This window comes from Vigna umbellata, chromosome 2, assembly GCF_029865625.1.
Source record: "Vigna umbellata cultivar VRB3 chromosome 2, Vumbellata_1.0, whole genome shotgun sequence".
NCBI classification, from domain to species: domain Eukaryota; kingdom Viridiplantae; phylum Streptophyta; class Magnoliopsida; order Fabales; family Fabaceae; genus Vigna; species Vigna umbellata.
Genome location: NC_142166.1, coordinates 5,952,946 through 6,023,496, shown reverse-complemented (window position 1 = coordinate 6,023,496; position 70,551 = coordinate 5,952,946). Strand labels below are relative to the sequence as shown.

The 70,551-nt window shown below is 31.4% G+C and overlaps 8 protein-coding genes across 9 annotated transcripts; 4 read left to right on the top strand and 4 right to left on the bottom strand.

Moving 5' to 3' along the window:
* The first annotated feature begins 13,148 nt into the window (after window positions 1-13,148).
* Window positions 13,149-17,569, top strand: LOC124834179 (pro-cathepsin H-like). The gene is made up of 7 exons (XM_047308819.2): window positions 13,149-13,495; window positions 15,371-15,486; window positions 15,894-15,967; window positions 16,070-16,334; window positions 16,576-16,707; window positions 16,987-17,122; window positions 17,291-17,569. The coding sequence occupies exons 1-7, from the start codon at window positions 13,198-13,200 to the stop codon at window positions 17,326-17,328; spliced, it is 1,059 nt and encodes a 352-aa protein (XP_047164775.1). The 5' UTR covers window positions 13,149-13,197; the 3' UTR covers window positions 17,329-17,569.
* Window positions 17,570-17,706: 137 nt separating this feature from the next.
* Window positions 17,707-28,915, top strand: FIP1 (FRIGIDA interacting protein 1). Its single transcript, XM_088105879.1, has 14 exons — window positions 17,707-18,809; window positions 18,905-18,996; window positions 19,112-19,216; window positions 20,935-20,984; window positions 21,167-21,233; window positions 21,449-21,521; window positions 22,157-22,212; window positions 26,282-26,378; window positions 26,625-26,706; window positions 26,828-26,890; window positions 28,028-28,087; window positions 28,266-28,358; window positions 28,444-28,506; window positions 28,587-28,915. The coding sequence occupies exons 1-14, from the start codon at window positions 18,754-18,756 to the stop codon at window positions 28,698-28,700; spliced, it is 1,071 nt and encodes a 356-aa protein (XP_087962005.1). The 5' UTR covers window positions 17,707-18,753; the 3' UTR covers window positions 28,701-28,915.
* A 61-nt stretch (window positions 28,916-28,976) lies between these two features.
* On the bottom strand, window positions 28,977-34,932 carry LOC124834181 (tubulin-tyrosine ligase). Its single transcript, XM_047308822.2, has 15 exons — window positions 34,591-34,932; window positions 34,281-34,520; window positions 32,969-33,093; window positions 32,673-32,883; window positions 32,272-32,397; window positions 31,893-32,149; window positions 31,518-31,625; window positions 31,069-31,210; window positions 30,803-30,968; window positions 30,388-30,545; window positions 29,929-30,252; window positions 29,753-29,827; window positions 29,555-29,624; window positions 29,285-29,442; window positions 28,977-29,200 (listed from the first exon to the last, which is right to left on the bottom strand). Exons 1-15 carry the CDS (start codon window positions 34,879-34,881, stop codon window positions 29,051-29,053), a joined length of 2,601 nt encoding a protein of 866 aa, XP_047164778.1. The 5' UTR covers window positions 34,882-34,932; the 3' UTR covers window positions 28,977-29,050.
* A 5,502-nt stretch (window positions 34,933-40,434) lies between these two features.
* LOC124834178 (Acyl-CoA N-acyltransferases (NAT) superfamily protein) lies at window positions 40,435-43,521 on the top strand. 2 transcript variants are annotated; one of them, XM_047308816.2, is made up of 9 exons: window positions 40,435-40,859; window positions 40,957-41,200; window positions 41,335-41,387; window positions 41,727-41,763; window positions 41,850-41,915; window positions 42,089-42,193; window positions 42,278-42,431; window positions 42,531-42,607; window positions 43,153-43,521. In XM_047308816.2, the coding sequence occupies exons 1-9, from the start codon at window positions 40,750-40,752 to the stop codon at window positions 43,213-43,215; spliced, it is 909 nt and encodes a 302-aa protein (XP_047164772.1). In that variant the 5' UTR covers window positions 40,435-40,749; the 3' UTR covers window positions 43,216-43,521. The 2 variants fall into 2 exon arrangements, with proteins under 2 accessions (XP_047164772.1, XP_047164771.1); XM_047308815.2 differs by having other exon boundaries at window positions 42,528-42,607.
* A 784-nt stretch (window positions 43,522-44,305) lies between these two features.
* On the bottom strand, window positions 44,306-49,588 carry LOC124834177 (F-box/LRR protein). The gene is made up of 6 exons (XM_047308814.2): window positions 48,192-49,588; window positions 46,628-47,061; window positions 46,147-46,308; window positions 45,282-45,357; window positions 44,850-45,005; window positions 44,306-44,741 (listed from the first exon to the last, which is right to left on the bottom strand). Exons 1-6 carry the CDS (start codon window positions 49,428-49,430, stop codon window positions 44,595-44,597), a joined length of 2,214 nt encoding a protein of 737 aa, XP_047164770.1. The 5' UTR covers window positions 49,431-49,588; the 3' UTR covers window positions 44,306-44,594.
* A 4,503-nt stretch (window positions 49,589-54,091) lies between these two features.
* LOC124834176 (O-fucosyltransferase 35-like) lies at window positions 54,092-58,712 on the top strand. The gene is made up of 9 exons (XM_047308813.2): window positions 54,092-54,603; window positions 55,190-55,333; window positions 55,510-55,582; window positions 55,662-55,732; window positions 55,822-55,910; window positions 56,435-56,567; window positions 56,827-57,059; window positions 57,332-57,808; window positions 57,919-58,712. Exons 1-9 carry the CDS (start codon window positions 54,247-54,249, stop codon window positions 58,130-58,132), a joined length of 1,791 nt encoding a protein of 596 aa, XP_047164769.1. The 5' UTR covers window positions 54,092-54,246; the 3' UTR covers window positions 58,133-58,712.
* Window positions 58,713-59,535: 823 nt separating this feature from the next.
* Window positions 59,536-62,574, bottom strand: LOC124834180 (MOB kinase activator-like 1A). Its single transcript, XM_047308820.2, has 8 exons — window positions 62,334-62,574; window positions 62,161-62,252; window positions 61,207-61,255; window positions 60,986-61,094; window positions 60,713-60,806; window positions 60,123-60,256; window positions 59,852-60,015; window positions 59,536-59,718 (listed from the first exon to the last, which is right to left on the bottom strand). The coding sequence occupies exons 2-8, from the start codon at window positions 62,184-62,186 to the stop codon at window positions 59,647-59,649; spliced, it is 648 nt and encodes a 215-aa protein (XP_047164776.1). The 5' UTR covers window positions 62,187-62,252; window positions 62,334-62,574; the 3' UTR covers window positions 59,536-59,646.
* A 6,990-nt stretch (window positions 62,575-69,564) lies between these two features.
* LOC124834175 (auxin-binding protein ABP19a-like) lies at window positions 69,565-70,515 on the bottom strand. Its single transcript, XM_047308812.2, has one exon. It carries the CDS (start codon window positions 70,462-70,464, stop codon window positions 69,832-69,834), a length of 633 nt encoding a protein of 210 aa, XP_047164768.1. The 5' UTR covers window positions 70,465-70,515; the 3' UTR covers window positions 69,565-69,831.
* Window positions 70,516-70,551: the final 36 nt, after the last annotated feature.

Sequence of the window (70,551 nt, the reverse complement as noted above, 5' to 3'; positions counted from 1 at the left end):
TAAACAATAAGCATTGATTAATTAATCTTTAATTTATACTTTATCTAAAGTAAAATGAGTGTGAAGAGAAATTAGTTATAGTTGCATGAAGGGTAAGTAAGAAGAGTTGGGTGTGAGGAGAAGGTGGTGGTTGAGAATGAGGTAAGATTAGCGTGGGGAAAATGTGTTTGGAGATAGAAAATAGGGTTTTAGTGATATAATAATCACCCAAATGGACCAATCTTTACTCTATATCCCTTAATTTCCAATCTTTTGGTTGGGGAATTACTCCAAACACCTTGGACTCAAACTTTGTGTGCGCTTATTACACAATAACGACAGTTCCGTCAACACGTACGGGGAGTAGGTTACGTGGGGCCACGCCACGTGTCCTTTTCATAAACCTCAAAATTCAGAATGTCACTTCCCATGCAATGGAAACAAAACCCATTATCATTGAAATGTTAAAAATGGATAACCATGCTAATCTCCCTTATGCATGATTATTCTAAGATGCTTTCGTCATTCCATTATTCTAACAAATATTTGATACGGATAGTTAAACAAACTTATGTCGTCATTCAATTCTTAATTAATATAGCTTGGATAACAAGTATGTACAAGCTGAAATTTTCCTAATGCAATTTCATTTCATATGTGTACTTTTCTTAAATATTTATATATAGAAACATGTACTATACGTGTGTATGCATGTATTCAATTGATTAACAAATTGAATTTAAAAATTAGGACATGATTATAATAAATGAAGATATTGATCAAGTTAGGATGATGGGTGTAAGAGAGAAAGACGCGGAGAAGGAATGAAACAATGAATATTATTATTATAAAAAAATATGTTACAAGTAAATGTTATTATATAATATATGCATGACATATACATACATACAGAAACCAAACTAACATAACGAGAAAATAAATATAGCAGTGATATCTTTTAACATTTCTCCGTAATATTGTCAGAATGTAAAAACTAGTGTTGCATTGGAATGGAGAGACGAAGGTCATGTAAAAGTGAGTGAATCGTGAAGATATCAATGATCACATATGTAATACTTTTGTAACAAGAGTAACAAGAGGAGTTACGAGTGTTAGAAGTCTCACATCGATAAAGTTAATTTATAATATATAAGTGGATGTAAACCTTACTTTATAAGTCGGTTTTGTGGTATTGAGTTAGACTTAACTCTAATTTTTAACATGATATCAAAGCTATGTTAGAGTCTATCCTAATGATATTTGTTGTTTGTTAAACATGTTGTTCCACTCGTTATTAACCACCCATTAATATCAATTTATAATATATAAATAGGTCCAAATCTCACTTATAAACAGGTTTTGTGGAATTGAGTTAAACTTTAACAAAAGAGACCAATTTTTGTATTTTAGAATGTTTGGTCAAAGATAAACATAATAAAATAAGATGTCAATTAGGTATCATCTAAATCTGAGTCTCAATCTCTGTAAATAAAGTATTATTACACTGAATTTATTATAAGAGCAAGCAAATATTTATATAAAATTGTGTTACGAGTTTAGACATTAATAACTATGTAAATAAATAATTTTAAATTTATCTAGATCAAATATTTTAATAATATTTCATGTGATAAATGATAAATGAGTTTTAGTTTATAATTATGTTTAGTATGAATTTATTTGAAAGAAAAATATATATGTAAAGATATTTATTTTCCATGGAAGATATTTTTCCATGAATTGATGATTTAAATATTTATAACTTCAATGTTTTCAAATATATTTACTGAAAAGTATATTACATAATTTATTCAAAATCGTACATAACATGTGTCTAAATTGAAAAGAATCAAATACAGAAGTATATGGAAATAGTAAAAAAGACAGATAGAGTAAATTATTGAAATAAATTAAATGTAAAAAAAAATTAAAAAAGAAAAAATACTTTAAATATTAAAAAAATGGACTGAGATTCCTATAATATTATAACGAAATATTTAAATAACAATTAATTTTAGAGACAAAATATAATTAATCACTACTGATTATAAACTAAAACTATTAGTTTCTACAATAATCATTAAAAAACTATTTTAGAGAAAAAGAAATATAGATAAAATACATAAAGCAAATTATTGAAATAAATTAAAGGCAAAAAAACTTAAAAAAGAGAGAGAGATAAAGAGTCTAAACATAAATAATTAAAATAAATTATTCAGATGGTAACTTATTCATCCTTCTCTTAATAATACGGTAAGAAAATCTTTAAATAGTTACTAATTTTAAAGACAAAAAATAATTGATAGATATTTTTTATAAGCTAAAAATGATTGATTCTCTAAAATAATCATTTTTGAATAAAAAATTATAATTAATGATCAAATAGACTCTAAGTAGTTTGATAGTAAAAAATTTGGTAACTAATATTTGCGACTAATTTAAAGTCTAATTCATTATTAATTATAATTTTTTATTTATAATAGTAATTATTTTTTAGACCAATAATTTTTGTTAATAAATTAGTATCTAGTTATTTTTTCTTCTAAAATTGATTACTATTTAAAGATTTTCTTTGTTATATTCATATGACTTAATGTCTAAGTAAATCTTTACAGATTTCAACCTTTATTACATAATGCAATTTTAATATTTAGAAAATAAATTTTAGCTATTAATAACTTCAATTAATATTCTTCACCATATAGAAAATACAGGGATATTAATAAACTCTTTGCCAAAGTGTAATATGAGTGTCACCTAAGAAAATACCTATCAAAGTTCTTCTACAAATAAAATGTAATTTTTAAGGATGACAAAATATTAGTACTTAATTATCCAAAAGTAAAAAACCAGAATAACAAAGGGAGAACACCACTAATTATTTATTTATTTATTTCTTGTATTTCATATTCAAATGCTTAATATTTCCTTAGTAAATTGTCTTTTACTTCTATATTTATTGTATCATTTAATTTTTTTAAAAGTTGTTATTGGTTACACTTCTGTGATTCACATCCTCACTTTATATTCATTGAAGTCCTTTTTGTAATCTTAAGTCAAATTTTTTTAAATAGTTTACTTTTAATATTTTTCTTTCTTCGACAAAACATTTCAATTATCACATTATTTCATTGAAAAATTACTTCATAAAAGTATTGGTAAAAATGCACCGTTTTCCTTTTATACTATATAAAAAAAATATTTTTCTCACAAACTAATTACTTCTTTTTCATTAAGAAAATGTATAATTATTGACAAAAGTTTACCAAAAAAAAATAATCAACACTAAAATACAATTTATCAACAAATTTTAAAATTTTAATTATCAATAAATATTTCTATTAATAATGGATTTATTAATAAAATTTATCGACAAATTAAAATTTTATTATAAATAAAAATATATATTAATAATTAATTCAAATATAAAATTTGTTGATTATTTATAATATTTATTATCGATAAATATTATTTTATTAATAAAAGAGCGTCATAACTCTTATTTTGGATTTTGATGATAAATTTATTTTATTAAATATATTTTAGTTCTTCAATTTTAATATAAAATTAAAATTCATTCATATTTAGAATTTTAATATATTTTAATTTTTAAACTTTAAAAATAAATTAATATAATTATTTAACTTAATTATATTAATTTTATTTTATATGCCAAACACATTGAATTAAAATTTTTAATATATTTTAATCTTTAAACTTTAAAAATGAATTAATATAATTATTTTAACTAAATTACATTATTTTTATTTTATATGTCAAATACATTTCTAAACTATTAAAGAAAAATATATCAAACAATATAACTAATTTAAATATTAGTATAAAATGTGTTTGACACATAAAAAAATTTAAAGTAAATTAAATGAATTATATTTATTTACTTTTAAAATTTAGAAATTGAAATATATCAATATTTTGATAAGAAACAAATTTTAATTTAAACTGAAAACATATTTAACTTTTTCTTTTATCGAACAAGCACTTACAGTTAAAAATCCAACGAGAGTGGGGTACCTCCTAATTTATCAAGTTTAACTTTGTTTCCCCAACTACTCGTCAAATGCATTTAATAAAGTTTAAAAGAGAAAAGAAAATTCAATCGTTTTCATAATTTGTCCATGAAGTTTTACCAAACATATTGCTAATCATATTTTGACTTGTAATTTTGTTCTGTTCGTCATTATGATTTTTTTTTTCTTTTAAGAATAAGAATAAATTAGCCGGGTTAGATAAAACTTACAAGAACAAACACAAATTAAAAAATATATATCATTGCATTAATAATAAAATCAAAATAGAGATTATTTAAACAAAAAAAAATTAAAATATTCAACAGAATAATTTTTTTATTGAAAATACATTAACTTATAAACTAGAAAAAAATTAATTCACATCCTTAAAAAGAAAAATTATTCACTAGTAACGCATATATATATATATATATATATATATATATATATATATATATATATATATATATATATATATATATATATATAACTGATGTCTTTTGAAAAAGTCAAAATTCAATTCACAGTAGGAACTGGTGACACCCTATCCGGGAAAGGGGTTTTCGGCCATTCTATATTTCATTAGATGCAGATCAACTAAGCTCATAACTTTCAAAACGTGATTATAATTATTTTATTTTTGAAAATTAAGTAATAATTTGGTTAAAAAATTGCAATGGTAAAGAAGACTATAGCTCCAAATTAAACTTTTTCAATTAAGTAATTGATCTTGTAACTTTTTTGTGTAATTAAACTTTTAGAATTAGTTTATGATAACTTGGAACTCTACGAAAATACGATTTATGACGATTTTAAAAGCTCCAGTTAAAAAATTTATAAGATGAAGGATTTTATTATTATTATTTAGAAATGTAATTAAAATTTTATAAATAATATAAAGACGTGGAAATTAATTTAACATAGTATCAAAACCTGGCATCTTGGTTATCTATACATATGGTCAACTCTTTTATATGGAATAAGGCTCTTATAATATTTATAACTGTATAATTAGATTGTTTTTTTAATATATATATATATATATATATATATATATATATATATATATATATATATATATATATATATATTATTTTATTTTACGTAAAAAATTATCTATTTATTTTTAAAATAAACATTAAAATTGGTTCTCTCTTGCCACTTACATTCTATTTCTATTTGTTTTTTTCAAGCTTTATATTTTTTTACATGTGATTTCTTATCTCTCCAACTTATCACTTTAAGTTCGTATAATCTTAAATTTTAAATCTTTTAAATAATATTTTAAAATTTTAAAAATAATATAAACATAATAAGTAATATATATTAAATTTAAAATTCGCATGATAAAATATCGTTTAACAAAATAAATTTTAATTTAATAGAATAAAATAGCAAGATAAAACTAAAGAGACACACGTTCACGTTAACGTGTGTATTTTCGCATAATGTCATTGCGTGTTGTTTTTCATTTTGTTAAGGTTTTCCTCTCTTGTTTTCAAGTAACGTGTGCGAGGTTTAAAACTATACTATCGCAAATATATGTAAGAAAATAAAGTATACTAAATATTAGTTCGTTTAAAATTAATTAAGCTTGTATCAATAGTAAATTAATGTATATTTACTTTCCCATCCTTCGTGTTTGCATACTTCAAAGGTTAAACCTTATTATAATTATAATTAATTATCCCACTGTTTTATAATTAATGAACTCTTTAATTTCAAATTTGTGTTTCCATGCTTCTTACTCAGAAGAGATCCCAAACAAAATTTATTTGAACTTTCCCACGTACGTTTATGAAACAATAGTGAGAAGGTAAAATAAATTGAATTTCTCTTTTAAGCTAAAATTGATATATCCACTTTAATTTTTGTAATTAAATATTCTTTTTAAGAAAAGTTAAATATTTCTTGCTATTGAAAATCCTCTGCCACCTCTTGATAATTTTGGAAACCTATCCAACTTATAACGGTACATTTCTAATATGCATTCTTACTATAGTGTGTGAATATGATTAAAAATAAGGTTGGATTTATGGAAAAATATTTTAGGTCCATTTAATGTAGAGGATTTAGATTATGTTCTTTGCAATCTCAATTCTATTGAAATTATGCTAACATGATGCATGACCATAATTTATCACTAGAAGGTGACAATGAGTGAGTCACACAACCATGACAAAGAATTCAAAAATTCCTTACTAGTTAGAAGGACACAAAAAATAAAGTTATGATTGAATGATTATGAATGTTTCAAAGAATGTTGAAGATCAAGTTGTTAATTTCGAGCTTCAATTGACAGAAACTAAAAACAAATTCAATGTTGTGAAACTTTTGAAGATTACCAAAAGAGACTCAAAGAAAGGTGAGAAGGATGATGTTCTAACATCCAAGAAGCATTTGAAAAAGATGAAAATTCACAAAAATTTTGGGATTATATGTTAAGTTAAATTAATTAATCACTGGATGGACTTAGAGATTTTTGCATATATATAGTTGATGTACGACTTATAGGTAGTTGGGCTTTTAGATATAACTTTTTTTTATAATAAAAGTATAATGAATTAAAATTTGCTAAGCTTTACTACTATGATATGCTTATGTTCTCAATTTGATTGTACTTTAGCATAAGTTTTAAATGACGGAATTCAGTTTTCAAGTTTTAAACTTGTATTATCATTTTAAAAGATAAAATTTGAGAATAATTGTTAATTTTTTAAAATGTTAAAAATTAAAGTAAAAAATGAGAAAATTTTAAGAAAGGTTAAATTTAAAAGAGATTATATTCTTAATACAAAGACTAAATATATTTTTAGTCTCTAAATTTAGATATGAAATTAAAATTTTTTCATATTTTAAATTTTGATACATTTTAATTTTTTTAAACTTTAAAAATAAATAGATATAATCATTTATTTTAATAACATTAATTTTTTTATATTAATTGATGCTACATACTGACATTTAAATTTTTTTTTTAAAATAATATAAATAACTCAAATATTAACCTTAAATGACATTTAAAATATTAAAAAGTTTTCATAAAACTAGGTTAAAAAATTTACGTTTATTTATTTTTAAAATTTGATGATCAAACTATATTGAAGCATAAAACAAATTTTAATTTGATATCAAAATTTAAGAATTAAAATTATCCATAAAGTAATTTTTCATTTATAGTTTATTCAAATGATAGTTTATGTTTTTTTAATATATATTTTTTTATCAAAGTATAATATAACAGGGGTGATTATTTATGTTTTTGTAATATAAGTTTCATATTATTGCATAAATAGTATCATAAAATATCTGCTTATATTTTTTAAATACAGTTTATGGCTATTACGTGATAAACAAGATACTAATTTCTTGTCTTTTTAATACAATTGAATGTCCAAGTTATACTAAAGTTTCATGATTGAATTTAGTAAAGTGTGATACTATATACGGAAGTGTTCAAAATAAAAAATAAAAAATATATAAAAAAAAAGATAAATAACGCTTGTGAAAAAACTCTTAAGTGAATTACTTTTAAAAAGTTGACTGCAACGCATAGTACTGTCCAATCTCACGCGTGATCCTGACAGCAACTACCATGCGCTAGAACGTCATCACCAAATTAACTTATGAGAAGAAGAAACGATATTAATATAATTTATTTTCACAATTTTTACTTTATTCTTATGTAAATTTTAGTTAAATAATTTTATTATTTAACAAAATATCTAAGTAGGTAATATATTCAAGAGAAGAAGTAGTGTTTTCATTATTATTCTAATAAAAAAACTACAGTTAACTAAAAAAGGCGCAATTTTTGTAAAATCCAAATAAGTTATGAAAATGAAATTAAAAAAAACAAACAATAACTAATGGTAGGCACCTTTCAATGCTTTAAAAGTATATCTAATGGTCACATAATACATTTACTGTTTTGAAAATAAAGCAACTAAGACAAAATTATTCAAAAGATGTATAAGGACTTCAAAACACACTTTTTTTTAATATCTTAGTAAGAGATAGTAGTAGTTTTGGGTAAAGCTCAAATAAAATATTTTTTTTTTTAACATGGAGAGTGAAAAAAAAAATAATTATAGAGGATAAGACTAAATTTTTTTTGGTATTTTCCAAATTTGAGCACGTATGATAAAATAGAATAAACGAATTTAAACTGAATCAAGTTTATGTAAAAATGAAGTGCACTTTAGTCCTTTAAATGTCTTCCTGTCAATTCTTATGCAGTAATATTGGCTGTAGTAAGAAAAAATTCGTAGCATGGACTGAAAAAATAAAACTTAAGTTGGGCTTTTGTTTTTTACACGTTCGTAATTTCTTCTTCACCTCCCTTTTGGAGTGGGACGGGGAATATAACTTTTTAACATCTAAAACTATTATTTAGAATGTATTAAAAAAATATATAATTATATATTCCACCGATAATTAGAAAAAAATTGTAGAAATTCTCTTCTTTATGAAACTATTTTGATTCAATATGAGTTTTATTTATTTGTATATGCAAATTAAATTAATATTTAAAAAATTATTTAATATTGAATTAAATAAATTTTAAAATAAAAATACATTAGTACTAATTTGCTCGATACTAAATTATTTTAACTAAAAATTAATGATGAATTAATATCAACTTAATTGACACTGCATACAGCTAACTTTCAAAAGTCAATGTTACATACAACAAACCTTCAATGTTAATGATTTAACGTCTATAATTTTGAAATTGTACGGTTTTTGAGGTAAATCCGATACTATTAACTAATTAGCGTTAACTTTTATTTATTAACATTTATTTTCAACCAACACAAAATATTTATTTATTTTATAACATAAATTATATTGGAACACGATGAGTCATAAATAAATTATATTGTTTTACAAAAAAAAATCAGAATAACTTAGACAAAGTAAAAAACATAACTCTTTTAAATATTTTAAACAAAAAGTTAATTATGTTTTTAGTTTTTAAATTTTAACACGAAATTAAAATTTGTTTATATTTTAAGCATTGATACATGTTGGTTTTTGAACTTTAAAAATGAATAAGTAAAATTCTTTTAACTCAATAACTTTAAATATTTTTACGTATCAAATAAGATTCATATTAGTATGTCATTTATATTATTTGATACTTTTCTGTTTTAATGTCAATTGTCTTTTAATAAGTCAAAAAATTAATATAATTAAATTGAAAATAATATATAATTTTATTTTTTTTTTAAAGTTTGAAGATAAAAAACATAAATAAATTTGAATTTAATAATAAACTTTAAAGATTAAAAACATATTTAACATTTTAGATAATTATAATGATTATAAAGACTAGTTTTGTAAAGAACGAGGTTCTATTAATTGAATTAAAAATAAGTTTTTGTTATGAATTGGTCAAACCTGCAATAAAATTACCAAATCAACTATTGCTTTAGCAAAATTCACTGGCACCAGTCATGTTGGATCTTTAACTCTCAAAAGTGCTCTTAACAAAATGGCTTATTTTACGTACAACAATTCTCAGTTGTGGTATCTCTGCTTAGGTCATAGCTCTCATAAAGTGTTGAAACATTTGTCTTCCACATATAATGATATTACGTTTCAGTCTTTACCTCCATGAGACACTTGCCATTTTGCAAACCAAAAGAAATTACCTCTTTTTTGCACAGTTTTCAATTTTTTTTGAATTAATCCATGTAGATATACAGGGTCCTGTTTCTCATACTTCTATTGATGGTTTTCAATATGTTTTGATGATTTCACAAGGTTTACAAGGACATATTTTTTACCTGATAAGTCTATTAAAAGTATCCTACCATCTTTTGTTCAACTAATAGAAACACCACTTTCTGTCAAACTTCAGAAAATCTGTTCAGATAATGGAAGAGAATTATAATAGAAACTACTAGAGTAAGAAAGCCTCCCTCATATCTAGCTGACTATCACTGTAATACTGTTTCATCTCATATCTTCTTCTTCTACTGCTCTGTATCCTATGGATTCTTACTTATCTTACTCCAAATTCTCTCCTAATCATATTGCTTTTTGTCTTTCGGTACAATTGATCCAACTTCCTACAAAGAAGCAAGTAAACTTGAAAGTTGGAGGAAGGCAATGATGGTCGAATTACAAGCTCTTGAACAGAGATCTAACCATGTCCATTTCTATGCCCTTTGCAGTTTTTTGTGACAATCAATAATTATAAATTACTAAATTTCCATATGAGATAGTTAAGGTTGTAAATTGTAGTTGTTCCAAAATGATTATAGTAGAAGACTATGCCATGTGCTTTTGGTCAGTGTCTTGAAGAAAAGCAAATAGATTTTGTCCAATAATGTATAACTGTTCCCCAGAAGCATGAATGCTGTATAAGTGCAAAGTGAAGACATGCCCAATAATTATTACCCACATCCCATGACCTAGTTCCATGCTAACACCAAACCCTAGGACCACCATAACCTAACACCTAAAAAACACACTCAAATCATGACCTTAAAGTATCAAATACACTACTCACCTTATCTCTTTGCAATTACTTTGTTTGTCACTACTACCTTGTTGGTTTTTCTTCTCATACACTAATGCAGCAACAACCAACCATGTTTACTAACAATATTACTCATCGTGTTGGTATATTAAAATGAGAAATCTCATTATATATATGTATTAGTTATCAAATGATTATTTTATTTTTATAACATTCTCATTTTTTTTAGGTGTGTTCGTGGGAGGGGATTTCGAGAGAAGATTTTTGGATAAACAAAAAAAACTTTAAAATAAAAACAGTTATAGTTGAATTCAAATAAAAATCTAGCTTTAAGTTTAACTGAATCTTTACTATTTTGTTATTATGTAATATTATTTAGTTTTTGGGAATTATTATTTTAAGATTTGTACATATCTTAACATTTATAAGGTGTAGTTGTAAAAGTTAATAAATTTAAGAATATATGATAATTTATTATTTAATAGTTATTAAAATATATAATAATTGGTTTTTAACATCTCAACGAGCATAACTTGTCTAATTAGTGTATTATCTCATGTTTTATCTAAATTTTAACATTTTTTAGTCTTATTCAAAAATGATAGTGGCTCGGACAACAATGTCGTGTAAAAGAAACAATAAATATATTAGTTTGGCGTTAAAGATCTCCAATTATGTTTTTCTCTTTCTAACAAATTAAAAGGATATGATCAATTTTAAAATATGTATATTTTAAGTCAAATTCTAAACTAATATACTTATCTATTGTTTGGAATTCTCTTTACATAATTGCATAAACCTCCCAAATATGTTAGTTGAATCCTTTGGTATAATGGTTGTTCTTACTCATTTCTTATTGTCAAAATATCTACATTTAGTTCAAACTTTTAACTCACATAGAATCAATTGACTTAGTTGATATATCTCAAAAATTTATACTCACACAACAACTCAAACCTCCCGTAAATATATAAAAAATTTAAGAAAAATTCTCATACATGCTAAATTGTTTAATACACCATATTCTTTCAAAATTTTAACAAAAATAACCAACATCATCACAATCTCGTCACAACATTCATCACACCACGATACCGCATAATATTAAAAAAAAATTATAAACTTGACTAATTTTTCTTACCAGAACTCGAACTTTTATCTTTACCAAGTTTCATATACTCAACTCTCACAAGATGTTTTATATAGATAAATAAAATTTAAATAAATTATTTGAATACATTAATGATCATTAATAAGTAGAAATTCATCTTGAATCTAAAAGAGTATAAAGCTCATGACATTTTTAGGTAGCCAGTTCATATTCTAATTAAATTTTTTTATATTTAGATTTAGTTTTGTAATTAAATTTGTATTAGAACCAAAAGTGCATATTGGTGAAATTATAGATTAAAAGTATATTTAAACCAATAATTACGAATAGGCCTAAGTGAAGTTGTTTTTAGATGTAATTATTTTTTAACGAGAATAGAAGTTCAAAAAAAGATATTTCCATTATTATGCACAAAGTTTCCTTTTTTTTAATATTAGTGATATATTAATTCTGGATTCTTACCATCAATGATAAAGAAATTAGTCCTTGTTTTTATATGATCCTGATAACTTTCTCTAACGAGAGTTTTAGAAAATCTAAAACTTAAAAGTCATTGAAAGAAATTTATGGATGAAATTGGTTAAAACAAAAACTTACGAAGATATGAACTTGACTTTACCCTTATTTTAGCTTTTGAAAATCAATTTTCTTGTCTAGATTCATTGTACCAAGGTTCCAAAAGGGACATAAATTATTATTATTATGCTTCGATCGAACCCTTTTCACACAGTCTATGCATTGGTAAACTTGGATGGTTACCACAGTTTATTACTGTCTTCATCTGGTGATGGAAGCAATGAATATCTTCCATGACCCGACAAAGCTTGGTTACGCCTATAGAGTTGCTTATACGACTAAAACGTTATTTGGGTCCACCAATGATGTTGAGGACAACATAATATCTCGAAAACCACGTCAGGGAACACATCATCAACCTTTTAAAAATCAATAAATAATACACTCATGAATAATGCCTATTTATTAAAAATCATCTTTGACAAAACTATACTTTTATCTTTTTTATAACAATCGTTTTCGTATTTTATTTTTTATAATGGAATGTGATTTTGAATCTTATTACAATATGAAATTTGTATTATTATATTCATCTGCATGTGTAAACTCTAACTATATGTAAATATATAAAACTCAATATAAAATTATAAATTAGTTAAAATCATTAATCCGATACTAATTTATCTAAAAAGGTATCCATTTCATTAATTTCGAAACCTCCCAACCATCTTGCATACATCATTATTGGTCCATATGATTATTTTTTCACGTAACTTTCATAATGTTCATGATTTTGTTTTTAACCAATTAAAAATAGAATATTAGATCATTGGTTAACCCAATTTAAAAGATAAAAAGGATCATACTATAGAAATAAAAAATGATTCTTAAGATAAAATAGGGACAAAAAACTATAATCCACTCAAATTTAAAAATATCTCAGACTCAAAGATAGAAGGTGTCCTAGCGTGGTCCCAAGATACTTCAGATTTGGTGAATACAAATACAGCGTATTTCCATTGAGGATTCCGCAAGAGTGGGAGAGATCAACAGAAAAGAGAGTAAAACACATGGCGCAGTTTTCAGTGGTGTGGTGCGCGGTGGCGGTGCTATTGTGCGCCGTGGCGAGCGGGTCATGGTTGGAGGATGCGAATCCGATTCGGATGGTGTCGGACGTGGAGGGGCAGGTGATTCAGGTGATAGGTCAGTGCCGGAGCGCGGTGTCGTTTGCTCGGTTCGTTGGGAGGTTCGGGAAGAGTTACCAGAACGAGGAAGAGATGAAGCGGAGGTACGATATATTCTCGCGAAACCTCAGGTTCATCCGCGCCCACAACAAGAAACGTTTGCCTTACACTCTCTCCGTTAATCGTATGTGTCACTCACTCACTCAATCTTCGCTTGCTGTTGCTTTTACCCTTTTTGCCGTTTGATTTTTATCAGATTTGATCGGATTCCCATAGTTAATCATGCTTCTCACTGACTCAGTGTTATTATCAAGTTTTTGATGCTTTACTTATCACATACTTTTGTTTTGTTTTTTAAATTAATTAAGTTTATAGAAATCTGGATTTGATTATTTTCAAGTTTCTGTTAAATAATTTTTTTTTACATCCAAAATATTTCTTTTTCTGATTTCATTCAAGTTGTTTCATTTTTGTCAAATTATGTTTCCATTTTTAAGCATCTAATTTCTTCTTCTTTTATGTTTCTCTAACGAACTCTATTTTAAAAAGATTAAAAAGTAAGTTAATCGATGAGCAAAGTAAGTAAAATCAGAAAGAACAATAACTTTGAGTGATGATAAACTCAAACAATAAATTACTTAAACAAAAAATAAAAAGAAAAATGTTTACAGCACTCAATAAGATAATTTTTTGAATATAGATTTAATTGAAAATATTTGCAGTTAAAGTTTCTTAAAGCTTAATTAACTTTAAGAAAATAGTGAGTTGTATTCTAACAGTTTATTTTAAATGTTATTTTTTTATTAATAGTATAAAAATAAACTTTATAAAATAAATTAAAAATAAATTTTTAAACATTAACTAATAAATATAAATATTTTATTTATGAAGAACAAGTAGATTGATCCGTGGGACTCACTAGTGGATCCATAATTTTGGAGTATTAATAGAAGAAATATTACTCGTTTACTAAGAAATCTTTAGCATAATCATCCTAAAAGTTAGAAATAAAATAATGGATGACTTTATCTCCAAAGGTTATTAGGGAACAATATACTTTTATTTTTCATTTTAAATTACAGTACAAAAATGCTTGGCAACAAAGCACGTAAGAATACTATCCATATTAAAAGTTTGTGGAAACAAACTACAACAGTTCGAGAAGACACTTTTGTACATCACACTTTAGACGAATTTTTTATAAGTTATTTTTAATAGAGAAAAATAAAAAGGGAAAATTAGGATTGGTTACTTAGTCAACAAATTATTTTATACAGTAATTAACTGTAGAAACTAAATTCTATAATTTTTCTAATTTTTTTAATTTAGAAATAAGCTAATTTTAATTTATAAAAAGAAAATAGTATTGCTTAGTTTTTTTTCGTACTGTTTCTTTCTAAAACGACTTAAGAAGAAACTCTTTGGAACAGGCCCAAATGAGATCAATGTACTTGTGCCATTGGTTGAGTTTGATAAGTCAAGTTGACTAGTAGGTTGAACTAATTATCCAAGAGCTTGGTTTAACTCACTTTGCCACGAAATCATATTTATTTAACATTAGTGGAAACATAATAATGCTTGGTGTCTGTTTTTTTTATTATCTTATCTTATTCTGCTGATTTAAAACTTAATTTTTGTTATAATTTTTATTATTTTACATATTAATGTATACATTAATTTTAATATGTTTTTTTCTATGTATTTATTTAATATAGACACTTAATTCTCTAGTACAGAAAAAGAAAATATAGATACTTCTGTGATTCATCACATTTTAATGGTATTTTGCTATTTGTTTTTTTTTATTTTATTTATACCTGGTGTATATCACTATAATTATATAAATATTTTAAATTGGTTTAATTTTTTTAATTTGAATCTTCTGTTTATTTCAGTTTTATATATTGCATTATAATTATGTCATATTTTATAATTTGTCTTTTCTTTGACATGTTTAACTGTTTATGCTTTCTGAATTTCAAATTGTGTTTAAAATGAAATAAATAGCATGTTTGGTTCGAAACATGCTTTGACGTTATTTATTTGTCTTATGAATCAGATTTTGCTGATTGGACTTGGGAGGAATTCCAAACACACAGACTAGGTGCTGCTCAAAATTGCTCTGCCACTCTTAAAGGCAACCACAAGCTTACCGATGCTGTTCTTCCTCCAGTGGTACGTTTTCAAAATTCCACTTAACTGTACTGTTCCATACAACATAAGTTTGGCAACACCTCTCGTGTTCACTGTCAATCCCTTTTTAACACATCACATAAATGTTTGACTAAAGCGGTACGTGTGGCAGTTAATAATGATAATGTTGGAAACTAAAAGCACAATCATTCGAAAACAACATATTAAGAATAAATTGACTGATGTTCGTGACTTGAAAAACTAATTTGATGTATTGTTTTTTTTTTCATCCTATTCACTAATGGAAAAAAAATTAATTCTTGAACATTTGTTTTGCTTTTGAGATATAAAGTTTGTGTCTTTTTTATTCAATACCTTTTGCCATAATGTTTAAACGATACTGTGTAGCATCATTACTCAGATTTTTATTTCATTGGTCATGTGTTCAGAAAGACTGGAGGCAAGAAAATATAGTGAGCGCAGTTAAAGACCAAGGCAGCTGCGGATCATGCTGGACATTCAGGTAGGTTACTTTGGGACCCTGAAACACTCTTTGGAATGAACAACGAGTAAGGTACAGCTTTTAATTTGTGATGATTCTAACCATGATATCTGCATAATGCAGCACAACCGGGGCTTTAGAAGCAGCCTATGCACAAGCGCATGGAAAGAGTATCTCTCTTTCTGAGCAGCAACTAGTGGATTGTGCTGGTCATTTCAACAACTTTGGCTGTAATGGTGGGTTGCCATCACAAGCCTTTGAGTACATTAAATACAATGGTGGGCTTGACACAGAGGAAGCATATCCTTACACGGGAAAAGACGGTGTCTGCAAATTTTCAGCTGAAAATGTTGGGATTCGAGTCCTTGATTCTGTCAACATCACCTTGGTACTCACTTCTCTGATTTTGCTTCAATTTTTTTGATTCCTGTGTCCATGGCTTAACACCAGTGACAAAAACAACTTTTTATTTATTTCAAAAAAATTGACATCAGTATTAGTGTTGAAAATGCAATTTTTGTTACTAATGCATTAATTTCTTGCAGTGAATCAAATCTATCATGGTCTCACGCCTAGATGGTGTTTACATTAATTTTTTTAATTTATTTTATCCTATGCTTTGACTACAGGGTGCTGAGGATGAATTAAAACATGCAGTTGCATTTGTTCGACCAGTTAGTGTGGCCTTTGAGGTTGTTAATGGGTTCCGATTCTATGAGAAAGGAGTTTACACCAGTGACACTTGCGGTACCACTCCCCTGGTGAGTCCTACAAATGATTACCAGGCTTTAGATAGTCAAGAAAAGAAAAAAAAAATGTCTACTAAAATCTTCAAAACATTGTTTGCTACAAGTTTAGGCTTTTTGACAATTTCTATCCAATATATGGTATGTTGTTTTTCGTAACTTACCATGTACTAGTAGCATCTCAAATGTTAGTTATTGTTTTGATTTGTTCCAAGTTGTCCTCTTCGTTACCTTGTATCTTGCACGATCATTTTAGTAATTAAAATGATGCCAAAATCCGAATTTGCTTGGCAGGATGTGAACCATGCTGTTCTTGCTGTTGGGTATGGAGTTGAAAATGGTGTCCCATATTGGCTCATTAAAAACTCATGGGGAGAATCTTGGGGTGACAATGGCTACTTCAAGATGGAATTGGGGAAGAACATGTGCGGTGAGTATCCATTAAAAGCTCAGTTCTAAATAAGAAAACCCCTACAGACCATGCCCCAACGAAAACCAAACTTAAAATGACCTCAATCAATTGTAATTTAAAACAAGTGAACAATTGAAAATCTGGGTTTGTAATGATGAACTGATTTTGTTAATTGTTCATTTTCAGGTGTTGCAACTTGTGCTTCTTATCCAATTGTGGCCTAAATTGCATAACAAAATGGTCCCTAGTCTACCACCTCGCTTGCCATGCGTCAAAGTTTAGAGCATCTGATGCCCGTATTAATGATTAAAGATACGTGCCATTGTATAAAGAAAATTACTGCTAGTTGTGTTGGCACGATATAAAATAAGCTAGAAGTTGTTGTAAATGCTTAAGAATATCATGCACTGGATCGTGTGTATCACATACTTGATAATGATCATAAATTGTTAGTTATAATAAAAATTGCTGCAAAAGCTGTTTTTAATGGCAAAATAAAAAGAGAGGAATGAAAAATATGTATGTAATATAAACACTTACCAAACTTTTGATCGTTTGCTAATATCAACAGCCTATTTTCTTATTAAGAGCTTGAGAAATCATCACTAACATTATTATAAGAAAATCTCTACTCATTAATTTCGAAAAAGACATGGTTTGACATAAATAATAAACAAGAATAAACACTCAATTAAGATCCTCGTCAAGTTTATCCCGAGTTGGTTTTGGTTCATTTAATTTCTCATGTGATATCCTACTTTAAATCGTATAAACTTAGTTCTAGGAAGAATGAAAATGTAAGGAAAAATTATATTGGTATAATATTTGATCTTTTTCTATTAGATATCTCATATGTACATGTTTTGATTTAAATTAAAGTTAGTTGAGTAATATTCTTAGGAAAAAGATGTCTCAGGTGGAATGATAATTTAAATTATCTTAGGCCTTAATGGTAGGAACATGTTCGTGTTAAAACGACTCTTCAATTTTAAGTTCGTTAAATAATTGTCAATTTACTCTCAGGAGATATATTGTCCATTTTAGAATCTGTATAATTACACTTTTATCTTTAAAAGATGTCATAGAAAAAATGAAAAGAACTATAAAACTATTAGGCATGATAAGTACAATATACATTTTAAAGTTAATTAAAAGAAGCTTAAGAAGGTATTTTTGATCATTTCCTAACCAAACAGGTTTCTAATAGATTAAAAAATATATCATTGGAAACGTTCTATAGTATTATTTTTGTTAATATCATATAACTATTTAAACTTATAAATATCACGTGAAAAGATTGTGGTTGATCTCATAACTTGATAGACTCTACTTAATTCTAATAATGCAAAAAATTATCATGTGAGAAAATCTGTCCTAGCAATAATAACGTTAAAAATATCACAAATGAAATTATTATTTTTACTTAATGTACTGGAAAAACTCTAGACAAAAGGAACATAATTATATATTTAAGCAAGTAAGAAAATAAAGCAGTGAAACAAACATAATTAACAATTTATTTATTTATTTTTAAAAAAATTGTATTAGGTAAGCACGAGAATGTTAGAGTTTGTTTTGGCGAGCAGGGGATCGGAGAACCTCCGTTACTGAACCCTGGAATCGAACCCTCTCTTCTCTTCTCCTCTGTCATGGCGACGGACAGAAACGCTTCTCCACCAGCCGCATCGCCGGAGGACAACGCTCTGTGAGTCACTCGCGCACAATACTCCGATCACTCTTCATTTTCTGTTACGTAGTTCCGCGATGCATAACAAACATACTTCGATTTCGTTTTCCTAGCTTTCTCGATATTCTGCACGAGGCTCCCCTTTTTGCTCACCGCAAGCCTGCCAGGGTTATCGGCAGCGTCTTCTATTGCATAATATTGGCAAGTTCAATTCCTAATGGCTCGTTTCGCAACATGTTGTGGAGATTTTGATTGAATTCAATTTTGGCATTGATTGTGGTGTGAATTGCTTTTTTATTGGTTGGTTCCATTTTAGGCAGGTTATGCTGCTTTCGCCATTGGAGCTCAGTGGATATTTCTTCCCGTGCAAGGACTCATCTCTCCCGTGCTTTGTAGTTGTGATGTTCTTCTCTTGCTGTTGACAGGTTTGGAACTATCTCAATTAGGGTTTCTTGGTTATTATCTCTGGATAAGCTATCGCATTTTATGAACGAGTTGCTGAATGAATGCCTTTTGCTCTGGGTCTTAAGTTCTCTCTGCTTGTTTAAACGGTCTTTCTTTACTCGTTGCACTCAGTGTTGCTGCTTTGTCTCCACTGAGATCTCCAGAAGAATGCCAGAATTTCCTTGTTATGTTGATATGGCTACTACTAGCTAGAGCGTAGTTGTAATTCACTTTTTTCGATCGATTGATTTTATATATGGTGTACAATTGTATTATGGTGAAAATCAAACATAAAACAGTATGGATGTTTTTGATAGACAAGCTAGTGATAAGGAGAAAACACTTATTTCTTCACTAGTAATTTTCATTATAGCCATTTTGTCAAAGATTTGAACATGAGAATCAATAACCTTTCAAAATAAAGAGCGGTGGCTATGAATTTGACATTAATTTTTAACAAGATTTACTGGGAAAGAGGAAATAAATGAGAATGTTCAATCTGAAGCAATCACCTCCACCCTCAATGATAGAAGAAGTTAAGCCTGAGATTCATCCACTGTTTGTTGCATGCTTCACTTTGAGTACATTCATGTTTTAGGAGCCCAAATAAGATCCCTGTAGAATACTGATTTGTTATGCATTATATTGTACTAGTTAAAGCTGATTTTCAATGCAGCCATCGTGAGGTTTGTTGACCTAATAACTTTTCTATTGATTGATTTTATATGGTGTAAAATTGTATTTATGGTTTTGAAATATATTGGTGAATATAAAACATATCACAGTATGGATTTTGAGAGAGAAGTTAGTGATAAGGACAATTATTTGGCTTCACAATTAATTTTCTCCACTGCCATCTTGTTCAAGATTTTGGACATGAGGGTGGATACCTCTTAGAGTGGATTTATGTCTAACTCAATCTTACAAAACTGAATTCTAAGGATACGTTTGCACCTATTTATATAATATAATTTAGCTATACCTTTAGTCGATGTGGAGTCTCAATAGATTATGTCACACCTAATACTGGACATCTTCAACCTGAGACTAGATATTTGTGTGGTTTGATAGCAAGTAACATGATACCATTTCAATAGTTGATTTAGACATAATTCAATCCTAGAAAACCAATTTATAAGGTGAAGTTTGCATCCATTATATATTATAATTTGGTTATATCTTTAGTTAACGTGAGATTTGCAACAATAATTTATACAAATAAATAGTGGTACCTCATGAATTTGATGACTACTTTATGACAAGATGATATGGGAAAGAGGAAGCAAGTGTGAATATACAATCTGAAACACCCCATCCAACCAAAGGAAAAAAAGTGTTAATCCCAATCAACCGCTGTTAGCTGCATTGATTTTTAAGAGTCCAAACCAGATCCCTATAGAATACTGAACATTTTTTGTGTTAACACACCGTTACTAGTTAAAGATAAATTTTAATATAACCAACTTGAGGTTTGTTGATGTAATAGAATCTAAACTCAACTGGAGACAAAAGCTTTGGACTTTATATTTTTATTATGCTCATAGATACTAATGTATAAAGTTAACAATATTGCTTTTAGCTAAATAAACATTAGTTTAATTTTACTAAGCATTATAACGTACAAGCTTCTTCAACTTTTACTCAATATTCTCTGTATACAGTTTTATTATTTTTAATGGTCATATTTTTGCCGTTTCAGGAATCTTTCAACAATACCTGGTTTATCAAGTGCAGAAGATACGCTTGCAGGTAATTCTTTTAATGAATTTCGTTGTCACAATAGTTTCTGAAAGTATTGCGATGACATTAGACCTATAAGACTATATAATTACCACTACAGAATTTGCTGCAAAGATCTATGAAAGTTTTGGTTGTTTCATGTTGTTTAATGTTTCAATGTATTTTCTTTCATCACCAACATGATTTTTCAGGGCTACTATAGTTTCAGCCAGAAGTTGAAATTTCTTGTGCGCATACCCTTTTACATTACAGCCTATGGTATGTATTTCAATGTTTAAACTTTTCTTTCGGATTATACTTAACATATGATGTCGATTGATGAATGTGTCATGATGTCAAGAACCGACTCAAGCCCAAAACATAAATTGTTTGGTGGATGCACGTGAATGTCTTGATATTTTTAACATTGTGGATGGTTTATATTGTTTGAGTTGCATAATGATAGTGTTTTCAACTATTCAATTTTATGTCAGGAACCGCTGCAATGCTACTTGTTATAGTCTGGAAACCTTACACTGGTTTCCTGTGTATCTCTGTAATATTGAGGTATATTCTCCATTTGGTTGTGCTTTTTCATTTTAGATATTTTTTTAGGCTAGATTAAATTGAATTAAAAAAATTAATATTGCAAGAGTATGCAACTTTTAAACATGAAGGACTACATCCTTAATCTGAATCTTGTCATCAATAATAGGTGCCAAGTACATGGAATTGACATTGAGGCTTTTTTGTCATCTTTGGTCAAATGAGTATGCTCAACTTAAAACCGTACCGTTTTAAGAGTGATTTATCTAGTAGATTAGATAGTGAGGTTCAATATATTTTAACTTGTAAATTTTCAAGCTGGAGTATATATATGCTTAGTATGAGACAGTGTTTGGTTGGCAGTTTGACTGTTGGACACATCACAGCATATAGCATGTATTTGTCTCCCTGTCTCCTTCCCTTTGTTTAGATGAGTTCACAGTTGAACTTCTGGCATGGCCTCATACATTATTACGCTTATATCTTTGAAGGTTTGGTTTTTACCTAATGATAAATTATTCACCATCAAGCTCTTGTTCCATGTCATATTTCTTCACTCTGCCATTTTTCTCTTGCGATTGACTGGAAATTAGTTGCTCGCTGTTGTACTCTACTAAGATTTATTGTCTCATTTTGGTTGACTTAAAATTCTGCAGGATTATTATGGTAGTTGAAGCAGTATGTGCCGGATGCTTTATGAGTCTTTACATTGGTAAGTTTATGTAGTTTTATGGGAAGGAGGGGGGAAATGAAGCTACAAATTTCATTTTATGATTTGTTTATATTGATGGGACTAAGAGTGTGTTTGGTAATGCCAATAAGCTAGATACCAGCTAATAAGCTAGTTTGACTAACACAAAAAGCCTTTGGTACCTCAAATTAGTTCGTTTTAGGAGCTTCTAGATTATAAGCTACTTCAGCTAGCTTGTAGTTTATTTAATTTCCCTTCATTATTATCATTTATATTTCAACACATTTCCTTGGTATGTTTGATTTTTTTTACCCGTTATTTTCTTTATTAGTTTGGGTTAATATAGGACTATTATAATTGAAAAGATATTGATTTTTTTTTGTAACATCCCAAAAATACAGTAAACACCATATAGTATAATTAATTACATTTAATGATAACCAAATCAGTCTTACAATTACAGGAATTAAGCTTGCAAGTGACCGAACGGCCTTTCCTAACTTTACAAAAATTTACAATGTTCAGTAAACAAAACGACCGAACGGCCAAATATAAGCAGAAAGGAAATGGGGCGCTCGTTCTAAAGCAGCCCGCTAACTTAGCAAAACTAATACATAACCGAACATATTACTGTTCGGCCTTCACTTCTACCTCCACTAAGTTTGCATCCTCCAAAATTTCCTCTTCCAACGTTTCCTCAAGCAACGCCTCCCCATCTGCTCACATCCACAAGGATGATCATCGCATAGACAGGACGGACGTACAATGACGATCGACAACGCAATGAAAAACAAAAGGGTAAGCTTATTGAATTTAATCCAAGTAAATAACACATTTCATAAACATATCAATCATGTCAATAAATTCCAATATATATATAGTTTAACTCATTCAATTTCTCAATCAACTACTGATACTAGACAGACCGTCCGGACTGTATGAATCTTGTGTAGCTACTACGTTCGTGCACCCAGTTGGTGTAGTAACTGGCATTTTAACATCAGCTGCCACCCGAGGTTAGTCCCTTCCATCCAAAGTACCCCTAAGGACTAGGACCTCCTGCCGTTCCCACACATGACATACTCCCTCTACGTGAGGACGAGTACTCACGGAACATCAGGATGAACGTCGGCTAAGTTTTGTCCACATTCATACATTACTAAAATTTCAACTTTCATCCAAGAGTCGTTCCTCCCTGGAACGCTCGTTCAAAATCCATAAACATAATTTCATCTCTTGAACTGTTCGCACATCATAACACATTCTTTTATTTACATTTTCCTTCTCTGTTCCACTTCCATAAAAAGACGAGCGTTCAATCCTCTTTATAACGAGGACGAACGTTAAAGGCGAGACCGAAAGATCTTCTTTTCCGAAAGGATAAAGCTGACACATTTTTCATGACGAATGTCATTACAATTTGAATCAGTTAAATGAACTGACTCTAGAACGATTCAACTTATACTTAGAGTAATTTACTTGTCAAGATTTCAGAGTCAATTCAATTGAATTAAGATACAGAAGACGAGTACTAAATGTACTAAGTACAATTTAGTTAGAATAACCGACTGCCAGTAAATGACCGAACGCGGTACTCGAATTTACTGAAATTTAGGACGAACGCTAATTAAGTTTTAGGACGAACGCTATTTCAGCTCGTTGGAAATTACAGGAAGAACGAACGTTCGGTATAGGACCGAGCATTCCTTTATAACATACACATTGAGACGAGCGTTCGGTATAAGACCGTGCGCCACTTAGAACGTACGCTTTGGGTCGAGACCCATCGCTGATTCAAAATCATAAAACATGGAATTTATATAAGATGAGATGTTTACAGTCATGATTTTAACAAAATGGTTAAGTGTCCGAATGTAAAATTTCAAGCTTCTCAATTCCTCACCCAACACTCAAGATATCTACATTTGGCCGAACGCTCAAGCGTAGAATCAATACAAGAGGGCGTTCGTCCTCGAATAGAATTCTTTCCAAATGAAAGAATTCAGTTCTTCAAATAAGTTGCAAAGAATACCGAACGGTCAAGGACCGTTCAATAACGAACGTGTATTATCATATAAATCTCATATTAAATTTCTCACTTACAGTAAACTCATTTTCCAGTATAAACTTTCATACATTTACTTAATCATATCATAGTATATTCCATACTTCTCATGCATCAAATCAAAATCATAAACCAAACATCCAATATCAAAAATCATACTGCATACAAATTTACAGAACGTTCATACAGTACAACGCATATAATTCCCAGAACATTCATACATTTCAGTACAACACAAGAATTAAATTTAATAAGCTTCCCTTACCTGGATTCGTGACTGAAACGTCTAATAATTTGACTCGTCCACAACAGTTTTGTACCCTCAACGATTCTCTTAAGTTCTTCACTAAATCTAACCAAAAGAAATGTAGAAGAATTTAGCTGATACCCTTGCATGCAGCCAACTGTTGGTTTGCATGTAACTCAGAAACGAGCGTCCAGAGTCGAGAGACTTACCGGTTTCAGAACTGGGATCTATTCGGTTCAGATTGAAGCTCTCAACTCCGAGGATGCTCCTACGGTTTCTGAATACAATCGGAGAAGATAGTGGTGAGTTACAGTAGAGAGAAGGTAGAGTTTCTAGAGAGAAGGTGGAGGAATTTGAAAGTTAGAATCTTGGGGAAGAAGAAGGAGCATGCAGAAGAGTGGGAATGGGAAGAGGGTTTTCTGAAAAATCATTTCTCTTCCCACGTAGGACGAGCGTCCATTCTCCTGCTGCCACTTGGACTCCACTAACTGATTCCAGATTATCATTTAACGACACCTGTCGTCCGTGTGCAAAGTTTGGGTGCGTTTTTAATGAAATCCGACAGGGTTTTTAGGCGCATTAAATGCGATTTAACAGGTGGGGTTTTGGGTGTATAATTACGGGTATTACATTTTTTAATTATTGCACTATTTTTAGTATTTGTTGGGTAACTTTTAAATTTTTTTACGTAGTTCAAATTAAAAAGGATTTAACTTATAAATTGCAGTAACTGATGTTTTATTTCATGATGTTCTGTGGAAATTACTTATAATGAAATTTGTAAAAGGAAACTTATTGTAACAGTAGTTTAGATTGGGAAAAAAAAATTAAAACTAAATAAAAAATAAATTTGATTGGTGTTCATTAGATCAACTGCTTTAAATAAAATTACTTGTAAAAAAAAGCATATACATTTTTTAAAAGATAACTAGAAGCACTAATAAGTCAGATAAGGAATTTATTTTTTTTAAAAATCTATAATTCTGAATACATAGTAATATTTTTGTCTGGAAAACACATTTTATTTTTATAATAAAACCTATATTCTTATGTTCTTTTATGTCATTTTACATTTACAACTATTTTACCAAACACTTCTAATGGATTAAGTTAGCTTATCAGCGCGGAACTTATTAGCTAGCTTACCGTTAGAAAATAGCTTATAAAAGCTAGTTTCGTGAAACCAATACTAAAATATCGCAACAAAATATAAACAAATTTAATTACGTTTAGAGGGATATCTTGAACCTTCAGGTGCTACAACCCTTCTTTGGATAAAAACCTGGGAAAATGTATTGGTAGATAACTCAAATATAAGCAAATAGTTGTCATGTGTTGTGGATTTAAGTATGAGAAAAATCTAACTAATTTCACCTTATTTAATGATATCATTCCTTTTTATTCATGATATCAATTTTCGACGAGGTATTTTACAAAATGGAAGTCATCTTTTAATAGATATCAGTGAAATTAAATTATATAAATGACTTTGATTACTTTGGAATTCATTATTTTTCCTTATATTTGAGTCCAAATGAATATTTCTTTTTTGTTTGTATTTTGATATATACTATTATATACAAAATTTAAAACATTCTTAAGAAATTTGTTTAGAAGGAATTGTAGGGATGTCTTGTGCCTTGGGCAGACTGCCCTCCATTGGATTAAAAAAACTGAAAACAATTTATTGCATTCCACTTGTGAACTAGAATAATAATCTCTTTGTATGTAGTAGAAACATTACTAGTTTTATCTAACTATATTTTTGCTGCAAACAGGTTACATACACCAGTACAATTCATTAAACTCACACCCTGATGTTCTGAAGTCCTTGTATTCGCCACTACAACCATCGAGTTCTCTTGAGGGTCTAAGGCAAACATTTTTGTATTTTAGTTTCTTTTATGATTTACTTCGTGGCATAATATCTATGTTTGATTTTCAAACCCAAAAGTAAAAATCATAAATAAACTGTTCAGCAAAATAGTATTTCTGAATGCGTGATTTATGTTTGTCATTTATAAGATCACACCATGCCAATAACACATTCAAAATCGTGTCTGTAAACCTAAATTAAATTGTGGGTTCTTGATTGTTAAAGATGATATCTTGATGCAATAGGTACCATGATGGTAGGCTCTCTGATCAGCAAATGGCTTTGCTGCAATATCAGCGTGAAAATCTTCATTTTTTGAGCGAGGAGGTATACAAAGAATTGAAGCATTCTTTTACTATTTGGTTATATAAGCTCTGAATGATACTTTCAGTGTAGACATTCAACCGATGATTTCATTTAATTAGTTCATCAACATTTGGTCTTGCAGATTCTTCGTTTACAAGAGTGTCTAAGCAAATATGAAGGAACCGATGATCGGAGCACACCACAGGTAATAATTAACAGATAAGAAAACCTTCCTCGTTTTTATCATAATTTTTAATTCATAAATTCTCATATTTTGTCAGTTTCAAGTTACAACGGACATGTGTCGTGGTTGTGTGTTGGTATAATATTCAATATAGTATTTTTTATAATCAGAGATTAGCAAGTTATGCAATAGGAAATATCTTTGCTGATTGCGTACAGTTGAAGTTCAATCTGAATTCTTATTGAGATGTAAACCAGTAGTATCCTGTCAATACCTATTTAATTCTGTACTTTATTCGAGTAGCATTCAGAATCCTCCCTGCTATAAAACAGTTTTTTGTGTTTCCCCTCACCACCATCCCAACTGCATTTCTTTTGACTTGAAAAGGAATTGTACTGGTGTTCCAACGTGAATCACGTCTTGAGGATTTCTACCCAGTTGGCGTTGTTAGAAATCAGAACGATGTTGCTAATACGATTTGTAATATAAGGAAGTTGCGGTTAAATAGCCCAGGATTCTCATCAGAAAATCTATAACTTGCTACAGGTTTTTGCTATTATAGGTTTAATGGTACTTACTATTTAATTCCTTTCTGGTACATCGACAATTATCCTAGGTAGTTTTTGCTTTTAATATTTGTGCTTCGTTACCTGTGGGTTTCTAATTTAATTTTTAACTTCGTAGAATTCTTGAGTCAATGATCTGAGGCTGTTAGTAATACCTATACTGTTGATAATATTATTGTAACTCGGTCGAATTTTGATCTTACTCTTGTCTAGTAATATCTTTGGCAGAATATCTATAATTGAGGGACGTAGTTAATCTTCTTTCAATTAACTCTGGGCCTAATGGCTCCTTCATTTTCTTGGGAATCTAGTTGCAATGATTATAGTGGAGTTGAAGCCTATACTAAGGCTGGTCTCATGAAACTAGCTTGAATTCTGTTCCATTTGATGTTAGGCTAAATTACCATGAGCTAGGCTTGAATTTTAAGCAAATAACTTTTAACATAATTGTAAAGCAAAATATAGCTTAGCCTTAAGAAACTCATGAACTAGCTTGTCTAGTAAAAAAATTTACCCTTGGATATTGTTATCAATAAATATTATTTGCTACCTTCATTCTTCTTTTCTTGGTGATAAATTGATTATCTTGCAGGTTGACCTTGCCCATCTTCTGGCAGTACGTGATCAAGAATTACGGACACTTTCTGCTGAGGTAATTCCTGTCTGTCAGTGCAGATAACTACAGCTACCGAATGAATATTTCTGTAATGCCTCGTATAATGATTAGTCATTTTATCCTTTCGGCAAATGTTGATGGTTAGTGTCCCCAAGTTTAGGCAGTCATCAGATATCATTGAACTCCACTTAAATGACTGTTAAAAAAATTTCAGATGAACCAAGTGCAATCTGAGTTGAGGCTTGCCCGGTCCTTGATTGCTGAAAGGGAATCAGAGATCCAACATTTTCGCACGACGAACAATCAGGTATCTTAGCTGGTTTTACTAATATTAAAGGGATGTTATGTGCTTTGACTACAAGGTGCTTACGCTACAATTCTTGTTATAATAGTATGTTGAAGAGAACGAAAGACTACGAGCTATTTTAGGGGAATGGAGCACCCGAGCTGCCAAGGTATTATTCACAATTGCAATAAATACGAACTGTCTAAAAAATGCCTTTTCAGCTAAGACCGTTTTATTATGCAATTAAAGCTTGAGCGGGCACTGGAGGCTGAGCGGATGTCAACTCTTGAATTACAAAGGAAACTTTCAACGCTAAGAAGTCAATCATACACATCAGCAGAAGCCACCGAACCTGGAGCTTAATGATTCACTTGCAGGCGAATATGGCACATACCCACTCCACGATTAGCATTTAACCTTCTTCTCAGTTTAAATGAGTACGTAGTCGTCACACTATTGTAGAGGGATTCCATGTACATAAAGTAGTTCCAAATAGGGTTTTTATTTTTTGTTGAGAAGAAATGCATAGTGATGTAATTTGATTGCGTTATATTGTGCTCCATTGTGCTCTAACTTAACACATGCCTTGAAGGTCAATAGAAAACCAAACAAAGCGACAGAAATTATTCTGAGCGAGGATAAACCAAGTGAGGTCACAAATTATAAAACCTTGTTCAAGCTTTGGATATGGTCACAAAAATAAAAATACTGAATTACAATTGACTCACTTGTGAAGTTTCATTCAAAAAAAGACACCTGAACACATTATTGAAGAAATCACAACTTTTAGCAACGCCTCCCTCTCCAATTACAATATCCATGTCATATTTGCAAGCTCTTGTACAATCCGGGCAGTAAGTTACCTGCATTAAAAAAAATGCATGTTTCACATTATGCCAAATACAAAATCCTAGGACTAAAAGGAACCCAACGTTTCATTTACAAACCTCTAGTAACTTGGGTTGGAAAGAGCTGTCCAACATGACATCTACACCATACATTGCCCTTGATGTTGGACTGTGCATCTCAGGATGGGCAACAGCAGCTCCCTCAAATACTGAACGAATCATTTTCCTTACTCTTGTGTGTATATCCAACCATTTAACTGAAAGAGATACAGAGATGGGAATTTGTATTAATTAGTCATTTGAAATACAGAGACACTAAACACTCATCCTAAAAGTGACAGAGGCTAAACATGAGGAAGTACCCATTACCTTGATGTTCTTCCTCAAATTCCCTCACAAATTCGCTGGCATTCTTATGATTTATGGTTCCACGATAGTTCTATAATCCATGAAATGACTTATATTAGAACTTGTTGAGAAGAGGAAAACATTGAAATATCAAATATTTCAATCAAGTTTCAATCTGAATCCCTCTAGTTGCTGAGTAAAATGTTACTCAAGACATACCATAACAGTGAAATGAGTTTCATACTCAAACAAACTACTTCTGGCCAAAGAATATTGGTTGTTGGCAATCCTAACCTGAAAATGAAATATAAAACCTAATTCCGTTAGAATCATTCAAGAGAAAAGAAAAAAAAACTTGACAAATTTTCTTCACTCAAAAAGAAGAATAAATGTACCCAGAAACAATCTGACAGGAATATCTCCAGAGGATGCATGCTCCGAACCAGTACTATGTAACGGAGATCAAACTTTTTCCCCTGGAACAATGCGGGCTGTTCAATATACTTCTGGCAAATTTTGGGACCAGTTTCCATGAGCCGGATTATTGCAGGCAAATTATCAGTTACAGTAGTATCAATGGTGCGGGCCATGTTCCAGGGTTTTAAGATCCAAAGATTGTCTAGTCCTTCCCTTTTGCGAATACAATAGTCACCAATAAGTTGAGATAGGTGTGTTTCGAGATTATAAGTAGGCTGCAACCATTGGGGAGATCCATGTGCCTGTAGCAACGTAAACCATCTCATCACCACCCCGAGAAAAAGCTAAGGTTCTAAAAAGCCTCACTTAAAAAAGAAAATAAATGCTCCATGCCAGTGACACAGATCAGTCATTAAATCTTAGTTAACTACTATCACCTTTTGAATTGTCTCTGCCAAATGATGCTTCATAACAAGACATGCTTCAAAAGGATATTGATTAATGTATTGCTGATCCGTTATTCCAGTAGCTTTCTTCATGTCCTCATCTACCTGCACACTTGTCCATATTATATCTGCATCTTTTGGTTCATTTGCTGTAGTCATTCAAACATTCAAAAAGAAGGTCAACAATACAAAGTATAACATTTTATACGTGATGCCAACAATGATAAAATCCAAAAGAATTTTCTGACAGCATAAAAAGGTTAAAATCAATAAGTAAATTTGAATTTAGTCTCTTCAAATGAATTGTCAATATGTTCCAAGTCACATTTAACCATTAATTATGAACTGCAGCAAAGAACAGAATAAATATCGAGAGAAAGCTCAAGCCTGCATGCATTAAACTTACTGATTGCAAACTCGGGATGTGTCAAGTATTCCTCTACGTGAGGTATATCTGTGTAAACAAGCAATGGACGTCCACCATGTCGATGAATACTTTGAGTCCCAGAATACTGAAAGGTGGGAGGCATTAAACTTGTGGACAACAATTTTTGACGGTGCTTCTCATATGCCTGAAAGCAGGAAGGTAATTAGCTCCAAAACTTCCTGATAGTGAGATAGATATTTAACCACAAACAGAACCATAATCTATCTTAGCAATAGGAGAAATACACGGATAAAGTAGTTTTCTGGAGTGTGGAACCAGGCAGTAAGCCTGGCAGAACGTTGCTTATCTTCCCCAATACCAAGAAGATAATCGCGTGTGCACTCATCACCTTTCCGAACATTCTGTGTTGGCCATAGAATAGAAAAGCTGGAGAAAATGTGAGAGTTAATACTTTGATCAATTTTAACACATTACAAATCCAGAAGCCATGCATAAGTCCATGTAATGTGGGGAGAAGAGAATACAGAATTCTCTAACAAAAACCATGTTGGTAATGAACGCGGGATACATCAATACAAGAATCAAAACTTATAAAAGGATCTTTTATCACACCAAAGGTGTTGAATAATATGTGAAGTATAATTATGCAGTAAAGTAGCATATACATTCGTAAAGCATGAAAATACGACTAAATCAAAATACAGATAATAATGAAAATATAGAAGATAACCACCTCACAGCTGATGCTAGATTGCCCTCTGGCATGAACAAAAATGGTGCCACTCTGAAATTTGGCTCATCACTATGCCGCAAAGCTGAACCTAGCTCATCCATCACATACCTGAAAAATATCCAAAAGAATGTGCTGTTCAAGTAAGGTATCATTGGGAAAAACCAACATGGTTCATGTGACACTTGAATTTTACTAAACCCAAAAATTTGAGTAGTCAAACATGGATCCAAGGATTCAAGTTGCGTGACAAAAATTAAAGCATAAACCAGACAACCTTGATGAAATAAAACGAAAAATTAGAAAATGCGCTTATTGACCCAAAGAAAACTAGTGCTAAATTAAAATATAGAAAGTAAAACTATATGCAGGTCATACCATACTGGTGTTTCGTCTAACTTTTCTTCATCTGCAAGTCTATATGTCATTAGATGTTGCCACATTGCATTTATAATACGATCAGCAAGCGGCTCATCAGGAGTCCATTCAGGAAGACGAGGAAGAAGCATTGAATCAATAACATGCTTTCCTGTTTCCAATATTTTGGATGCATCGATACCATTTAGCTCAGAAATGTTTGGAAGAGATTCCAGAATATCAATGGCCCTTCGTCCCAGTGGACCTGGAATATCAACCTGAAAATTGCTCAAATTATCAAAGGCCAAAACACCATTCATAAAGTTTGTAGACAAAACTAAATAAATAACAAAGGAAATTTTGAGGGATAATAAAATATGACAACGAAAATCAAATCTACCTCCAATGAACGCAGGCAAGGGAATCTCTGCAGCAGATCTAACAAGTCACCAACTGAGTTCTGCTCCAATGGATTTCCTTGAATGTTCAAGTACGTAAGAGATGGCAAACAAATGGGTGTAAATGCCTGTGAAAATGGAAAATTCACTAAAACATTTGGAATGAAAAAACAAGCAATGAATTGGTGTAGAATATCAATTATTAACATCTTTAATTCATAAAAACATTCGTTTGGCATCACCTGGGTAAGATATGAAATTCCCAGATTTTTAACTCATACAACCAAATTTTATTCGAGTGAAATAATGCATTAAAGTCCCTTGAGTAATATGACGAAACGCATGCTACAAATAAAAGGATGAAAAAAGCATATAGAAAAATAAGCGTAAGAAATTGTTCAACCTTATTCTTTAAATTGTGAATGTTCCTATTTGAAAGGTCAAGAGAAGACACAGTGTGCAGTGAAGTGTGATCAGCATTTACAGGGTTATCCTTTCCGTATATCCCTGCACAAAAGCCCAACGCCCACTCCCCAAAATTGCTTGTGAAACTTGAATTATAAATTTCAAGTTCAGGCAACTCCTTAAGAATCAAACCTGCAAGCTTACCATCACTGGAAGAGAGGTACAGTAATTTAGTTCTCTTTATAACAAGAACACATGGTTCAATTATCAATTTTTAGATATTAGAAAAGTTACCAATTTTTAAGACCTAGGTTATTGTTGAGCCATATTCCTTTGAGATGCTTAAGTTTGATAACTTCCTGAACAACCACTTCGGCACTATTGAGCTTGTTTCCAAGCAGGCTAAGTGCCACTAAATCCTGACACAATGAAACGGGAAGAGAGTGTGTGAGTATTCAAATTACGAAATGATGACCATAAATGAAAAACAAGAACTGAGATCATAATAGTAATAAAAAAAATTATAATATATAACATTAAAGTTTATATATCCTGACGTTTACCTGATTAATCAATCTGAAGTGATAATCCATACTTCCATACCATAAAGGAAATAACCACTTTAGGCGTCACAATTCATTAGACAATTTCATCTTCGAATAATTTATGAACTTTCATTATTCCTCTTTTGAACTATAGTAACTGTTCAATACTCTTATAATCAGTTTTTTTTTCCGCTGCCACCTTATTATTTTGTACCCTCGGAACCTATATTTTCCTCTAATATTTTATTTTTATTTAAAAATGTTTGGAAAAAAAATTACTTCTATGCCCTACAGTCACCCAGAAATCACAATGAAAAAATAACAAACATTTTTCGGTCAAATATATTACTTGTGAAATACGTCAGCGTCTGTCCTATAGATCTACCCATTGTTGATTGGAAACTAGAAACTGATATTCGAAAAAAACGGTTGCTTAATTACAGTATTGATTTTGGAATCTGTATATTTTGTGGTAATTATATTGAGTGTTGCCCAACAAATAATTTATCAATGACAGAAGAATATGAACTTTCAACTTATGATCGCCACGAATTGAATTATAATCTTATTGATTAGGGCTGTTTACCCAACAAGTAATTGATGATTATGCAATTTAAATAACTCGAACCATTGAATTAAAATCAAATTACTCTCTGACATAAAGGAAAAGAAAGAATGAAATGATATTAATCTTATAACAAGTTTACCTATAGCAATTCACATCTCTCATCTTACGATTTGGATTACCACGAAAATCAATGTAAAAACTGTTTCCTCTAAACAATAATCTACAATTATCAAAGCAGAAAATTTCCATTTTAGATTGCCCTTCTAGCTAGATATATTCTTATCCTTAAATTTTCTTATGCATCTGCTCACTCTCATATTTTATTTAATATAATTTCTTTCACTCTCTCTCTCTCTCTTGTTTTATTGTTTTTAAGTGTGTATACATACATATATATACATACATATACATGTATAAAATATGATAGGCATTATTAATTTACCAAAGTATTTTCCAAAATGAAAAGGTAAAAAAAGAAAAGAGGGTTACTAACCGGAAACCTAGTTGGCAAGGCTAGAGACACAAGCATAGCATCATCAATGTTAAGCCCTTCAAGCTCCAGCCACCGTAACGTCCCATTTCCTTTCTCCTTTGCCTCACCAACTTCCCTCTCCAAAGTTTCCTCAACACCAAGCTCACCGTTCCCTTCATCTTCACCATCATCTGAACTCACATCAACATCCACACACATCAGAGAACCCATCCTCTCAGACAATCCTGGAACCTCACGCAGCTGCAACACCAAACACCAATGTCGTCAAGACAAACCCTAGAGTAAGGAATGGTAAGAAGAAGAAGAAGACCTGCTTGTATGCGTCGGAGAGTCTGAAAGTCCATGCGTGATCAACGAGGAAGACTTCGGAATCCGTTTCCATCGACACCGATGTGAGAACAAGGCGCCGTTGACGGCCGCCCTCGCATGGCTCGATCTGGAAGTGGTTGCCGCCGTCAAATAACTCGCCGGAGAGCTTCTCGAACAGGCGCCGGTGGAGGCACTCCGGCAATCCCGACGCCGCAAGTAGCAGCGCGTGAACTTTCGCGAACTCTTCGTATGTTTCGATTTTTCTATTGGCAGTGCTGGCCATGGCCACCATTGCTGTGTGGCTTGGTGGTGCTACTCTTGCTGCTTGTGCTTGCTCTTTCGTATTCTCACAAACTCGGAGAGAACGGCATTTAATAATTGGGCTGGGCCTGTGGTTCGTAAGCCCAATTTTTTGGTCCGTGCTATTTGCACCCTAAACCCTAAGCATTCCCTACTTTTGTTATATAGAAAATAACACTCTTAAAAGAATACATTAATTAAACGTGGTAAACTAAATAGTTTTACATGAATTAATCATAAACAAATTGGTAAAAAAAATTTCAATAATAACTTGATTATTGAAAAAACAATTTTTCGTGATGTAATTTTTTATATAATATGAAAAGTATTTTGATATTAAAGTCTTTATGAGCGTGCACTTACAATTTGATTGTAGAAAATAATGTCTTCTACACCCTAAATTTTCAACTTAATAATTAAGTAAATATTTTACTAATTATTTAAGTGAATATGTTGTTAAGGCATAAATACAGTTCTATAATAAGACATAAGTTTTAATATTTATGTCAAGCTATTAAATGAATAAAAAAACTTATTTTAAATTTAAGAAAATATATTTAAATTTTTATGTTTTATTTATTTCTTAAAGTATATGTTATGTGTAAATAAACATAACATATAGTTAATTCTAAATATCTGATTTATAGATATCCTTTAATCCACATACAGATAAACATTATGAGTCATGAGACTGTGACCCCATCCTATCCTCTCTTTTTTATTAGGGATAACATCAGCGTGGTTATAAGTTTAAGTATATGATTATGAAATGATGTTTAGCTTTTATGGAATTAATACAAAGTTTACAGTCAATTATATTTATTAGAATTACATCATAATGATTATCATTTATCTGTTTCAAAATAAATATTGCGATAAAGATGGTAACTTTAATTTTTTTAAATAGGTGAAATAAAAAAAGGAAAAAAAATTAAGGTGATTATCATCAACAAGTACGTATTTTACCTGTCATGTTAACTGATATTAAAATTATGTTTATTAATTGTATCCAAATAAGCTTATCCTAGATATTAAGATGAAGATTTTATTAAAAAAATACTTTTTCTTTGTTCATTGTATCAATACCATATCTTTTATACTATTAACAATATAAAAGTATTCAATAATTAATTAGCTGAAAAGCCCAGCCTTGAAAATGATCATGTATAAAAACAAAATTAAAATGAAAATGTTGTTTTTAACATTTCTGATTTATCATTCACACTTGTTTTCACATAATTTGTTAAGAATGATCTTTAAAAAAAATTACCACATTTTAAAAATATTTTCAAAGTTTTATTAAACATAAGCAACCCTTCTTATTTTCAATCTGTTAATTTTATGGATTGTTTTATGCATCACACTTTATGAACTCTCATCTTGAAAGCAAATTTACTTTTTTGTTATTATAGACTATTTTAACCCTTTTTAGTGTCTTTTAAATTTAAAATATTTTATGTGTTTCCAAGTAAAAATAGAAGTTTAGTTATTGCCTTATTAGTTTCATTTTCCATTTCACAATCATGAAAACATCTCAAAGAGTACACTTTTTCACATGTAGTCAACAAAAGTAAACAAAGAAAATAGCAAATTTTGATTCTTTTTCAAATAACAATATTTCATTTGTTTATAGCATATCCACAAAAATAAGTTTCTTTTTCATTAATAACATGTTTAGTTCTTCACAAATAATAAATTTTCACTACTTTATTAATGCATGTAAATACTTTTTAACTAGTGGATGAAATTTAATCCAATTTATATACATTTATCATCACATAGAAAATTATTAAAAAATAAAATAAAATAATACATGGGAAATTATACTAAATTCATGAAAAAAATATATTTATTATAGAAAAAATTAAATAAATACATAGTTAAAACCTTAAATCATTTATATTGTTCTAAAAATAATCTTACTAGCAATCACCCCAAGCTAAAAATTTTGTAATGATTTTAAAACGAAAATTAGTCACTATTATAGGACAAAAATCAAGTATGTGTCCTTCCTTGTCGCTGCATTATACCTCTTGTAAACCATAACATGAAAAAATGCAGTATTTTTATCCTCGTCTTTAAACCTTTTCATTTTAACATTTTGCTTCTAATAAACAACTAGATAATCCATAGTAGAATTTAAATCATCTTTTATTTGGCCTCATGAATTAGTAATGTATCTAAATCAGATGGAGAAGCATTCAAATCTTGTTATTAAACATTATCTAAATCAGAATCCAAAAACATTTTTATTCCATTCTTTTATTAAACATTATCTAAATCAAATTCCAAAAACATTTTTATTCCATTCTTTTAATGAAACTTTAAGACGTTGTAATTTCTTTTGCAAAAACAACACAGGACAACCAAAAGGAGGAGAATTCCAAGAGCTATTGATGAGAGAATGACAATCCATATAAAACATCCACATCTTTAGCAATCAAAAAGGTAATGGTTTGGAAACTTCAACTAAATGAGAAAGAAAAAGAAGCAAGGGATGATGATTCGAGCATATTCAAAGTAAACATTAATACAACAAGAATATCAATTCTAAAGAAAAGGAAAATTACAAAAAGCTCTATCAAGTTTTCTATCAATATGATGCATACCTCTTTGAAAGTTTGACCAATTATAGTAAATTCTGGAAGATGAGTTGTAACAAGCTCATTAAAATTGATTCAATATAGAAACTCAACACAAGAGATTGGACTAGGGGCAACGCCACCCTTCACATCCTCAACACAAAGAACAACATTAAAGTGATTAAGAATACACCAAGACTCGTGAAGATTAACACGAATACACCAAAAAAAGAACGACAAGCAAATGAAATAAATTGAATAGTAATATCAATAATATCAGACGCGAAATCACTTCTACCCAATAACCATAATCTAGCAACCTCTGAAGAAGACTCAAAGACAACCAATAACTTGAAGTTCAAACTAAAAAATAAAATAAAATAGCATGATAAGAACTAAAAGAAGTCTTTGGTTTAGCTAAGAAAAGAAAATTGGGTAGGTGTTACTAACCAAATTTGGTAGCATATTAAGAGTTTTATCATTAATCAACCCCCTCAAATTCCAAAATAGACCTTTAAAACTCATGATTGTCTTTTAGAGTTCTTTGTTTTAGATTATTTGGCATTAGCTTTCTTTGGAGGTCTTCTCATACACGGTTTCCTAGTAGTTTGAACTAACACATTATCTTTTTTAGTAGTAGAATCTTCTCACTCTTCCACCACATTAGCTAAATAAATGTTAATTTCAATTCTTTCACAAGTGAAGCTTCCTTGACGCAAAATAATTGGAGATTATTCGAGAAATTTTATGATGTGAATCAATTTGTTGTAAGTCTTGAGAATTATTTTGAATGGGACTAACATCCTTTAGATAAAGAATATCAGACAAGAAATCAAAGTTCGCTAGCATAAGACCAATAGTAATATCAAGATTATTAATATTAACTACTAAGGGAGAAGGTAAACACGATGCTACAAATTGGACTGTAGGAGTAGATTGAGTAATAGATGATACCACAACAGGTTGCATTGCAACATGCTGAGTCACATCAGGTTATACAACTACAGGTTACACCACATTAACAAGTTACATCATAGTAATAGGTTGTACCATGATAGCAAATTGTATCATTTCATTAAAAGGTTGTTGAATTACAAAATGTACCATAGGCTTCTCAAGCTGCTCCAACTCAAGTGTTAAGTTTTATAAATCATATAAAACATCAACTATCTTAAAACGATAATATTGTTGGATATATATTTTAAATATTCAATAATATAATATATTCTAAAAATATAAAACAAAAATATTTTATATAAACACATAAATTAGCATTTTAAAAAAGTATTTTCACAAAAAAAATTGTGCGATGAAGTGTTACAGGAATAATTTTGTTTTGTAAACATTAAATTTGATAATATATAAAGTCCTTTGGTAAGACAAAACCTTATATAACAAAAAGAAAAAATGTTTAAGGTGTATGTCTTGTCATTCCTTGCTCTATCCAAACAAACACAATTACAATTAATTCAATAAAAAAAAATCCCATTCAACATTTTTATAAGAAAATATTTCTTTAAGTCTAGGTTTTTTAATCGCACCAAAGATTCCTGACCATGTTAACATAAATAAATAAATAAATTTACTTCCTTCGTAAAATCAATACCTCCAAAAAATTTAAAATAAAATATATCTTACATATATTTTTATCATCTTTCTAAAAAAAATGCAAAGTTCAAGAATAATAAGTTTCAAATAAGAAACTTCTCCGCACAAGGGGAATAATAATATTTTTACAGTTGTTAAGATAAGATATAATTTTTTTTTGTAATGAATTGTTTGATCAAAATGAAATGATATGTTTGTTTGTGCGAATTGTTTATTGAATGAAATAAATAGATTTATATTTCTTATATGTTTGTTTAATGTTTTTAAACAAGTGGTTTTTTAGTTATTTTAGTAAACAACGTATTATCCACTTTTTAAGTAAATGATTATTTTAAAAATTGCTTATATTTTATGTTTAAACAAAGTTGTTCAATAATGTTATAACTTTAATTTCCAAATCTAATTTATTTTTCTTAAAATCCAAATATTTCATCTAATAAAAAAGTTTTATGGCATATTCTACTTTTTCAAAAGTTATTATTTTAAAATTCATTGTGTCCCAATTGTAGCTGTGACAATCTTGAAACCTAAAACTTTAAGTTTGCCAGCTTTGACCCAACTCATCAACTATGAAACTAACCACAATTCAGGGACTTGAATATCCCTTTGTCTAAGTATTTTCTATCCACAAACCAAACTCATATTTTCATAAATTGGAACAATACTTAGTTTTTTTAGGTGTAGTGACTAAAATAGCTGTTTATTACTAATAAAGAATTTGTTTAGGTATAAAAAGTAAAAGCTTCTAAAAAGTAAGAGATTAGAAATATATTTATGTTATGTTGACTCAATTGAAAATGTATTTTGTATTCTTAAAATCAAATAATCAATTGGGTAAAATGTATTTTTAATTCCTCAGTTGTTCTACAGATTTTTAGTTTTAGTTTTTAATTTAATTTATTAATATTTTTAGTCACTGTTATAAAAAAAAGTAACCCCATTAATTATCATGTGACTTGCTAGACAGATTATAAATAAAAGGTGACAATTATATGTGTTTTTTTGGTTATTTATTTTCTTACAAATTCATTTTTAAGTCTATTAACATTTTATTGATAATTTTTAGTTTCTAAACACATTTTTAAGTAGTCTTAATCTTTCAAGAATATTTTTTAACAAAATGAGTCCTCCAACATTTTTTATTCTGTAAAAGATAGAGGAAAACACAAAGTTTAGTGACATGTTTATCTTAACCTTGATATAATTACCATCACCTAATCCTAGCTAAAAACAAAAATGTCTAAAAATTAAAAAAGGAGAAAAAATGGTGTTATCTTAATCATAAAAGTGAAAAGAAAAGTAAAATGGATAGACATATTCATTGTCCTTACTCATGACTCCAGTCATAGCATACCCCACCACACATCTTCCAATACCATCATCAATCCAAAACTGAGTCTTTGGCTTAGAAGCACCATGAAATTGTCCTCTCCTTACCACTAATGCCAATTCTCAAACTTTGAGAAACAAGAAGCACAAACAAGTAATTTTCAAACCACAATTTTTCACTTCTCTCTTTCATTTCAGTTTTCTTACATGTTGCATCACTGCCATATTGGAACATCAAAAGGGGTTTCTTCTTTTTGAACCCTTAGACTTAAAGATTTTTTCTTTTCTTTTCTTTTCATTCTTTCGGGGTTTTCATAAGCCCTTGAATCTAGAAGAGAAATATGTCTCCCATGTCAACTATTCCAATTCATAGACCTGAATTTGGGACCTTATTTTTCAATGGGTCTCCAAGCCCTTATAAATGTTTGAGAGTTGCCTCATCATGGACCATGTGAGTTTCAATTTTCTCTTTTGATTTATTTTATTTTGGGAATATTTTTTTATTGTATGATTCTTAGCTTCTAATGTTTTATGTTTGACATAAACAGGGCCATGGATTCAAAATTTTCTCCGACAAAGAAGAATAGTATTAATAATGATTATAGTATGAAGAAGAAGGAAGAACTCTCTATGCAGCTTTCAACTCCACCCATTTCCAAAGTGGAAATTTTAAACTCCAACGATCTCCAATTTGATCGGTTGCAGCCATCGGATCAAGAATTGGGTCGAGTAAATAGGTTTGAGTTTGGGCAATTTGTTGCACGAGAAGCTGTGCTTGATGAAGAGTATTGGGTATGCTATGATAATTTGTATGACATAAAAAAAATAAAGAAAACATGTGAAGTGTCTGTATTTTCATCTATGATTTATGATGCTGGTATCTTTCTCAAATATTTATTTATTTGTTTTGTTTAATTGCATGGTAGACAGCAGCATGGTTGAGAGCAGAAAGTCACTGGGAGAATCGATCATATGAAAGGTATGACTGACACCCATAAGGGAAAGGTCAAATGTTCTTTTATAGACATCTTTTAGTAGTTATAAACACGGAATGTGAAACCGTATTTTGGTTTCACTGGCTTCAGCTTTTACTTTTTGGCATGGTGTGTTGTGTAGCTAAGCATGTTAGCATATTGAGTAACATTTGAATTAGGGACAATTAATCAGATCAACAAGTCCGATGTTGAGCATTTATTTAAAGATAATTGAATATTAGAGGAATAAATCTATCTAACCATAGATTATGGTGGATCTAAATTTTTTGCTTTTGTTCAAAATAGATGATGAGTGCAAATGATTTTCCTTCTGTTTTATCCAGATATGTTGATAACTTCAAAAGGAAATTTGCTGAGCAGGTAGGAGTTGATATAACTGCTGTGTATGTACTGTATAACTAGAGTGTAGTTCATAAAAAATCTCAACAGGACTTCCTATTGTTTAGGAATTTCATGCATTAAAGAGACGGTGCAAGGTGCAAAACGGTGATAGCTGCGCATGCATCATCACGGTAAATCAACCTCATCTTAGATTCTGGTTTAGTTTAGAATTCAGGTTATAATATATACTTGAAAGCTCTGATTTAATGACTAAAATGAGAAGAAACCTGTTAGATTACAAATAGTTTGATGGTTGATTGTCCTTAATGTTTCAACTTATGGTGTTTGGAGTCAAGTTTAACAGGTGAGGAAGGAGCAGAAGAATGCAAAACACTCAATATTAAAAAGTGTTGTAGGAACCCTTGATTTGAACATCCGATATTTGCTTCAAGGGGAGACTTACCCTGGGGTATTGCACATTCTATCTCATTTTGTTGCTTTGTCTACTTGACTAGTGGTGTTGATGCATTGTGCAACTTGATTATTTCTTCAGGAACGGGTAAAGGCTCCCCTTTTTTGCTGCATCAACAGAACACCACCAAGCAGATATGGTTACATTGCAAACTTGTGCGTTATCAAATCAGCTCGGCGCCAGGGAATTGCAAGCAACATGTTGTCATTTGCTATTGGAGCTGCAAAATCTAATGGTAATACAATCAAACATTTTTTTGAGAGTAGCTTTCATTTGTCTGATGTAATTCACAAAAAGTGACTGAAAGTTCACAATTCCTGGATTCATTTAGCAGGTGTGACACAGGTATATGTGCATGTGGACAAAAATAATAGTCATGCACAAATATTGTACCAAAAGATGGGTTTTGAGGTAATATTGCTAGTTCATGTGCATTTTCCACCATCTACATTGGATCGAATAAGTCACTAATGTGGTCCTCAAAATATTAACCTATCCCAATTAACTTCTAAAGTAATGGAACTATATAGGTTATAAGAAACAATTGGTTGATAGCTGGGTTTCTTAGTATATTGTCAAGGGTTCTATGTCTGACTATGTATGAAAAGACTTTGTTTGAAGAGATAAGGCTCACTTTTGTTATCTCTGCATCTAAAAGGGAACTAGCTTCCAACTACGAGTCTAGGATATCCTTGGTTCAACAAATAAGAAACATTGTACAAGTTATTCTCCAATTATTAAATATCTGAGTTTAGCCTGCATTTTGATATATTTACTTATAGAATCAATTTTGATGGATTTCTTAATATTTGAAAAACTACTTTGAGGATTACTTATGTAATCTTTTACATTTAGGAGAGAGGATATTCTTTTAAGGATGAAATTGATGGTTCATTCATGATGTATTTTTTCTACTTGTGAGAAGCAATAACTGGCAGTTTCCATGCTCTTCTCAGATGGTTGAAATGGCAAACTCCCAGTTGGTGGAACAAACATACTTACTGCGATTACAGACCTAAAATACTAAGGGTAGCTTCAGAAAAGTTGTGAATTTCAGAATTTAAGTAGATAATGTAACCATCATAGAGGTGTAAGATGTAAATGCATGTAGGTGTCCATGTTTGTACCTAACTAAGGTAACAAATTTCGATTATTTCTCCCTCTTCATTTTCAATGTGTGGATATTTAATTCTGTAGCTTGTATAGGTATCATATATTCTTCCTGAAATTATATGTATTGAAGAAAAAGAAATTTGGGGGTAATTTAAAAAACAAACTCAGATGTATTGGATTTGAAAAGGGTGAAGTTATTTCTTATTGCAACATTATCAGTCTCTACCTTTTTGGTTTAAAATTTAATTTTGTGGTTAAAAGTTTGCTTCTCTATTGAAGTGTGTTCCTTTACGCTGATTTACTTAATTTATGCCTCGAAGAAGTGTTACCATCTGTATAAACTACTTTTGTCTCCCTGAGAAGTTATTTTTGTGGTTGTGTGTGTTTATGAAGCACGTCCCACGGTACGAACTGCAAATAATACAATAGACAAGTGAGGTTAAGAGGACAGAAACAAATGAAAGGGTAAAGTTTGAAGACAAAAGAGAATGATCAGGAAAGGTCGAGTTTTAAAAGATTGAGAAAGGAAATGAAGAGTTGGAGTTCTGGAATAAAGAATGAAATGAAGGATGATGGATAGGGTGTGTGAATTTAGCTCACTTTATTCCCCACCTTACAATAGGATAGAGGTGAATAGGAGTTTAAAAGAGAAAATATTAAAATTCAACATTTATGATTTTATCAGATAAGGTTAACGGAGCACAGTAGCTCATCCATTTTTTATAATTTTAATTTGTATATAATTCTAAATAATTTGAGTATTAAATTATTAATTATATTTTAATTTAAACATTACATAAATATATTACTCAATATCGAAGATGGGATCTTGTATTTTGAGTCTAAGTATAGACTTTCTTGCTTCTGTTGTAAAAGGTCAGGTGAAGTGATCGAAATAGATATTTTCCATGAAACCTTTATGTCTAGATTTTTTAAAATTTGAAATGAACTTTTAATGATGCAACGAGAGAGCCTTTGTATTTGACAATTCGCGAATTTGCAAAATGCATAAGGCTGAAATTAAATATTAAATACTGAGCATTAGTTAAGGATTTAACAGATATACAGATAATGTCATGCCCCTAGCAGAACGTGGACTGATGATGAAAACAATCCTGAGAAAAGGTAATGCTCCACGAACTCCGGGCACTTACATTAGATGCAAATCTTCCACTCCAGTCTCAAAACTATATAGGCTTGGCAAAAAAGATCTACTTGAAATATCTTCGTAGGCTTAGTTATGATATAATATGCCTGCCACTATATTTTGATTTTGATACTAATTTTATACCAAATCCCAAGAGACTGATGAATAATTCAAAGCACCCTGATGAGGATCTGGAACTTTGACATGTTCTAAAACCGGAGACATTTTTAAACCAATTATCTGCATCTGTAGGTTTGAGTGACCATTAAGAAATGCATCTGTTACCTGCAAAAATGCAAAAAGCATTTCTTTATAAAAACCCACGTGAAAGATGAATAGTGACCTAGAAAATTTATACGTCCACATACAAATTTATCAGTGATATATATATACCTGAGTGCATCCAAAAAGTTTGAGTAACCTCAGGGCCAAGCAGCTATCCACAATCAAACCCAGTGCATTGTCTGTCAAATTTCTGCACCAAGATAAATCTAGAGAGTGCAGATTTTTCGCATGGTTTGCAAGTGATAAGGTTGTGTGGTAACCAACCTGTATCAAACAAATGAGGTATTCAGAATGCAGAAATTAGACTGACAACAGAACCCAAATATGCATTTATGAACACTAGCATTGAATAAGAAAAAAAAATGATATTTTGATGATACATCAATTAAGTTCTGCAGACTACTGCTAAAGCTCAAAAATAGGTTTGTTATTTTTAATAATCACAGCACCTCTTCCAGCACGTCGCAATGTTCGAGAACTATTGGTATGAACAAGCCTAACTGTCTATATAAAATCATTGAGTTCCAGAAGACAAAGTACCTTCTTGATGTTATTAAGTGACAGTTCCTTCAGGGACCCTCCTGTGGTTTCCACAAATGCAGCAATTGCTTCATCACTACAACAAAATCCAGAGTATTATTCGATCCCAACGAGAACCATCCAAGCATACCATACATGACAATACCAAGGAATAATTAATCTCCAATACAGAATATCATGGAGCAATGGAAATGAATATACAAAACATAGTACTGAACATGTGATAATCTACTTGTTACAAAAGATATCCTAAGAGAGTAATGCCCACAAACTGCAGTAACTTATTTTTAAAATATATCTGCAATTAGGTTAGTTATTACTTTTACATGTTTCATTATTTTTTCTGTTAACTGTCACCCAGCCGTTACTTCAATTGTTCCCTATGGCTAGTATAGGTTTCCCCACATGGAACATTTTACTTTTAATTAGTTTTTGTTTGCGGGAGATTTGAGTCCACCACCTATCCCCTTCCTCCCTTCCACTTTTACTACCAAGCCTACTTTATAGCTCCATTTTCCACGTGGATGGCTTACCTGTTCTGTATACCAGTGAATCTACCTTATTTACATCAGAATACAAAATGAAATATTTGTAACCAATACTTATATAAAGTAGGGAATCAGTCAACAAAAGAGAATTGTTTTTCAACACAGGTAATGTTGAAATTTCAATTTCTGGGAAACAAAACAACGCTTCAGAGCATTGGAACAAAGACAATCATTAAAAATTCAAAACTACTTAAACTTGATTCTTGCATGGACGAGACTGATCATAGACAAACAAGCAGGTGCACACAATCAAAAGTGAGTGTAGCACAAGTCTCTTGTGGCAAGGAACTATAGAAAATGGAGCATAGAAAAAACACCTGAATGGATTTCGGCAAAGCTTCAGGGTATGAAGTACGCGGCAACTATTGGTAAGATATCCAACGGATAAATCTGTTAATCTGTTCAGGTTCATAAGATCAAGCACCTGCAATCCCGGACAATGCTCAACAATAACTTTGATTGATGAATCGGTCAAGTTTCTGCACATTAGAAACATAAATCAACGGACAAAACTTTTGAAAAGTAAAAAAAAAAGGGAATTGCTATATCAGAAAAATGCGTGCCATTTCAAATATAGAACTAACTGGGTCCCATTTCAACCATGTCCAAAGAATGATTAACAAGTTTTGGAAACTTGATCAATTAACCAAAACTAACATCACATTCCGATTTGGTTTAATTTTTTCTTTAACAAGAAATTTGATCACCTAACATTCTAAAATAAAATTTTCAATGAAAAATACTAGAACGTCTGAAGCAGACTCCTGACATGAAACAGATAGCTATAGTGATACTTACATACAGTCCTTCAAAACAAGCTCTTTCATGTTTTGGCCACGTGCAACAATATAATTCTTGACAAATTCATCACACACAGTTTGAATACCAGCCACTGACAACACTTCTAAATGTTCAAACTCAATTAGTGCTGGCACAATTAGTGCAGCATCAATGCATTGGCAATCATCAAGGAACAACTCTTTCAGAAGATGTCTTAATGATTCAGCCAAAATATATATACTAGCAGATGTGAGAAGGGAGCACTGGCTGAGATTTATCGACCTAAGAGCAGGAGCTGAAGAAACGAGCGCACGTAAACCTCCATCTGAAAGTCGGCATGCACCACGGAGTGATAGAGTAGTTAATCTAACCAAATTCCTAGGTGACCGTGCCAAAGTCGCAACTACTACAAAATCAGGCAAACATCGCCCACACTGGTCAAGTTGCAGTACCTACAACACAAGTAAATAAACAACTAGATGTTGGTTAATATAGGATTTGAAAAACAAAACCAGACAACGAAGCTAATCAATTTTCAAAAAGAAAACAAGAAATTAAAAGAACAAAGTGTTAGCCCGAAAATACACAATTAAAATTGAGCACAGCAAGAAAAAAACTTATATAGGAAACAAAAACAAGTCAAACAAATAACAAAGGTGAATTACATGTACCAAATGACACCAAAAACCCTATCATAATATTACAAACCATGTTTATAGACAAACTATCAACATGTATATCTTTCCTTAAGAATTGCATAATATCTGTCCCAATCTCTATATCTCAGGCAATCCAGTTCTTCACACATGCTCAAATCACCTAGGACAAGTTACTACCATCTTCTACATTAGTTTCTACCCGAACTCTATCCTTAATGCATTCATTCTTAAACCCTTCTCGTCTGATATATCCATTCATCTAACACAGCACAATCAAAATATACAAGTGTATCATATAATTTTAATGAAGATTTCAAAAGGAAAGCAAAAATATTAGACATCCTGCGGTTAAATTCAAATCATATGACCTAATTTAGATTCTCCAGAACACTAGTAATATATATTAGTACTAGCTTCAGGACACTGTCACCTCATCCTCGCTTTTACGTCTACGTCGAAGAAGTGATTGCTTAACATGTTAACTAATATAGAAAAGAAATTCAAATACATGTAATAGTACTGGTACCAGTAACAAACACGGGCACATAAAGGGGTAAACAATTTCAGCCACTAAATCAAAATGAAAATCCAGCAAAGGAAAATTAGTTAAATTACACACACATAAAGTCCATTCAGTAGAAAAAAATGAACATACAGTAGACAATGCAGTCCATATGATCATACAATGAACTGAATGCTGTAAAGCAAAATACAGGTACCGTTCAATCAGATTTCTCTTATCATACAACCATCTTAAATAATATTATCTTACCTTAAATATCAACCCACAGACCTCCAACAAGAATAGAAACAAGAAAGCCAGTTAACTTCATGATAATCATATAAAATCCAATTCTCAAGTTTCATATGCACCAAAAATAGCAAGTAATACGAAAAGCCATCAGATAACTTAGACCACATACCAACAAATTCTCCGTGTTACACATTCGAAAACACTCCGTAAACTGTTCCTCAGTCAACCACGAGCAGTCCCTTAACCGAATCTCCGTGGGAGTTCCACGCACAAGAAGCTCCAGAAAGTGACCGTTAATTCTCCTCGAGTCACAGAGCAACTGACTAAGCCGGTGCCTCAGCGCATCAGGCACACTCTCGAGCGATGCAATCGCGTCAACATTCTTCACAAGAATCTTTAAGCACATATCTTGCAACGAAGGAACCGATAAAATGCCCAAATCCCCTTTCTTCGCATTGGGAACCCACTTAATAGATTCACACAAGTTCGTCTGCGAACTTGTTTGAGCGTTCTGAACATTCATCCCTCGGTCTCTGATGATTTTCATAGCCGTGGAGAAAGGACCGGGCCAGTCCTCAATTTCCTCACGCGCCGCTTCGGGAACCGGCGGCCACCGGTCACCATCTTCCTCTTCCGGTGCGAAGAACGCAAACCGCGACGCGTTTTCCCGCGCAATGTCGTGGAAGCGCTCCATATGATCGTTCCTCCTCAAACCGGAACGGCGCTCCGTTGCATTGGAGTTTCTAGAACGCTCTCGAACTCGCGCAGGTGCATTATTCACACCGGAGTTCTCCGTTCTGGATTCCGGTGTTGTCACGTCACCATCAACCGCCACTGCCACACCACCATCGTCGTCGTCATCATTATCAGCATCATCATCATCATCTGCGTTAATAACTTGTTCTCTGGAATAGAAATTGAGTGTTCTCTTTAAAGTCTTCTTTCCCGACCTTAAGTAGAGAAACTCCTCGTGTTCGAAACCGGTTGAGTCTCTATTGCGCTTCCGGCTCCGGGTGGAAACCCCAACACCGGAATCATCTGCTACAATATTGACATCGACGGCTGAGTTTTCCGTTGTTGTAGTTTCTGGCGCGGTGACATTGACATCAACCGCCACTGCAACATGATCAGTTTCATCGTTTGCGTCATTGCCTTGTTCCTCTGCGTCGTCTGTCATCGCTCTCTTGAGAACTCTCTTTCCCGATCTTAAGTTAAGAAAGGTCTGGCGGTTGGAGGCGGCGGAAACCCTAGCGGCGGGGGAGGCGTCGGAGAGAGAGGCGAGACGGAGGCTGCGGCGGGGGAAAGGGGGAGAGGTAGAAACGGATGAAGGTTCGTGGGTTTTTGCCGGCGTGAGTGGGTGGATGGCGTCGGCTTTAGAGGGGTTCGGAGTGGTTTTGGTCTGAACCATTTTGATGAGAAATACGAAGCACTAAATACGATGATAGGATTTGGAAGTGGAAATGAAGTGACTGAAAATCTGTGTGAGGAAGATCCAGAGAAAGTGGTTGGAGCAGAGTGAGAGGGAAAAGGAAGAGATTTGGAGGGAAAACGGTGCTGTCTGTGCGAGAGAGGCTATTTATTCTGCAACCAGAACGTTGGTGGGCCCCGCAGTAACATAGAGAAGACTTTTCCCAAACTTCTCTCACACACCACTTCACCGGGTTTCACGTTACATTTTCCCGCCAACCTATACCAGTCTTTATATTTTCTCTTTCTTCTTTAATTACAAAAATTATAATTACTCACTCTTTCTTTTTTTCATATTTTTTAATGATTATATTATTCCTTTGTAAAGCACTGAAAATTTATGGAATTTGACAGTTTTCAACTAATATTTTCTATATTTTTTCATGTTAACTCACTTCTTTAATGATTTGACACTTTTTAATTAAGATCACGTCAATGAATGTAAGTGATTTAACTATCATTTCTTTCTCGAGTTATTGCTTAGTTTTTAGTTTTAAGCCATTGCAATAAAATAATATATTTATTGGCTTAATTACCTACTTAGTCCCCATGTTCGGAGGTAATTTGCTGTTTAGTACCCGGTTTTAAAAATGTAGGCATTTGATACCTATGTTTTGAAATTTGTATCAATTGAATCCTACCCACTTAACGCCGTTATAAATCTAACGTTTTTCTGACATCAACTTTGAATTGTGGACGAGCGGTAGTGGACGAGCGTCCTCTTAGTGGACGAGCATCGTTGGACGCTCGTCCAACAGTGGAGGACGCTCGTCGAACAGTGGAGGACGCTCGTCCAACAGTGGAGGAGGCTCGTCCAAACAGAGGAGGACGCTCGTCCAACAGTGGAGGACGCTCGTCGAACAGTGGAGGACGCTCGTCCAAACAGAGGAGGACGCTCGTCCAACAGTGGAGGACGCTCGTCGAACAGTGGAGGACGCTCGTCCAAACAGAGGAGGACGCTCGTCCAACAGTGGAGGACGCTCGTCCAACAGTGGAGGACGCTCGTCCAACAGAAGAGGACGCTCGTCCAACGATGCTCGTCCACTAAGAGGACGCTCGTCCACTACCGCTCGTCCACAATTCAAAGTTGATGTCAGAAAAACGTTAGATTTATAACGACGTTAAGTGGGTAGGATTCAATTGATACAAATTTCAAAACATAGGTATCAAATGCCTACATTTTTAAAACCGGGTACTAAACAGCAAATTACCTCCGAACATGGGGACCAAGTAGGTAATTAAGCCTATATTTATTATATTAGAAATAAAAATGCTATGACCATTTCAGTAAATGTGTTTTAGTTTTAAGGTAAAATACCTATTTTTCTCCGAAATATTCAAAATGGTTCTAATTTTTTTTTCTGTTTAATATTGTCTTAAAAATCGTAATTTGTGTTCAATTTAGTTCTTTTTGCAAACGTAGTTTAAATTGTTAACAGTTAGATGTCTAGCAGTGCAATTAGTGAATGATGTGGACACTTTAAGTGCTGACTTGTCTTGACTGAAACATGACGCAACCAATGAAGGGCTGTCGCGTGACAACCCCTTTCCCACCCAAAATTAGGGTTTCAGATTGGGGGAAAGGGGAAAACCTAGTCCTTTCTTCCTCTGCGCCGCTCACTTGCGTTCATGGTTGCTTGTGAATGAAGAAGCGGCGCTGCTCAAGAGTTGACGGTAATGGCGCATTGGATTCATGAAGCGCAATGAAGATGATGATAGGTCTGTTTCATGGTTTAGACGAGTTAGAATTCTGTTGATTTTGGAATTTGCAGGTGAAAGATATTGGCATTGCGGTGATTTTTTCGATTACGGAGACTTTCGTGGCTAGGCATTGAAGAAGACAAATATGGTCTTCTACGATGGCGGTTTTTGATGCGTCTAATGATGGTGATGCGCGTGACGCTCGTGAGGTTGAACAACGGTTCAATTTAGGGTTCGAACGACAGCGCTGATGGGCCGCCATGGTGATGGTTTAAGAAGGAGAGGCAGTGACGTTGATGGAGATTCACGGTGGCGGAAGGGGAAGATGGTCCTGGTGGTGTTTCTGGGTGGTTGTTGGACGGAGAAGATGGTGGTGGTCCACGTCATTCACTGATTGCATTGCCGAACATTTAATAGAAAAAAATAGGACCATTTCGAATATTTCAACCAAAATTGGTACCATAGTTATTATACCTAGTTTTAATTATCTAAAGTCTGGTTTTAGAAGTACTGTTTCCAATATTATTATTTTAAGAGCTTAAGTTATAGTTTTCTTACAACCATCGTGTTCATAAATCAATTTGGTCTACTGCCTTCATTTAATTTTGAGAGTTGTAGAAGGGTTTTAGGTTTAAAATTCTTCTTAGGTTATGGATCTGGTTAAAAGTCTTTGAAGACTTTTTTTCTTTTAAAATCTTTTTCAGGATATTTTTCTTTTCTCACTTATTATTCCATTTCTTTAAAATAGCTTATATTATACCAAATATATTAAAATTGATTTATTAAAATAAATAACATGTAATTTAAAACATTAAAATTTTATTTTGTGTTCTCTGATGTGCCAACCCATCGTCTCTGACAAGTAGAGGCTATGTTCATCGTTTCATTTTAATTATGACAGAATAGAAGCTGAACAAGTCAAAAGACAATGTACTGTTTCACCCTTGTGATATGTCTAAAATTTATGTAAAAATATTAGAGAAAATAACTCTTTTCTTTCTCAACTCAAGCCGTTATTTCCATGATTTTATAGTGTCTAAAAAATTTAAACAAATAATTAAAACTAAGTTGTTGGTTTGATTTGATGGTAATTTTTTCTATGCAAATGAACACAATCATAGGATGAATCAAAGCCATACGAGCCATACGAATTTGTCATATATAAATTAATATAAGAGACCAAAATTCTATGTTAAATATATTAGGACTTGTTATTTTGAAACGATGAATTTTGGAAAGAGTAAGTAAATGGGGTTTTGATAGAATTTGCTGAATTTGGAGACAAAATTTATATTATTTCTTTTAGAAAATTTTGAAATAAATGAGTGAACAAGTCCAGTCATGCGAACACACGTTTAGTGCCGTCAAAATAGGTTGAAATTCGTGAGTCAATCTGACTCACCATGGATTTGAGACGGGTTGGTTTGGAAAAAAATACAAAATTTTTCATGCGAGCCAATTTTGACCTGGCTCATACGGGTTGAACCCGTGATAGGTCGGGTTGGCTCACCAACCCACCAATTTTTTTAATTAAATTAATTATTCAAATCCTATTTTTTTATTGAAATCAAATTAATTAAATTAATTATTCAAAATATCCAACCTTTACTTAGTAATAGAGTTTTTCTCAAATTGGATAATATTATGGATAGAGATAAAGAAAAAGATGCTTCAAGAGAGCATAATACTATGGATTTATCCATTTAGGACTCCAATTTAATAGATGAATAATATTATAGATTAGATAATTCGGGAATATATCAATTGTTTTATCTTGTTTTTAAACCTATCTACAAGCATGACAGTTTTATCCTGTGTTGTATATTTTTTTTAACGGCTATATTTAGTTTATTGGTCAAACGGCTGTGTATGTCTCATTAAACTAAATATTGACAAAATTTTATGCTTGATAGCTTAGAATATATATAACAATATATTTCTTTTGTTTTATTTTCTTTTATATCTATTGGTCCATTTATTATTGTTCCAATTTGATCAGTCAAACTACATGTTATAAGAATATGAAAAAAAGAGGATGAAAAAAAGTTAATTAAGCGAACCCACCAACCCGTGGTGGGTTGGGTCAGGTTCGAATTTTTTCGGTTCGCTAATAAATGAGCCGAGTTGAGTTGACTCACTAAGTGACCAACCCGTGGTAGGTCAGGTCGGATCGGACCGGCTTACCCGTTTTTACAGTTCTACACACGCCCAATGTTTTTTTTTTCCTCTTTACATATAATTTATATTGTTATCCAACTTTAAACTTTTCATTAAGAGTTAACTTCCCACACAGCATAAATATACCATTTTGCAGTCGCCATTACAGCCACTAAATGACCATAGAATGTTAGTTTTGGCAAGATTATAAGATATTTCCTTATTAATATAAAATTGACATTAAATTTTATTTAATCTTAAAATATAAAAGAAATTTAATATCTATTTATTATTATAATTTCTTTTTATCTGTGGATATATAATTTCAACACTTCCCAAAAGAAAACACCAAATGCAAATAAGGTTCTCCCGTGACACAGATCACAAATGCAGGGAGCGAAAGGAGTTGACAGAATGCATAAAAATGTGATTTTTTTTCTAGAACAAAACCAGATTACAAACCAAGAAGACATTTTCACTGAACATGATGGCCAAGGTAGAAAACATCAAGTTAAAAGAAGACAAAAATGAAGTACTATAGAAAGGTTGTTGGAATTTTCTCACCCAAAACTTTTGAACATTGGACTAGCATGGTTGAACTTTGACTACACCTTTAGTTACCCATACTAAGCCAACTTACAGTAAACTTTTTACAGACTAATTTTCTTCGTTTTGCCTCTTTCCGTTATTAAAAAATGGTTGAAAAGGACAGATACTAAGTAACTGTAAAGCATGAAGACTTGACCAAGCGCCGCGTATTATTCAGATTCAGACACGCTTAGAGAAGAAAAGAAAATAGAGAGAACAATCTGGAACAAAAACCAACAATACAATCACTCACTGCAACTTTAATCAGTGGCAGCAACAAAACCACGTTGTGTGAATAGTAATAACGTGTCATGGCGCACAATAGCAGCAACAGCACCGCGGCCGTGGATGGCGGTCGAGTCAACAGCCCACGTTACCTCAGCTCAATGACTCGCCGAGCCCATTCGTTCAAACGCAAGAACAACAACCATGAAATTGAGCTTCAAATCAACTCGCCCAGATCCCCCTTGGCTCCTGCTGAAGGGTCTGTTTTGAAAAGGAATAATATTCACCATCATCATGTGAGCCACAAGGAGAAAAGGAACAAGTTTGGACACTGGGTGTTTTTTCTCTTCTGTGGGGTGTGCTTTTTTGTGGGTCTTCTCAAGATTTGTGCCACTACCTGGTGGTTCCGATCTTCAGTACACAGTACACGTGAATCCGTTCAGGTTTCAGTTATACCGCGCCTTAATCTTATTATGACGTGATGAAGTTGTTGATCCTTGCCTTTTATATATTTGTTGGTGGAAAACTTGTCATTGAAAATCTTTTGTTTTCATTTCTAGTGTCCCTATTTGTCAATGATAGATTTTGCACCAAATTGTAGAAACCGAGGACAAAACTTTATCAAGGGCAGATCTTAAGTGCTTCTAGTTTTGTTTTTCCATCAGAATTAGAATTTCACTTTGATGGTAGGCATATATTAATGTTTAAATTATTATAGATTATTGAAATGAAATTTCAATGATGCATTTCTTAAGTGCTTCAATGATGAATTTCACTTTGATGACAATATATGGTTATTAAGTAGAATAACATTATTGTCCGACAATGAAAATTAGAGTTCATCGTGATGATAACCTTTTCCAGTGTTTAATTTAAACCTTTATTAAATGAAACTTCAATTTTGATTGGAAAACAACGTTAAAAGACCTAAAGCACAATAATTGAGATGTCTCCTAATTTGGAAGAATTAGGTAGGTTGACTGAGAATACGGAGGTCACACTAAGTAAATTACTTCACCCTCTTATCAGGAACTGTCTGACTCCATTCATAATCGAAATCTAATGGATCAAAGCTCCCTTGGTTATGCACATAGGGAGGGAGCAAATGAGGCTGAAAGAACTCTAAAGATTGTAACTGCAGGAATGATTGACAGTCACAGTGACATGGCTGAAGTAAGCCTCTAATCTATATCTCATCATGTTTTCAAGTGTGTTATATTCAGTTCATTATGTTAGGTTGTCAAATAAAATTCCAAGAAATTGGAATGAACGGCATATGGTGTTTTATTTGTGTATAAATTCTCATATGTATTTTCCTTTTCATTTATGAGCATTTCCTTTTTGTTCAGGAATCAGGAATCTGGTCTAATCCCAACTATGAGAATTTCACCCAGTGTATAGACCTGTCAAGAAATCATAAAAGTGTGTTATTTTAATATCAAGTATTTTCTGCTATTCTTTTTTTATTTTTCTCTGCTAATTTTTTAGTTTTATTTTGCAGAGCTTGATCCGAAGACCAATGGCTACATTCTTGTTAATGCTAATGGTGGCCTGAATCAAATGAGATTTGGGGTCTGGATGTGTTGGTTTCTAATGAAATATTTGAAAAAGTTAGGCAGGCGACAAGCATAATCTAACATTTTAATATATTTTGAATGCAGATATGTGATATGGTTGCTGTTGCTAAGATTATGAAGGCAACGCTTGTTCTTCCTTCTCTTGATCACACTTCGTACTGGGGTGATGCAAGGTTGGTTTATTTTTACCTCCTCTGGTACTGTGGTATTGGAAAATAGGATTGATTGGTGTATGCGCAATAATACCCCTGTTTCTTGCAAAACCAAAACTTCATTCAGTTTTCAGTCAGCGATGATTACTGATAAAAGATTTGTGTAGTGTTAGACTAGTTCAGACTAGTTCAAGTCGAGGCATTGCACAAATGAGAAATGGGGATGATCAAATTGCTGTAAGAAATGAACTAGGGATAAGTTTAACCAGGAACATATGCTAACACTTTTTGAGAAATGAGCCATCAATTGCAATCTTAAAGCCAACATCTTTTTACAATGTTCATAATCTCTGCCTTAAATGGCAAAAGTGGGCATGGGAAAGATCTAGTTGGTCCTTTGAATCTCCCCCTCTTCTCTTCCCCATATATTGTTTTACATCAGCTATCAATTTTTGGATTTGATAACAGTTCAGATGATGTTTTAAGTTGCAAATAAAATCCAATACTCAATACTCCATAAATAATTTGTTTTGATATGTTTGCAGTGGCTTCAAGGATTTGTTTGACTGGAAACATTTTATCGAGACACTGAAGGATGATGTCCAAGTAGTTGAGACATTACCACCTGCATATGCTGAAATTGAACCTTTCTCCAAAACTCCTATATCTTGGTCTAAGGTCAACATAATTGTCTATTACTTCTTGAGTTTAAAATGATATGTTTGAGTAATTGATTTATTGCATTCTCGTGGAAGGCGAGCAACCCATGTGATGTTTTTTAGTAGCCAGTTCCAGTGAATATCAAATAAGATTATGAAATGAGAGACATATTTGCTATCCATATTGATTGAGTTTCTTTGTTCATAGAATTACAATTTTTTATCTGTTTTCCATAATGTTTTAATGACTGTCGATAAATTTACATGCTTGTTCACAGGCCAGTTATTACAAGAATGAGGTTCTTCCTGTACTAAAGCAGCACAAAGTGATCTATTTCACCCATTCTGATTCCAGGCTTGCTAATAATGGAATACCAAGCTCAATACAAAAACTAAGATGTCGTGTAAATTATAGAGCACTGAAATATTCCTCTCCAATTGAAGAATTTGGAAACAAATTAATATCCAGAATGCGACAGAATGACCGTCCTTATCTTGCGCTTCATTTGAGGCAAGTTGCAACTCTAATATTTTAGTACAATGTGAAGAGTGGATCCTCTTCTCTTCTCAATTTTCTTCCTTTCTACTTTTTCCATTTTGCTCTACTCCATTTTTGTGTTTGAGTACATCTGTATTCTTAACAATGAAGGACTAGTTATCTGTCAGGTTGAATCCTACTCTATTAGTAGTTTATCCGAACTGATAATTTTTTTTTTCTGGACTGGAAGTTTTGAATTAAATATTTTGCTTTAAATCACCCTGCTCTGTCTCCTTTTTTAACAGGTATGAGAAGGATATGCTTGCATTTACAGGCTGCAGTCACAATTTGACTGCAGAGGAAGATGAAGAACTACGGCAGATGCGATACGAAGTTGGTCACTGGAAGGAGAAGGAGATTAATGGGACTGAGAGGAGATTGGCAGGGGGTTGTCCATTAACTCCCAGGGAAACTTCCCTATTGCTCAGAGCACTAGGTTTTCCATCACAAACCAGGATTTATTTGGTAGCCGGCGAATCGTATGGTAGAGGAAGTATGAAATACCTTGAGGATGATTTCCCCAACATTTTCTCTCATTCCTCTCTGTCTTCCAAAGAAGAGTTGAATCCTTATAAGAATCACCAGAACATGTTAGCTGGTATAGACTATATTGTTGCACTTCAGAGTGATATATTTCTCTATACTTATGATGGGAATATGGCAAAAGCAGTACAAGGTCATAGGCGCTTTGAAAACTTCAAGAAGACCATCAATCCAGACAAGTAACACATTCTTCACCCATTCATACTTGTAGATTGACTGTTTGATCATGTATTCATATTTACATTACTGCTGCAACGTGAAACTATTTCTGATTAAAGGGTCGGTGCAGGGCAAATTTTGTTAAACTCGTTGATAAGTTGGATGAAGGAAAAATTTCTTGGGAGAAGTTCAGGTCCAAGGTAAAAATACTTCACAAAGACCGAATGGGTGCTCCATATGTTAGGGAACGTGGAGAATTTCCTAAGCTGGAGGAAAGTTTTTATGCAAATCCTGTGCCAGGATGTATATGTGAAACAAAAACAAGATTAGAGACCTCACAGTAGGTTGTCTTTCATATGATGCCATGATGAGAGTTCCTTGTACAGAGCATTGTGGCCGTCCAATAGGTTATTTTCAGTACTTCCGTGTTGAGAAAGCAGAATGTGATTGTTCAAAAGCTTGGTTATATCACAAGTGCTATGTATTGGGGCAGGCTGCATGTTTTTTCAATACTTGAGTGTTTGAGAAGGTGTACATGCTTACATGGGACCAAGAAAAAGGAGTAAAAGCTGCTACCAAGTTGTTAAACTCAAAAGTTTACGTAAACTCGTGAAAGTTATGTAAACTTGATTCGTAAACTCGGATTTATAAACTCATAAGGTTGTTACATTTCAAATTGTAGGATCAAGCACGAGCAGAGTCAAGTATACCATATATACCTACCATTCACAACACATGATAAACCTTGAGGGGAAAACCTCATCCTTAGTCACCCTTCTAAAGAAAAAGGTTTTTTCTTTTTGTATTTCTAGATTTTTAATTATTCAATATCTTTTCATGCCAAGAAAAGATGGCTAGATTAAATAAGCTGTATTGTTGTAGTTCATTATTCAATAGTACAAAATACTCTGGTTTTGTGCATTAGCAATTCTTTTAAGGAGCTGTTCTTAGATGAGACTTTAATGCTGCTCGCTTTTTTACCCTTTTACAGAAACTTTCCGTTAATGATTAGAGTCTTGATACAATTTGTAGAACATCTTCAAGCTAATGAAGAAGTTGAGAACGCAAACAAATTCATTCTATTATAGTCAAACAAGAGGATAGGAATGACCTTGGGAAACTGGACCGAAGAATGGCTTGAAACAGAGTGATATAGAAGTTGAGACAAGTCAAAAATAACTTTGAATTTGTAATAGATTTATTAAAATGAAAATTTCAATTTAACTCATTTATTTAAACAAACTAAATTCAAATGTTTATCTTAATTTGTTCAAAAACTATAAGACCTCGGCTTTAATCATATAACTTCTTTGTTACTCAAGTATTATTTTCATCATAAATTTTGGTATGAAATTCAATTCATACAAGTTTTTTATATTATAAAAAATTAAAAAATTTAGAATTTATGATTTCAAAAAATATTTAATTAGCGAATATTAAGATTCGAATTAATAATTTATAGTATTTTTACCAAACATTTTTGTTGTTGTTGTTAATTACCTTTCTGGATTAATTCTCCCAAACATAACTTCAAACTTAAAGCTTTACATCGATGATCTTAATAAAAAAAGTTGAATTAGATATGGATGCTTATTAATAAAATAAAACAAAAAGCACAGAAAGAATACTTACGATGGATGTATGCCTTTTTGCTTAGAAATAATATTTCCATGGTGTTATTAATATGATAGTGTGGAGGAAGAAAATAAAGGACTTGAAAACATCTGTCAGAGACTAATACAAGGGGTTGAAAAAAGACTTTTCATTTAGCAAGTATTTTTACAATGGCACAAAATTGTATGGCCAAGATTCCAGTGTTTAACCTCCCAAAAAACTATGGAAGAAAACATCAATAACACTATAACTGAATAATAGATTCAACAAGGTCCTCAAGAGGTGCCAACTCTGCTTTGTCTATCAAACGGAATTCCTGCAACACAATACAATCATATCAGCCAAAAAATTCAGCAGATTTCAACCTGCAACAACATCTAAGTCACAATGCAAAACAGGAACAAATAAATGTATCGATGAATTTTTCTAGAACTTTGTAACTCACTTACCCAAGTAAACAAAACAAAGTGCTTGAAGCAAGTATTAAGGTGAGCTTCTTCTTTCAAACTCACTATCTTCTGAAAATGAGAATGGTAAATGTGAGCATATACACGGAATAATCGCTTGAAGATTGTCTTGACAACATCTCGGAAATTAGATGGAAAGGGAGCCCCTGCAGAAATTAATAAAAAGTGTGTTATGATGCAGAAAATTCAGAAAATCAGTGAATAACAGTCCAGAAAATTCAGCTAACTGGCTTTATCCGTATGTCCAACATACCCAATCTTTGAGGGAATATTGTTTCATCATCTAATTGAGATTCAATCCAGTCCATCAAGTACTCAACATATTTTGGAGCAGACACCTCTATTGGTTTCTTTATGGTAACACCATCAGCCCATCTATACTCATACCTGTAGATTTAATAAGTAATATATTCAATACTTGTTTCATATACATGTATAATAATGTTGTTTACATTGATTTAGATTCTTCATTTTAGGATATGAAGCTATGGATAATTGACCAAACTAGACCATGAAAAAGTTAAGGAAAAATGGCAAAGAAAATTTGAAAAAGGTTGCTGCAGTCTCAAGGAACATAGTATGCTTTATTATTCACATGTTTTATGTAAAATAAATTTTCCCAGTTTCTTGGTTGAAATCTGTTTCCTTTTGTCCCTCCCTATACATACAGCTCTATGAATCATCTTAGAAAATGTATTTAGCTATAAACTGCACATTCAAGACAAGAATCTCCCACATAACTCCAAACCTACTCATTCTCAAACATTCAAATAGCCTATCTGATCTAGCTGCAACAATGCTATGTAAGTAAATTAAGAAGAGTGGTTGAAGGATGAACAATACTTTGGTCCGGCAGACATTGTAGGGCAGTTATTTGCTGTGCAGAATTCAGTAAGTGTACCAAACAGGATATTCACTTGATTAAAGAAGTCAACAGCTGCACATAGAAACAAAATATAAATAACAATGTGCAAAATTTCTTAACTATGTCATGAAATATAATCACCAATGACAAAAAGTAACCGCGCTATGCATAAATAAAACACCAAGCACTGTCAATCTATAGATAGAAACTAGAGTACTATCTGCAAAGAGCCAAATATTAAAGATTCTTACTGTTTACAGCTAGCCACTCGTTGATATCTTCACCAGGAGGCAGTTTAACTGCTTCCCTCAAGTTTCCACTACCCAACGTGGCATCGATGTGTTTTTGAAGTTGAGCACCCTGTATTTTATAACCAAAATGTATAGAAGGCTCAATTGGTTGGACATAAACCATAAACAAAACAAAAAATGCAAAAGAATCCATTAACCATTCCACAAGCAAAAATACCAACCTTACTTCCCGATGGGGCACTCTTTTTTGGACGAAATGTTTTTTGGTTTCTGTATTAATCAAAGTTTGATTGCATGAGTAGTCATTTACAGAAACAAAACAAAAGTACATCACAAAACTGAGACAAAAACATAAAAAGAGACAATCATTTCACTTTCAGAAAAAGTTGCAGATTGGAGCAATTTTGGTTATATAGTGGTTTCTACTAGTGATCTATGCCCAATAAATGCGTATGGATTCAAACCAGAAGCAACTAAAACTCAAAAAGAACCCATCTACGCCAAAATCAAGTATGACCGTATTTCTGCCATGACAAAACCTAGTAATATCACTCAGTTGAGACAAGTCAGTTGAGACAAAACATTTAATATATCAGGAATTTCACCCCTTGTTCGGTTCAAAAGATGTAAAGGGATAAAATTCCTTCCTTGCAACTTTTGCCTCTCCCCAATATTGGGAGATTATATTTTTCACCCTCCTCCATCCTCTGATCTAAACATCCCTTATTACATTAATTAGATGCCTATTTGAATTCTCTGTCCTGAATCGCTTGATCAATTCCTACTATCAACTTCAGAACGTGGCAAAAACACCATTGCTATAATATAATAAAAGCAATAATCAAATTAAAGCATAGAGATTTCATAGCCATGTTATCAACACAGTCAATAATCATTATGTCTGTTATAGTTTTATGTATTTGATCAACCATCCCATTTAACAGAACACAGAAGACAATTTACGTACAAACAGATTAAGAAAACTCTAAGATCAAACAAAGGGATAAAAACACATCTTAAAACAAATCAAGAGCAGCCACAAAAATCAAAATCCAAGCTCATCCTCAAAAGGGTAAAACAAGAACACATAAAAAGACAATTTTTCTACAAAAAATCACAGAATCATAATGAAAATATCAATCAGAAGAAATAAGAGAGGAAGTGAAATGAAAAACCTGTTTCCAAGACCGAAGAGACTCATGGTGACTCAATCCCAAGTGTCTCTTTTTCTTGAAGATCCAAATACCAAAGGGTCGTCCTATCACAACTACAAACACTAAAATTTGATGAATTAACAAAACAAGTTTATATAAATATATATATAGACACAGAGACAGAGAGTGCTTACCCTCCTCATTGCCAGTCTGTCATTTCTTCCGTTTCTCTCTCTCTTCCCCCAAAATAGAGAGAGAAACCGAAAAACTCCATTTGCCAACCTGCATTATGCTTACCTGGCTGGCTCTGCCTCATGTTCCTCTTTTTTTTCTCCTAATTTTCCACCTTTTTCTTATCCCTTTTATTTTTGGCATATATTCTTATCCTCATTTGGTCATTTTTCCTTTTTAGCCTCTTACAATTTTAAGAGTTTGATGAATGAATGATAGGCTTGAATTCAGATATCCTTTTTTATTATGACAGTTGCACATGAATTCAGGTATCAAATTAATGGTGAATGAAAGCATTAAAAACAAATATCCTTTTTTATTCCTCAAGAAAATTTTATGGTGGTGGGCTTAAGTTTGAAATGTTCTCTTCAAAATATAGTAACTTAAATCTATTCAAATTGCCATAATTTGCTGTACAACGTTAAATATAATGTTTTCTTATATCAGTGGAAAGATAGAGAAGAAAAAAACTATAACAGAAGGAAAAATAAATGGATTAATTTTTGAGTGGCTTTGACAAGTTTCTTAAGTGACAAGTTCTCGATTTAAAAATGTTTTTAATTTTTTTGGCGAAATATAATTGTCAAAATCACGTTGAAGGTTCTCTCTCATCCAATCATTTACAGCTTGATGCCAACTTTATATTGGGTACTATATGTTTAATTTATAAGTATTAATTGGAATGAGATCATCCATGATACTATATGTTTACTTTGCACATAATAATTGTTGTGACCACTTTGTGAAAAATTCCTCCCCTTCTTTTTATTTGATTTTCATCATATGGTCTGAAACTTTTTTTAATACATACTAATGGTTGTTAAAATTTAAGTTTCGTACGTGTCTTTAATACTTGCTATATATTGAGTTATTTTTCTCTACAAAAATGTTATTGTTGCCTACCAAATATTTGCATTTTATATATTCATCAATAAAAAAACCATAATACATAGTTTTAAAATATACAAAAATTCTAAATAATTTGATATTTTTTATTGTTAAAATTTCATAAAAATTGATACGTAATATATTTAATATAAAGATAAAACTCAATGGTTGGAATCATATACCTTTTATATAATCCACTAATTTTTAATTCAATAATTCTCTTATCACACAAATTCATTGGGTTGACAATTGCAATTCAACGCAAAATTATTGATACATAATTACAAAGGAAAACAAACACAACATCGAAGGTAAATTTTTGAAAAACATTCAAAGTTATAATAACATATAAGCGTTTTAGATAAGTATTCATTTATATAGTCCCTTTAAAAAAAGGTTTACTAACAAATGTTACAAGTATTTTCGATTTTTTTAAAAGTAATTTCATTAATAGTTTATATTTAAGAATGAAATTAATATTAATTTTTAAAAGGGTTTGATAGAATTATAAAGTTTTTCGCAAATGTACACTATGTAGTTAGTGTTCCTTTTTAGATTATTTTTTAAATAGCTTCTTATAAAACTTTTGTATAAGGATTTAAACAATATACACCATCTACATAGGAAATAGAAAATAGAAGATGAGATAAACAAATTATTTTATGCTAATTCATTCAAATTGAATTAAGTCGAACTCCCTTTTAAGTAAATTTTAAAATATTTATGTATAAGTAAGCAAGACATCACAATTGGAAAATGAATATCATGACTTAGTACACTTATAGAATAGTTTTTAGTTTTTAAAAGATATTTTATAAAGTTTTATTGGTTGTAGATTTTCTTTTAATTTTTGTACATTTATTAGGCAAAGAGTCTCTATCTGCAACCATTGAATTTTTGCATTTGTTAAGTCTTTCAAGCTTTTTTTTGTGGGTTTTTAAGTTGGTTTATATATACTTGAATAAAAAATAAATGTAAATATTTTGGTAAGCTTTTTTTATGCATTCTTCTCTAATTTTCTGCTAAGAGGGATGAAATTCAGAAATGAGTATATTTCTTAATAAGACTTTATTTCAAGTGATAATAGAAGATTCTGTATGGTTTAAGATCTTATTGTTTAAGTGTTGATTTTCTAGTTTTGTCAGACATTATTGTAAAACTTAAAAATAATGAATTAACTTAATTAAGAAAATTAAATTTTAACAGAATAAACTTAATTAGACACAAGTTTTTATGCATAATTTTTTTTTTCTAAAGACATTCATGGGTTTGATGATAAAAAATGACATCATGTTTTGGTTATCTAACAAGCTACTAAGTATGTAATAGATTGCTTAAATCCATAGGTCTGTATGGTCATATGTAGGTTTTACATGAAAGTTTTAAACACACTCCAAAGAAAAATTTATCACGTGCAAGATTAGGTACAAGTAGCATAGGATAGGCAAACGAAGTCATATAGCATGGTATGCAAGTTCCATAATACTAGACCAGTCGACGCAGATTACAAGGTCAAAATGCATCCAAATTTAGTAGACATGTTATCCGAATCCTTATACATTAATTTGTAATTTATATTTTCTAGTTTTTCTTCTTTTACTATTTGTAATATATAACTTCTTATTTTGGAAATTATCTGAATCATTATACATCAATTTGATTGGATTTTTTTATCAGAAATTATGACTTTTTAAATTTCAAACTATTGATTCCTCTAGCAATTGCCACCTCCTATACATGTTTTTAAAAAAAAATGACTTTTTTTGTATTAATTTTACAACATTATAATATTACTTTATTTAAATAAGCATGCTAGGATACATATCCCTGCTCTGATTCTCAGTGGATAACTAGTCACTTATTATTGTTTTGCCCAATAGGATTATTATTGCAGCTATTGAAGTTGAAAAGCAGAGATAAACTAATAGCTTAATAAGGTTTAAATAGCTTAATAAAGATTAAAGTTTAGGATTTAGTGTTACCTGATATTATAAATTTCATGTTGGTCCGATTGCTAGTATTATTACATCAAAATACTTTTTATGTACTTTAACAGTTTTCAACTTTAAGTTCCATTTAATTTGTTGCCCTTATAATATTATCCTTGCAAAAAAATTAAATAAGAATGACCAAATAAAGGAAATCCATCACTTAAATGGTATATTGATGATTGATCTAGATAATGATGATATAGAAATATAGTAGTTGTTATTTTCTTTTTAAGTATGTAAGATCCCAAAAACATAATATAAATTATATAATAGAGTCATCACATAAAATGATAAAATAGAACAGTCATCTACTATGTAATAAAGTATTAACACTACAATATCCAAAAATAACTATAAAATTAAAACCTCACAACATTATGCCTAATAAAGAACAAAACTATTAACATAACCGATCGGTCTCTACAAAATCTCCACCTGACCGATCAGTCCTAATTTAAGCAGCTGGGTCCTATCCATCTAGCGCCTGCTCCACCGAACATTCCACCGAACACTCACCTTCCTCTGCTCACATCCACCGGATGATCATTGCAAAGGAGAAATGTCGAACGGGCAACAAGGCAAGACAGAAAGAAGGCTAAGCCAGTGTAATTTAATAGTCATGTGAACATACAATCCAAACACACAACACAGATAAAATAATTATACACAAGTAGAAAAACATATTACACGTATTGACCGACCACTTTAACCGATCGTCCGAACTAGTATGAATATGTAGCTTTGGTCGTTCGTGCACTCGTGGGTGTAGTAACTGGAAACCCATCAGCTGTCACACAAAGTTAACCCGTTATCACTCACCGTAGGACCCCCCTCAGTTAGGGCCTCCTGCTATTCTCACGACATGACTTACTCATCTTTACTTGAGAATTGGTAATCATTAGAATGTCAAGATGAACACCGTATATTTCGCTATCCATATTCATACTATACCACCACTTTGATTAATCGATCACTGAGACATTCCTCCTTGGAATTCCCTTTCATACCAGTTGGAACATCATACTTTATTTAAATTTAATACAATTTCTCATACAAGATAGATCAATACAACTCTAATAATCAATCTGAACCAAACAATGAAATCAACATTTAAAGACCGAATAACATTTCGTAGAGAAAACCGAACAGACAACAGCACAACCTCTGAGTACGACCCAACGAAAAAACACTCACAACACGTGAGCATGACCGAAGGGTCCTTCAACGAGCAATGCTCGAACAAGAGCCTAAAGCAGTTGAAGGTCGAACACTAGAACAACCGAACACTTTTAACTTAGATAGGACATTAAGAACTTAAATCGAATAATAATATAAGACTGATCGCTAATCGAATGGTCATTAACAAATAAGTCTCATAAAAGGCCGAACACAGTTAAGACCGAACACTAGTACAAGATCGAACTCTATAGCTAAACCGAATACTAGTATGAAACCGAACGTTATGAATAAATCGAATACTACTAAAACTGAACGTTAATATAACATCGAGTCCTACTCAAACCGAACACTAATACAACACCAAGTACTTTTAAGATCGAACGTGAATACAAAACCGAACACTGCTAAGACTGAACGGGAATACAAAACCTAACACTTATACGAAACCTAGCACTACTAAATCAAACAATATTACAGAACCGAGTACGACCAATAACGAACGCTAATATCAAACCGAATACTGCCAAGACCGAAAACGAACTGTTAAAACCGAACATCAGAAAAAAAAACCTAGCAACACTAAGACCGAATACTACTACGAAACTAATACTGTTAAGACCGAGTACCTGAACCTGACCGAGCGGTCAACAACGAGCGCTCGACTTTTTGCATAATTCTGCATAATGAAATACACACTAGAATTTACCAAAACTGAATATTTTTCTCCACTTAGAATTCACTCCAAGGTATGTATAATCTACAACTCAACAATCACAACATTTAACATGTCAAACAAACAATGTTGAACACCCAAACATTCAATTTCACCCACATGCAAAACCATCAAAAACGTTTTCATACATCATCAACCAAACAATTAAAGTAACTAGCTTCTCTTACCTCTAAACCGAACAGAAAATCTTCCACCCTTCCAGAATTTGCTCACACTTTTAGAAAATCCTAAGAACTCCTATAGCTCACTGATTGGTGAGAAGAGACCAACCAAAGTACCAAAAATAAAGTTAGAAAGTAGAAGAGAAGACTGATGAGCACATGCAAACAACAAGACTTACTTTCATGTGTCAGAAATTCCAGAAATTCACCAGAATTAAAGAAACAAAACTTACCAGCTCTAACCACTACACCGATCGGTGAATTGCAAGCTCTTGACACACTGATTCTTCAAGTACAGTCTGAACGTTGAATAGATGAATTAAGATGAAAGAACTCTAGAGAGAAGGAGAAGAAAAGAAGAGAGTAGAAAAAATTGGAGAGATAAAGTTGTATTTAGAGAATGGGAGAGACTTTTGAAACTTGTCATTTATATATCAATCTCATTTTAATCTAAATTGCTCGGTCTCATTCTTTGCTTACACTTGTCTACTCCAAACTCTTCTAAACTCCTCGGTTCTTACAAAGTATACTTTCAAAATTTTAATATTTTATGTCTTTAGTTTACCCAATGATAAAAATCAGTATTAACATAATTTTAGTTTATTAAAAAGAGAAATTTATTAGAAAATACTTTATTTCACTTTAAAATAAAAAAATTAGTGACATTTTTTACATGTTAAAAAACAATATTTATATAATGTAGTCTCTATTTAAAAATGTTACCATAAATATATGTAATAACACTTTTAAAATGTTACCTTTTATTAAAAGAAAAGTTACAAAAAAATTTCGGTAACACTTTTATAATGTAACTTTTATTAAAAATAAATGTTACTAAAAGTTTTTGCAACATTTTTAAAATGTTACATTTTCTTTACTGAAATATCACTTAAAATTTTAGTAACACTCTTGTAAATGTTTCTATTAATATATAAAAAGTAACTAAAAGTTTTTAGTAACAGAGAAATACCTAACATTTGATAAAATGTTACTAAATTATATTAGTAACATATTTTTAATGTTACTAAATGTAATATATTTAGTAGTACAAAAGCATTTCATTATAGCTAAGAAAGCAAACAAACATGTAAAAGAAAGAAACAACAAATACTTTGTTTTTAGAATGATTATACAAAATCACTCTAGTTTAAAGTATACAAAGTCATTCTACTAAACACAAAGTCTTAAGTAAGAAATCAATATTGTTATCATTATTAAATATTTTGTTGTTTCAGTGAAATTTTAATTTTAATTTCTATCTATTTTAATTGAATGGTTGAAATTTAGTTATACCTAAAAAATAATTTACATCGTATAATGTTTCAGTAATATCTATGCAAAGGAATGAATTAGTTAACATGCGAATAATTTTAAAAGAGCTGTTCATTTTATCTTTTATTTTATTATTATAATAATTATAACAAGTAATATATTATATATATAGACCATAATATTTTCAAATAATAAATTTTTACACATTTTATATTTATTATTTTATCTTTTATCCTTTCAGAAATAAAGAATTACATTTTTTTCATCATATTATCCCTAAAAAGGGTGTAAATTGACACTAGAAACATGGTACAGATTATTAAGTAATAATTTTTGGTTTAATGTCTCAATAGGTCCGGCCACGTCACACATTTATTAACGCCGTTCCGATGAAATTGATGGAAAAGATTTATTTGCATCAAATTAACAAAAATAAGAACCCACACCAAAAAATAAAGGGACCTATTTCAACAAAAAATAATGAGACATTAAACCTAATTTTTTCAGTTTCTTTTCATTTTTTAAGTTATATCATTTTTTTCAGTTTCTTTTCAGTTTTTTCCTCCTCTCTATCCGTGCATATATATAAAGGCATATGAGTGCATATCCATAAAGGCATATGAATGATATCTTTAACACAGATTTTTTCATAATATTTTAACATAGTATATATATTATTTTCTTTATTAAATTTAAATTACCTTAACACAATAATAAAAAAATAATAAATCAGTAAAAAAAATTATAAATACATCCTGCCAAAATGTTATAAAATAATGGGCGTCAAAATATCTTTTTCCTAATCTAATTTTTTTTGTTTTTTTTCCTTTTCAATTTTGTTGGCTTCCTCGTTTCTTTCTTTCTTCTTTTGGTAAAAGTTAGAAAGCCATAAACTCGTTACAAATATTAGATACTCAATATAATTCTAATTTCCTTTCTTAATGTGACTTCTAACAAAAACAATCAGAAGTGGCAGAAAATATGAAACATTTATTCATCTTGGTAGTCATCAGCCTCAAAGAAGCTTAATTACTTGACTTGACAAGAAGAAACTAACAATATAAGCAAAACCAAATCACTGCTAACAAAGCCTGCTAAAGAAGAAGAACCTGTGCATGCTTTTACATGCATGCAAGGACGAAAATGACACAAATAATTAAATTCAACAAAAATGACACAAACCCTGAGTACATTATACTCCTATATTTTATCATGGACAATTCCATAAGACTTCAATTTAACCTGATCCTCCAAGAACACCCTTGAGCTTCTTGACCACAGCAGCATCAATGAAAGTGGTTTGGGTGATGAGTTCAGTGGGGAAGTCACTCTTGAACAAAGCAAAGTCGAGAATCTGGAGGCCAGGGTTGGCACTGCCGAAGCTCACGAAAGCTAAAGCCTGAGAGTTACCAGAGTTGATTTGGAAGTGCAGCAAGCCCTGAGGGAACACCATGATGTCACCCTTTTCGAGGGTTTTGAGGTACACATTGTTGCCGGAATCAACGAATCCAGCACAGATTTGACCCTCCACGACAACCAACAGTTCTGAGGCTCCAGGGTGTGTGTGGAGTGGGATAACCCCATCGGCTGCCAAGTCCAAACGTGCAACAGAAATTCCAAGGCCATTGACACCAGGAAATTGAGCATCAAATGCCGGAGTCACTGCAGCTTTGATGATGTTTGAGGTGTTGCCAGCAATGCCAAGGCCAGAGTAGACAAAGTCATTCACTGTCACGTGTGCAGGCTTCTTGCATGAGTAGCCTGCAGGGCCATTGGGAGCCGTGTAATCTGCCACACAGAAATCTACCACAGAAGCGTGGGAGAGAGAGAGCAGTGATAAACTCAAGAAGATGCTCAGGACTATCTTCATTCTTCTTGATAGGTTGGTTTCTGTGTTATATCAGAGTGGCTAAGCTGAGAGATTTAGTTCTATTATATATATTTCTTAATTCACCGT

What these genes read in the sequence shown, in the direction of transcription:
- LOC124834179 (XM_047308819.2), top strand. Translation starts at nt 13,198, where the DNA reads ATGGCGCAGTTTTCAGTGGTGTGGTGCGCGGTGGCGGTGCTATTGTGC. An exon ending in ATGCTGTTCTTCCTCCAGTG is followed by an intron (nt 15,487 to 15,893) that starts GTACGTTTTCAA and finishes TCATGTGTTCAG; the next exon opens with AAAGACTGGAGGCAAGAAAA. An exon ending in ATTGGGGAAGAACATGTGCG is followed by an intron (nt 17,123 to 17,290) that starts GTGAGTATCCAT and finishes GTTCATTTTCAG; the next exon opens with GTGTTGCAACTTGTGCTTCT.
- FIP1 (XM_088105879.1), top strand. Translation starts at nt 18,754, where the DNA reads ATGGCGACGGACAGAAACGCTTCTCCACCAGCCGCATCGCCGGAGGAC. An exon ending in TGTATCTCTGTAATATTGAG is followed by an intron (nt 21,522 to 22,156) that starts GTATATTCTCCA and finishes AAAATTCTGCAG; the next exon opens with GATTATTATGGTAGTTGAAG. An exon ending in GGAGCACCCGAGCTGCCAAG is followed by an intron (nt 28,507 to 28,586) that starts GTATTATTCACA and finishes ATGCAATTAAAG; the next exon opens with CTTGAGCGGGCACTGGAGGC.
- LOC124834181 (XM_047308822.2), bottom strand. Translation starts at nt 34,881, where the DNA reads ATGGTGGCCATGGCCAGCACTGCCAATAGAAAAATCGAAACATACGAA. An exon ending in TTCACAATTTAAAGAATAAG is followed by an intron (nt 32,398 to 32,672) that starts GTTGAACAATTT and finishes CCATTTTCACAG; the next exon opens with GCATTTACACCCATTTGTTT. An exon ending in AAACTCATTTCACTGTTATG is followed by an intron (nt 29,625 to 29,752) that starts GTATGTCTTGAG and finishes CATGGATTATAG; the next exon opens with AACTATCGTGGAACCATAAA.
- LOC124834178 (XM_047308815.2), top strand. Translation starts at nt 40,750, where the DNA reads ATGTCTCCCATGTCAACTATTCCAATTCATAGACCTGAATTTGGGACC. An exon ending in GAGAATCGATCATATGAAAG is followed by an intron (nt 41,388 to 41,726) that starts GTATGACTGACA and finishes TGTTTTATCCAG; the next exon opens with ATATGTTGATAACTTCAAAA. An exon ending in ACCAAAAGATGGGTTTTGAG is followed by an intron (nt 42,608 to 43,152) that starts GTAATATTGCTA and finishes TGCTCTTCTCAG; the next exon opens with ATGGTTGAAATGGCAAACTC.
- LOC124834177 (XM_047308814.2), bottom strand. Translation starts at nt 49,430, where the DNA reads ATGGTTCAGACCAAAACCACTCCGAACCCCTCTAAAGCCGACGCCATC. An exon ending in GTAACACGGAGAATTTGTTG is followed by an intron (nt 47,062 to 48,191) that starts GTATGTGGTCTA and finishes CTTGTGTTGTAG; the next exon opens with GTACTGCAACTTGACCAGTG. An exon ending in AACTTTTTGGATGCACTCAG is followed by an intron (nt 44,742 to 44,849) that starts GTATATATATAT and finishes GCATTTTTGCAG; the next exon opens with GTAACAGATGCATTTCTTAA.
- LOC124834176 (XM_047308813.2), top strand. Translation starts at nt 54,247, where the DNA reads ATGGCGCACAATAGCAGCAACAGCACCGCGGCCGTGGATGGCGGTCGA. An exon ending in GTACACGTGAATCCGTTCAG is followed by an intron (nt 54,604 to 55,189) that starts GTTTCAGTTATA and finishes CCCTCTTATCAG; the next exon opens with GAACTGTCTGACTCCATTCA. An exon ending in TGAATCAAATGAGATTTGGG is followed by an intron (nt 55,733 to 55,821) that starts GTCTGGATGTGT and finishes TTTTGAATGCAG; the next exon opens with ATATGTGATATGGTTGCTGT.
- LOC124834180 (XM_047308820.2), bottom strand. Translation starts at nt 62,186, where the DNA reads ATGAGTCTCTTCGGTCTTGGAAACAG. An exon ending in AATATTCCCTCAAAGATTGG is followed by an intron (nt 60,016 to 60,122) that starts GTATGTTGGACA and finishes TAATTTCTGCAG; the next exon opens with GGGCTCCCTTTCCATCTAAT. An exon ending in ACTTTGTTTTGTTTACTTGG is followed by an intron (nt 59,719 to 59,851) that starts GTAAGTGAGTTA and finishes ATTGTGTTGCAG; the next exon opens with GAATTCCGTTTGATAGACAA.
- LOC124834175 (XM_047308812.2), bottom strand. Translation starts at nt 70,464, where the DNA reads ATGAAGATAGTCCTGAGCATCTTCTTGAGTTTATCACTGCTCTCTCTC.